Below are 72,089 nucleotides of genomic sequence, written 5' to 3'. Positions count from 1 at the left end.
CCATCAAACGCATCCACTGTGCCGATTAAAAGCAGCTACCGTGCCATCAAACGCAGCCACTGTGCCCATTAAACGCTGCCACTGTGCCCATCAAACGCCCACTGTGCCCATCAAAAGCTGCCACTGTGCCCATCAAACACAGCCACTGTGCCCATCAAAAACTACCACTGTGCCCATCAAACGCAGCCACTGTGTCCATCAAACGCTGCCACTGTGCCCATCAAACGCAGCCACTGTGCCATCAAACGCAGCCACTGTGCCCATTAAACACTGCCACTGTGCCCATCAAAACGCTGCCACTGTGCCCATCAAACGCAGCCACTGTGCCATAAAATGCAGCCACTGTGCCCATCAAACGCAGCCACTGTGCCATCAAACGCTGCCACTGTGCCCATCAGATGAAGCCACTTTGCCATAAAACGCAGCCACGGTGCCCATCAAATGCTACCACTGTGCCCATCAAGCGCAGCCACTGTGCCATCAAACGCAGCCACTGTGCCCATCAAACGCAGCCACTGTGCCATCAAATGCAGCCACTGTGCCATCAAACGCAGCCACTGTGCCATCAAATGCTGCCACTGTGACCATCAAACGCATCCACTGTGCCGATTAAAAGCAGCTACTGTGCCCATTAAACGCTGCCACTGTGCCCATCAAACGCCCACTGTGCCCATCAAAAGCTGCCACTGTGCCCATCAAAAACAGCCACTGTGCCCATCAAAAACTACCATTGTGCCCATCAAACGCAGCCACTGTGTCCATCAAACGCTGCCACTGTGCCCATCAAACGAAGCCACTGTGCCATCAAACGCAGCCACTGTGCCCATTAAACACTGCCACTGTGCCCATCAAAACGCTGCCACTGTGCCCATCAAACGCAGCCACTGTGCCATAAAATGCAGCCACTGTGCCCATCAAACGCAGCCACTGTGCCATCAAACGCTGCCACTGTGCCCATCAAACGCAGCCACTGTGTCAACAAACGCAGCCACTGTGCCATCAAACGCTGCCACTGTGACCATCAAACGCAGCCACTGTGCCGATTAAAAGCAGCTACTGTGCCATCAAACGCAGCCACTGTGCCCATTAAACACTGCCACTGTGCCCATCAAACGCTCACTGTGCCCATCAAAAGCTGCCACTGTGCCCATCAAACACAGCCACTGTGCCCATCAAAAACTACCATTGTGCCCATCAAACGCAGCCACTGTGCCCATCAAACGCTGCCACTGTGCCCATCAAATGCAGCCACTGTGCCAAACGCAGCCACTGTGCCCATTAAACACTGTCACTGTGCCCATCAAAACGCTGCCACTGTGCCCATCAAACGCACCCACTGTGCCATAAAATGCAGCCACTGTGCCCATCAAACGCAGCCACTGTGCCATCAAACGCAGCCACTGTGCCCATCAAATGAAGCCATTTTGCCATAAAACACAGCCACTGTGCCCATCAAACGCTGCCACTGTGCCCATCAAACGCAGCCACTGTGCCATCAAACGCAGCCACTGTGCCCATCAAACGCAGCCACTGTGCCATCAAACGCAGCCACTGTGCCCATTAAATGCTGCCACTGTGCCCATCAAAACGCTGCCACTGTGCCCATCAAACGCTGCCACTGTGCCATAAAATGCAGCCACTGTGCCCATCAAACGCAGCCACTGTGCCATCAAACGCTGCCACTGTGACCATCAAACGCATCCACTGTGCCAATTAAAAGCAGCTACTGTGCCATCAAACGCAGCCACTGTGCCCATTAAACGCTGCCACTGTGCCCATCAAACGCCCACTGTGCCCATCAAAAGCTGCCACTGTGCCCATCAAACACAGCCACTGTGCCCATCAAAAACTACCACTGTGCCCATCAAACGCAGCCACTGTGTCCATCAAACGCTGCCACTGTGCCCATCAAACGCAGCCACTGTGCCATCAAACGCAGCCACTGTGCCCATTAAACACTGCCACTGTGCCCATCAAAACGCTGCCACTGTGCCCATCAAACGCAGCCACTGTGCCATAAAATGCAGCCACTGTGCCCATCAAACGCAGCCACTGTGCCATCAAACGCTGCCACTGTGCCCATCAGATGAAGCCACTTTGCCATAAAACGCAGCCACGGTGCCCATCAAATGCTACCACTGTGCCCATCAAGCGCAGCCACTGTGCCATCAAACGCAGCCACTGTGCCCATCAAACGCAGCCACTGTGCCATCAAATGCAGCCACTGTGCCATCAAACGCAGCCACTGTGCCCATCAAACGCAGCCACTGTGCCATCAAACGCTGCCACTGTGCCCGTTAAACGCTGCCACTGTGCCCATCAAACGCAGCCACTGTGCCCATCAAACGCAGCCACTGTGCCATCAAACGCTGCCACTGTGCCCGTTAAACCCTGTCACTGTGCCCATCAAACGCAGCCACTGTGCCCATCAAACGCAGCCACTGTGCCATCAAACGCAGCCACTGTGCCCATTAAATGCTGCCACTGTGCCCATCAAAACGCTGCCACTGTGCCCATCAAACGGTGCCACTGTGCCATAAAATGCAGCCACTGTGCCCATCAAACGCAGCCACTGTGCCATCAAACGCTGCCACTGTGACCATCAAACGCATCCACTGTGCCGATTAAAAGCAGCTACTGTGCCCATTAAACGCTGCCACTGTGCCCATCAAACGCCCACTGTGCCCATCAAAAGCTGCCACTGTGCCCATCAAAAACAGCCACTGTGCCCATCAAAAACTACCATTGTGCCCATCAAACGCAGCCACTGTGTCCATCAAACGCTGCCACTGTGCCCATCAAACGAAGCCACTGTGCCATCAAACGCAGCCACTGTGCCCATTAAACACTGCCACTGTGCCCATCAAAACGCTGCCACTGTGCCCATCAAACGCAGCCACTGTGCCATAAAATGCAGCCACTGTGCCCATCAAACGCAGCCACTGTGCCATCAAACGCTGCCACTGTGCCCATCAGATGAAGCCACTTTGCCATAAAACGCAGCCACGGTGCCCATCAAATGCTACCACTGTGCCCATCAAGCGCAGCCACTGTGCCATCAAACGCAGCCACTGTGCCCATCAAACGCAGCCACTGTGCCATCAAACGCTGCCACTGTGCCCATCAAATGCAGCCACTGTGCCATCAAACGTAGTGCCACTGTGCCCATCAAAAGCTGCCACTGTGCCCATCAAACACAGCCACTGTGCCCATTAAACGCTGCCACTGTGCCCATCAAACGCAGCCACTGTGCCATAAAATGCAGCCACTGTGCCCATCAAAAGCTGCCACTATGCCCATCAAACACAGCCACTGTGCCCATTAAACGCTGCCACTGTGCCCATCAAACGCAGCCACTGTGCCATAAAACGCAACCACTGTGCCCATCAAACGCAGCGACTGTGCCCATCAAAAGCTGCCACTGTTCCCATCAAATGCAGTGCCACTGTGCCCATCAAAAGCTGCCACTGTGCCCATCAAACGCCCATTGTGCCCATCAAAAGCTGCCACTGTTCCCATCAAATGCAGTGCCACTGTGCCCATCAAAAGCTGCCACTGTGCCCATCAAACGCCCATTGTGCCCATCAAAAGCTGCCACTGTGTCCATCAAACACAGCCACTGTGCCCATCAAAAGCTGCCACTGTGCCCATCAAACACAGCCACTGTGCCCATCAAAAGCTACCACTGTGCCCATCAAACACTGCCACTGTGCCCATCAAACGCAGCCACTGTGCCATCAAACGCAGCCACTGTGCCCATTAAATGCTGCCACTGTGCCCATTAAATGCAGCCACTGTGCCATAAAATGCAGCCACTGTGCCCATCAAACGCAACCACTGTGCCATCCAATGCTGCCACTGTGCCCTTCAGATGAAGCCACTGTGACATAAAAAGCAGCCACTGTGCCCATCAAACACTGCCACTGTGCCCATCAAACGCAGCCACTGTGCCAAACGCAGCCACTATGCCCATCAAACGCAGCCACTGTGCCATCAAACGCTGCCACTGTGCCCATCAAAAGCAGCCACTGTGCCATCAAATGCAGCCTCTGTGCCCATCAAACTCAGCCACTGTGCCATCAAACGCAGCCACTGTGCCCATTAAAAGCAGCTACTGTGCCCAAATGCTGCCACTGTGCCCATCAAATGCTGCCACTGTGCCATCAAACACAGCCACTGTGCCCATCAAACGCTGCCACTGTGCCGATTAAAAGCAGCTACTGTGCCATCAAACGCAGCCACTGTGCCCACCAAACGCAGCCACTGTGCTTATCAAATGCAGCCTCTGTGCCATCAAATGCTGCCACTGTGCCCATCAAACGCAGCCACTGTGCACATTAAAAGCAGCTACTGTGCACAAATGTTGCCACTGTGCCCATCAAAGAGTGCCACATCAAATGCTGTCACTGTGCCCATCAAATGCCACTATGACCGCCCACTCGCCGTCTGCCCGGCACTTACACTGTCTCGGTGGTGGCGGGTGATGGCGGTGAGCGGTGGGACCTTGCAGCATGTCAGACAGTGGCTCCTGTGTCCTCCATGCGTCTCCTCCCCTCCTCCCAATACGCATCCAATCGTAGTGCCTGTACATTGTACATTAGCACCATTAGACATTAGATTTTTTTTTGCTCCTTTAAATTATTCTAAGCGCTGTATTTTTTAATTTTATAAAGCAGCCACTGTGCCCATCAAACGTCCACTGTGCCCATCAAAAGCCCACTGTGCCCATCAAAAGCTGCCACTGTGCCTATCAAAAGCTGCCACTGTGTCCATTAAACACCCACTGTGCCCATCAAACGCAGTGCCACTATGCCCATCAAAAGCTGCCACTGTGCCCATCAAACACAGCCACTGTGCCCATCAAAAGCTGCCACTATGCCCATCAAATGCAGCCACTGTGCCATAAATCGCAGCCACTGTGCCCATCAAATGCAGCCACTGTGCCATCAAACGCAGCCACTGTGCCCATCAAAAGCTGCCACTGTGTCCATCAAACACAGCCACTGTGCCCATCAAAAGCTGCCACTGTGCCCATCAAACACAGCCACTGTGCCAATCAAAAGCTACCACTGTGCCCATCAAACACTGCCACTGTGCCCATCAAACGCAGCCACTGTGCCCATTAAACACTGCTACTGTGCCCATCAAACGCTGCTACTGTGCCCATCAAACGCAGCCACTGTGCCATAAAATGCAGCCACTGTGCCCATCAAATGCAGCCACTGTGCCATCCAACGCTGCCACTGTGCCCTTCAGATGAAGCCACTGTGCCATAAAACGCAGCCACTGTGCCCATCAAACACTGCCACTGTGCCCATCAAATGCAGCCACTGTGCCATCAAATGCAGCCACTGTGCCCATCAAACGCAGTCACTGTGCCATCAAACGCTGCCACTGTGCCCATCAAACGCAGCCACTGTGTCATCAAATGCAGCCACTGTGCCATCAAACACAGCCACTGTGCCCATCAAAAGCTGCCACTGTGCCTATCAAAAGCTGCCACTGTGTCCATTAAACACCCACTGTGCCCATCAAACGCAGTGCCACTATGCCCATCAAAAGCTGCCACTGTGCCCATCAAACACAGCCACTGTGCCCATCAAAAGCTGCCACTATGCCCATCAAACACAGCCACTGTGCCCATTAAATGCTGCCACTGTGCCCATCAAATGCAGCCACTGTGCCATAAATCGCAGCCACTGTGCCCATCAAATGCAGCCACTGTGCCATAAAACGCAGCCACTGTGCCCATCAAACGCAGCCACTGTGCCCATCAAACGCCCACTGTGCCCATCAAAAGCTGCCACTGTGTCCATCAAACACAGCCACTGTGCCCATCAAAAGCTGCCACTGTGCCCATCAAACACAGCCACTGTGCCAATCAAAAGCTACCACTGTGCCCATCAAACACTGCCACTGTGCCCATCAAACGCAGCCACTGTGCCCATTAAACACTGCTACTGTGCCCATCAAACGCTGCTACTGTGCCCATCAAACGCAGCCACTGTGCCATAAAATGCAGCCACTGTGCCCATCAAATGCAGCCACTGTGCCATCCAACGCTGCCACTGTGCCCTTCAGATGAAGCCACTGTGCCATAAAACGCAGCCACTGTGCCCATCAAACACTGCCACTGTGCCCATCAAATGCAGCCACTGTGCCCATCAAATGCAGCCACTGTGCCCATCAAACGCAGTCACTGTGCCATCAAACGCTGCCACTGTGCCCATCAAACGCAGCCACTGTGTCATCAAATGCAGCCACTGTGCCCATCAAACTCAGCCACTGTGCCATCAAACACAACCACTGTGCCCATTAAAAGCAGTTACTGTGCCCAAATGCTGCCACTGTGCCCATCAAATGCTGCCACTGTGCCATCAAACGCAGCCACTGTGCCCATCAAACGCTGCCACTGTGCCCATCAAAAGCAGCCACTGTGCCCATCAAAAGCAGCCACTGTGCCCATCAAACGCAGCCACTGTGCCATCAAACACAGCCACTGTGCCCATCAAACGCAGCCACTGTGCTTATCAAACGCAGCCACTGTGCCATCAAACGCAGTCACTGTGCCCATTAAACGCAGCCACTGTGCTTATCAAACGCAGCCACTGTGCCATCAAATGCTGCCACTATGCCCATCAAACGCAGCCACTGTGCACATTAAAAGCAGCTACTGTGCCCAAACGTTGCCACTGTGCCCACCAAACACTGCCACTTTGCCCATCAAATTGTGCCACTATGACCGCCCACTCGCCGTCTGCCCAGCACTTACCTTGTCTTGGTGGTAGCGAGTGACGGCGGTGAGCGGTGGGACCTTGCAGCATGTCAGACAGTGGCTCCTGTGTCCTCCATGCGTCTCCTCCCCTCTTCCCAATAGGCGTCCAATCATAGCGCCTGTCGTTTCAGCCAATTAGGTGACAGGTAACAGACCCGTGCACCTGATTGCCTGAGAGGCGGTTCAGTGTTAGGAAAGTGAATATTCATTTGCTTTTCTAACACACCTGGGTGAATTGCTTTGCGCTCGCAATTCACCTTTTTTGAAGCCTATTAGAGCCTATGCGTTTTTCAGACAAGTTTTGCACTTGTAAACCCTCGTTTTTGCATGCAGTTTTCATGCATTTTGCAGGTTTTTTTCTTTTTAAACACACTGTATATGGCTGGTTGCTAAGGAGGAAGGGAAGCCAGCCGCTTTAACTTTATTTAATTGATATTTGCACTGTTTTGTGTGCATTATGCAAATCTGTTATTTGCACTTTAGTGATTGTATTTGTTGAAAATGTAAAAAGTACAGAATCAATCTATCTTGCATAGTTTGCATCTGTAGTTATACATTTTCTGCTACCTCATTTTCTGTTCAAAAGTTTAATATTGTTCAGTTCATATTTATATTCCAATTTTTTTTTTTCTGCTACACTATTTGATTTACATGCACTTGACACAGAATTGTCGATAAATAAAACATTTATTTTGACTTGTCAAAGCCGTTAACTAAGTTATTGTCAAAGTAAAGTGGTGGATGGAGAGTTGGAGCTGTTGCCATAGAAACATTATTAAAGTGGAGGTGTTAGTAAGATGACCACACCCATGTGGGGGCGCCAGAAATATTTCTGCACCCAGGCGCTAGGATTGGCCCTGCCTGCTAGCCAACATTTGTCTGCGGAAAATCCGACAACAAATGTCCGATGGAGCATACACACGGTCGGATTTTCTGCCAACAGCCTGTCATAACACATTTCCCGTCGGAAAATCCGATCGTGTGTACGCGGCTTAACACTCACTGAATTAGATTAAGCCCTGATCTAGTAAAGCTGGCCATACACCACACAATTTTCTTATTCAAATTTCTTTAGATTTACTTTCAACTGTGTAATAGAAGGGCCTGCCTGATTGCATGCACATTGAAAGTGTTTAGGTTTGAACTCCTATTAGATGGTTTTGGTAAATCTAAAAGAAAGTTGCACAAGAAAATTATATAATGTATGGCCAGCCTTATGCCGCGTACACACGAGCGGACTTTACGGCAGACTTTGCCCGGTGGACGGGATTTCGTCGGACAATTCGATCGTGTGTGGGCTCCAGCGGACTTTGTTTTCTCAAAAGTTGGACGGACTTAGATTTGAAACATGTTTTAAATCAATCCGTCAAAATTGAGTCCGGTGAAAAGTCCGCTCGTCTGTATGCTAGTTCGACCGACAAAAAGCCACGCTAGGGCAGCTATTCGCTACTGGCTATGAACTTCCTTGTTTTAGTCCGGTCGCACGTCATCACGTACGAATTCGACGGACTTTGGTGGATTGTGTGTAGGCAAGTCCGTTCATTCAGAAAGTCCGCCGAGCAAAGTCTGCCATAAAGTCCGCTCGTGTGTACGCGGCATTAGTCTTTCTTTTTTTTAACAGATTTTTTTTGTACAGATTTCTCCTTAAGGCTCCATGCACACTGGAGCTCATAAACATCCGTTTTTTGGAGTTTGTTTTTTTTTTTTTAAAAGCCCATAAACTCCACTTTATTTTATCCTATGTGTCCATGCACACATGGACGTTTTTGAGCTTTTATCAGCAGTGGAGTTTATGGGCTGTTCTCTGAACGCCATAAAATCACGCTCAAAGAGCCATTTTGCTGACCACAAAAAACAATAAAAAACGCCAAACTCCGATAAACGCGCATAAACGCCCGTTAATTGGCGTTCAGCGTTTTTTATGTCGGAGCTTAAAAAAAAAATTAAAAAAAAAAGATACAGGAAACCCTGTGCATACAGGAAGCAAAATGTGACCTCCCATCCACCCCTCTTGAGCAGACCACCACCTCTCTTGCTGCACATCCAATACTTTTTATTAAAAAATATATTTAAAAAAAAAAAAATCAACAAGCCAGCAAATTTTTATGGATAAAACATTGTCCAAGCAAAATAAAATTCTCCATTCAAAAAAAAAATTGGTTATGTAAAAAAGGCAAACAATATTTTACAAAAATTGTATATTTTTTAAATACAATTGTGGAAAACATGACTGTTTAAAAAAAATTAAGAAAAAAAAAAAAGTAACATTAATAAATACACATGTCTAAAATAATGAAATACCTGAGTGTCACCAGGAGACGTTCCTCAGGAGACACACACATCCTCATCTGGGTGTCCATTCGAGTAAGACATGGTCGCAGCCTCTCTAGAAGATTGTCAAATGTGCCAACAGACATCCTTGTAAATTTAAAAAACTTTTCAGGATAGTTACACAGCTGAACGTATAGGCTGGTGAAATATCTGGAAGGATGGGTCCAGTATCGACAAACTCTGGTCCTCTCATTCAATTCTCTCCATCTTCTGATCCGATGCAACAAAATCAGGAGCAGTATTTCCCATGCATTGTCTTCACGGCTGGATACATAGTGAACACAGCTAGCAACAGTAGACCAGCTCCCTGCTGAAGACAGTGCTCTTTCTGCTCTAAAATGGCACCTAGGGTAAAAAATTCTATTTTTTCAATGCGTTGTGGGAGTTTGGGAATGCATTGTGGGATTTTTGGAGTGTCCTTTGTGTATTTTTATTAAAAACGCCCATAAACACTGACGCTAAAAAATGTGCATAAACGCTGTTAAAAAACGCTGATAAAAGCGCATTTTTCAACCAGCATTTTCTGCCAGCAATCTGACGTCCATAAAAAGCTTTCTTGCGCTCCAGTGTGCATGGAGCCTTAGAGAGGAGGAAACAATGTATCTTTTCCCCCTTGCTAGAGGAGAATTCTGTTCTTTCTCCTCTTCACAAACAGCACAGGGACAGGCTATAGAGTGAATGATCACTGTGACAGCCAAATCACAGGCTGTCACAGCATTTATGTGATTGGGATATGGCTTTTCTGGGTTACGGACGTTAGTATGAGACCCAGGGCTGTCACTGACAGCTTGACCTCAGTGCTGGAAGAATGCAATTGAATGTGCTTTCAGCATAAACAAATGTACACATACAGTATATGCAGCGCCCAGGATTAAAGCTACTTCCTGGATGCTGCATTTATGTGTTACGTAGTTGTAAAGGGCTTAAGCTTCTTCAGGGTACAGTTACTGATGCATGGGATTCTATATACTCTGTAAAGTACTGTGTCAATGCTATATAAATACAAGAAATAAGTATCTTTCACACACCTCAGTGTGTGGAAGAAGGAGAGTAAGATTTAGGCTCTGGGATAACGTAAAGGTGCATAGCCGCCGTCTGTATGTAGACTTTGCTAAACTTGGGTTCCAGGCCGGGCTCAGGCAAGACTAGCAGAGAAAAATAAGTGGATGTTGCTGGTGAAAGCAGGTGGAGGACTTGTTTGGAGCTATGGAACTGGCAGCATCCCTGACAGACATTGAAGAAATGGCTGCACTCCAAGATCCATCAAAATTCTTATTTAATGAACGAACATCCCAAGTGTTACAAACAGTTCAAATGGTAGATGCGTTTTACACACTAACAGGTGCACTTATTCATTACCATTGGTAATGAATAAGCGCACCTGTTAGTGTGTGAAACGCGTCTACCATTTGAACTGTTTGTAACACTTGGGATGTTCGTTCATTAAATAAGAATTTTGATGGATCTTGGAGTGCAGCCATTTCCTCAGTGTTGATCGTATGCGGAGGCGAACCGAGGCGGGCACCTGTGATATCATTAGGCTTCCTGTCTCACCTGAGGCAGCAAGTTCTTTTATTTGGATACTCAGCATCCCTGACAGAGGTTGCCGGAGTTTAATCCTGTGAGATGTAATGGTCACCGCCGCTCTTCTGTGTGCGAACAGCGTTACGGTGCTCGAAGAAATAGGAAATGGTGGCCACAAACTTCCTGGCTCCGCACAATGGCACATGTATAAGACTGGAAATCTGAACAATATATAATCCTTCAAAATATCTAAATGGTGAACAAAATACATATAAAGAAGAAAAATAGTGGTGCTATTACAACTAACATAGTGCAATTTAAAACATAATGACAAATTGTCCACTATAAAAAAATTAAGTGCAACAAAATGTAATGAAACACTCAAAACACCAAGTGACTTTTAAAGTGATTGAATCCAACAAAATGTCCATATAATAAAATGAAAAATGTCCATATAATAAATGGTTAATTGCAAGTGTCTTCTTAATTTAAGATATTTTAGATATTTTGAAGGATTATATATTGTTTAGCACTATTTAGTTTATAGTGGCAGCTTCATTTTTTTAGTTGTATATTTATTAGGTTCATCTGTGGCGCAGTGGTGGTAATTAGAGTAAGGGGCGGTTGTTTACTTTATTACTTATAGCTATCTGGAAATCTGAACAGCCCAAAAACACCTCCTAATTTTTCTGTAACTGAGAAGCTTTTTCTTTTTCCGGTCTATCTGGAGTTCCAGAGATAAGGACAAAAGGAGATGATTTATCATACTCCACATGAGTTCCATTATCAAAGTGTGTTTGCTGCACCTAATTGTGTAGCCACAAATTCTGGTAAGCCTTCAATCCTAATGGTGGTCTGACACCTTCTTTTGCATGTAGGTCTGTGAGTGCCTGTGTATTGTCTTGTTGAGTACCTGTGTATTGTCTTGTTGAGTATTAGTGTCAGGAAGCTAGTTAGGTAAATTGTACAGGGTATAATCCCCAATCTTCATTAAATTTAATAGGTACGATGCCCAGCGGGTGTGGAGAGGCGACTCGTTGTACATCTTGCGGCATGTATGCATTCCTTGATCATCCGATTGAGGGTGAATACTGCTGTGTAAAATGTAAGCACATTGTTTCCCTGGAAGCCCAGGTTCTGAATCTGGGGAAGCAACTGTCAGCACTGAGAAGTACCTCCATACTAAAGGAGAGCCAGGAATGTACACGGCAGGTGCCGGCAGGGGCCAGCACAGAGGCGGGTTGAGACAAAGAGGTGCAGGCACTAGGAAAGAGTAGATGGGTGACAGTCAGGAAGGGTAGAGGGGGAAGTGCCAGGGAGGCCGATCCAGGGCTGGAGCATCCCAATAAGTACGCTCAATTGAGTGACATTGGTGAAACCAGTCAGGGACCAGCACTGCTGGAGCTGAGGGACTCTCCTAGCTGCCGGGGGAAGAACTCCTCCAGAGAGAGTGGGGGGAAAGCGAAAGGAAAGGAAAGACAGATTCTGGTGGTAGGGGACTCAATTCTTAGAAGGACAGAGAGGCCAATCTGTAACAAAGACCTGAAGCGCCGAACTGTATGTTGTCTACTGGGTGCTCGAGTTCGGCACATCAGGGATCTGGTGGACAGATTACTGGGAGGGGCTGGGGAAGACCTAGCTGTCATGGTGCACGTTGGCACCAATGACAAAGTCAGAGGCAGATGGAGTGTCCTAAAGAATGATTTTAGGGACTTGGGAGCTAAATTGAGGAAAAGGATCTCCAAGGTAGTATTCTCAGGAATACTACCAGGTACATCGAGCCACACCGGAAAGGCAGAGGTAGATTAGGTGAATGAAAGAAAAATGCAGCTCTACAAAATATGAAAAATTAGGTATAGTTAAACCTATTAAAGGGGAATAATGTGCTTGGCAGTAAAACTTGTGTTCACAAAACCTATAGAAAGTGAAGTGTGCAACCACTATGTGAAAGGTCCACATACAGCAAAGGAATTATTCAAAACTCAAATCTATAAGGGAAACTGGCATGAGCAGGTGAAAAAAGTGTGAGTCTTTGAAAAACAAAGTCAATGATATATCATGTGAATCCGTGACTGTAAACCGACATCAAGGTGCAGAACATCTGTAACTGCAAGCCAACATCACGGTGCGGGACGTCAAAGTAAAAACATCAAGAAGTAAGGAAGGGTGGGTACTCTTACCAGATGACATGGACTCCCCTGTCATATGACATGGAGTCAATAAGGCATGGAGCCCCACCTGGGCTGAGAACGATATCCGAAGCGATGGAACCTTTGTCTCACTCCTCGACCTCCCTGTTGAGATGAAGGGATATCCGGAGGGGCGGCCAGCTGGGTATCAACCGATGGACATCAAAGTATTGTCCGAGAAGAAACCGAAGGCAAACTTGGTCCAGACCTCATGATGGAAGTAGGCTACTGGAAGGCAATTTCTTTCACCGGGATAATATGCAAATAAAAAATAAAGGCTTCAGCATAGTGCAGGTAAACCAGGGATTTTTATTTCTAAAAACACCGTACACAAAATCAATAAAAGTGATCACTGTTTAAAATAAGCAAAGGCAGCGTAAGGAAGGGGAGATCCCCAGAGGTAGATTAGGGAAGTAAATAAGTGACTGAAGAGCTGGTGTAGTAAGGAGGGGTTTGGGTTCCTGGAGGACTGGGCCGAATTCTCAGTCGATAACCAGTACTATAGAAGGGATGGACTGCACTTAAATGAGCAGGGTGCAGATCAGCTGGGAATGAAGATGGCCAAAAAGTTAGAGAAGTATTTAAACCAGGCGATGGGGGGGAGGGTCCAGAGGTAGAGATAGTCAGTGCGGAACATATTCCAGAGGGTAGTATTGAGGGCATTAGTGGTAGGTTGACCAAAGCACATAAACCCAAGGTAAGTGTCAGGAAGGGCACGCCAGCATCAAAGATGGCGACCATGGACGTCCCCCTGTTCTGCATGCCCCACTGAGAAGGGCCGCGCAGGCACGTTTGCGCGCACACGCGCACACTAGGGTTGCCACATCATCCCTTTAATCCAGGACAGACATTAATTACACAGGTTCTGTGGCTGATTAACCACTTGACCACTGGGCACTTAAACCCCCTTCCTAACCAAACCAATTTTCAGCTTTCGGTGCTCTCACATTTTGAATGACAATTACTCAGTCATGCAACATTGTACTTGTATGAAATTTTTGTCCTTTTTTTCCACACAAATAGAGCTTTCTTTTGGTGGTATTTAATCTACACTGGGTTTTTTATTTTTTGCGCTATAAAAGAAAAAAGACTGAAAATGAATTTTTCTTTATTTCTGTTATAAAATTTTGCAAGTAATTTTTCTTCATAAATTTTGGGCAAAATTTATAATAATACATATCTTTGGTAAAAATAACCCAAATTGGTGTAAATGATTTGGTCTTTGTGAAAGTTATAGAGTCCACAAGCTATGGTGTCAATCTCTGGAAATTGATCACACCTGATGTACTGACGGCCTATCTCATTTCCTGAGACCCTAACAAGCCAGGAAAGTACAAATACCCCCCAAATTACCCCTTTTTGGAAAGTAGACATTCCAATGTATTTAGTAAGAGGCATGGTGAGTTTATTGAAGTTGTATTTTTTTCCCACAATTCTTTGCAAAATCAAGATTTTTTTTTCTTTTTTTTCACTAAATTGTTATATTAGCTGGTTATTTCTCACACACAGCATATGCATAGCACAAAGTACACCCCAAAACACATTCTACTACTCCTCCTGAGTATGGCGATACCCCATTTGTGAGACTTTTACACAGCGTGGCCACATACAGAGGCGCAACATGCAGGGAGCACCGCCAGGCGTTGTTGGAGCATAAATTACATATCTAATTTCTTGACTACCTCTAATGCCCCGTACACACGGTCGGACTTTGTTCGGACATTCTGAGAACAAAATCCTAGGATTTTTTCCGACGGATGTTGGCTCAAACTTGTCTTGCATACACACGGTCACACAAAGTTGTCGGAAAATCCGATCATTCTAAACGCGGTGACGTAAAACACGTACGTCGGGACTATAAACGGGGCAGTGGCCAATAGCTTTCATCTCTTTATTTATTCTGTGCATGCGTGGCACTTTGTCCATCGGATTTGTGTACACACGGTCGGAATTTCTGACAAAGGATTTTGTTGTCGGAAAATTTTATAGCCTGCTCTCAAACTTTGTGTATCGGAAAATCTGATGGAAAATGTGTGATGGAGCCTACACACGGTCGGAATTTCCGACAACAAGGTCCTATCACACATTTTCCATCGGAAAATCTGATCGTGTGTACGGGGCATTACATTTTTGAAGTCCCTGGAGCACTAGGACAATGGAAACGCCCCAAAAAATGACCCCATTTTGAAAAGAAAACAACCCAATGTATAATCTATGAGGCATAATTAGTCTTTTGAACATGTAATTTTTTTCTACAAGTTTTTGGAAAATGTGTAAAGAAAATGAAAACTCTTTTTTTTTTACACAAAGTTGTCCATTTATACAATATTTCTAACACACAGCATGTACATACCAAAAATTACACCCCAAAATAGATTCTCCTACTCCTCCTGAGTATGGCTATACCACATGTGGGAGATTTTTCCACAGCGTGGCCACATAGAGAGGCCCAACATGCAAGGAGCACCATCAGGTGTTCTAGGGGCATAAGTTTCAAATCTAATTTGACTACCTATTACACTTTTGTGAGGCACTGTAGTGGCATGGACGTGGCATGGCTGAGAACTGATGTGGCATTGATGATTGTGAATGGGGATGGCTGAGTAATGGATGGGATGACTGAGCATGAATGAGTATGGCTGAGTACAGGGGGGGTACGACTGAGTACGGCTGGGTATGGCTGAGTAATGGCTGAGTATGGATGGGATGGCTGGGTGCGGCTGAGTATGGCTGGGTATGTATGGATGGGTACTGCTGAGTACCGTTGGGTACGGCTGAGTATGGCCGGGTATGACTGAGTATTGCTGAGTATTGCTGGGTATTGCTCGGTATTGCTGAGTATGGCTGAGTATAACTGAGTATTGCTGGGTATTGCTGGGTATGGCTGAGTATTGCTGGGTATGGCTGAATATGGCTGGGTATGACTGAGTATTGCTGGGCATGGCTGAGTGTAACGACACCCCGAGTATGAAAGGGGTTAAAGCCATTTAGGACATTCCATTTCTGAACACAAAGGCAGCTACCGAATACTCCAATCAGCCGAACAAGAAACCCATAAGAATAATTCTTCCCCCCAAGTACAAGATGAGGCTCTGTATGGAGGGTCAAACAGGAATCAGACTCTTTATTGAAACAAATGCAGGCTCCTTTATACACTTGAGAAGACTGCAGGCGCCACGTGAACAATGACCCGGATCCACCCACAACATCACACAATGGTTACATAACGAGCCCCCAATACACATTATTCTGAGTGTCAATACCCCCCTAGCAGACAACAGGTGAGTTCATTAGCACACTTAATAATAGGTGAAGGGAAAACTGCCTCAGACAAGATTAACATGATTTACTTATCCAGACAAAAGCAACATCGTTAAGCAATAGATGGTCGGTCTCTTACATTGAACTTCCTGGAATGCCCATATTAGGAGTTATACTTCCTGGCCATAGACCTCACAGTGTACAGGGGATAAAATCTTCATATTTCTTGAGAGATATTGTTAATGAATATTACTGTCCCATTTGAAGTAATCCAATCATATTTTCAGGGTTCATTCTTTTCTTGGTCACCCTGCGCACAAACGTGACTCCCCCTTACACTGAGTATGCTGAGAATGACTGAGTATTGCTAAGTATTGCTGAGTATGGCTGAGTATGGCTGAGTATGGCTGGGTATGGCTGAGTATGGCTGGGTATGGCTGAGTATTGCTGGGTATGGCTGAGTATTGCTGGGTATGACTGAGTATTGCTGGGTATGGCTCAGTATGGCTGGGTATGGCTGAGTACGGCTGAGTATGGCTGAATACGGCTGGGTATGGCTGGGTACGGCTGAGCATGGATGGATGGATGAGTATTGCAGAGTATGGATGGATGGATGAGCATGGATGAGTATTGCTGATTAGGGATGGCTGGCTGAGTATGGATGGATGGATGAGTATGTATGAGGAGTATGGATGGGTAGATGAGTATGTATGGCTGAGTATGGATGGATGGATGGATGAGTATGTATGGCTGAGTATGGATGGATGGATGAATATGTATGGCTGAGTATGGATGGATGGATGGATGAATATGTATGGCTGAGTATGGATGGATGGCTGAGCATGGATGACTGAGCATGGATGGTATGGATGGCTGGGTATGGATGGTATGAATGGCTGGGTATGGATGGTATGAATGGCTGAGTATGGATGGTTAGGATGGCTGGGTATGGATGGATGAGTGCTGGAGTGGGCACATATCAGCGCTGTGGGCACTACACACATTTGACTACGTTCCTGCCTGCTCCTTCTGCTACCTCGCTGCTAGTCTGTTGCCAAACCTGCCTGCACCTGACTCTGCTCCAGTGTCCACCTGCTCCGGACTAGTGTACCTACGTTTCCAGTCCATCTGCCTGCACCTGCCTGAGCTCCAGTTTCCAGTCCGACAGCTGTTCCTGGGTCCGTTCCAGTTCCTGCTTCAGTTCCAGTCTAGCTTGTCTACCAGCAACCTTGCCAGGCACTCGTGCGTCTCTGCACTCCTGTGCCTCCTGTTTTCTCTATCAGGGGCCTCGAGTCAGAGGTGTAAGAGAGGCCTCCCTCTGCATACCAGACACTACCATCAGGTACATGACAGTACCAGGCAGCCATGCTAGAGTCTGTGCAGGGAGCCTTTCCCATGGAGGAACTCTGCCTACATCTCGCAGACCTCACCCAGACTGTTAAAATTGCACAAGAGGCATACACCCGATTGGAAGAACGTATCCAGGCTCTCTCCTCACCTATTACGGCCCTGCAAGGAGCTACCTCTGCTTTGGCAATGTTGTCTCCTGAACCCAGGGTTCCCTCACCCGAGAGATTCGCAGTAAATTCCGGACATTTCGCAATGCTTGCGAACTCTACTTTACCCTGCAGCCACGCACTTTTTCCCTGGAAGTTACCAAAGTTGGGTTCGTTATCTCCCTACTACAGGGCGAGCCCCAATTGTGGGCTCACCGCCTTCTGGAACAAGGAGCTGAATCCCTGACTTGCCTAAGCAACTTTTTTGACTCTATGGCTCAGCTCTACGAGGATCCTCAACTGACTGCAACTGCGGAAGCAGCATTACACACCCTCCAGCAAGGTTGCAGAGCGGCCGAGGACTATGCTTCTGATTTCAGGCGCTGGAGTTCCGATACCAGCTGGAACGAGGCTGCTCTTTGCCATCAATTCCGCATTGGTCTTCCTGACCCTTTAAAAGATGAGTTGGTCCGAGTTGGCATTCCCCATTCTCTGGATCGCTGGTTATGAGAACGGAGATCCGGAAGAGCGATGAAGCCAGCCTGTCCGGCCTGGGAGTGGCCCCAAGTCTCCAACTCCAGCAACCTGACGTCTTCTGCCTCTGCTGCGCCTACACCTGATATCCCTGGACCAAAGCGTCTCGGCATGCTCCGTCCCTCACTTTCCCCCTAGGAGCATCAACGCCGACGACACAAGAACCTCTGTTTGTATTGTGGGAAACCAGGATATTATGTGAGATCATGTCTAGCCAAGATCTGTAAGGGCCGACCTATCTCCTCTGCCTGTATTCCTGTCTCTGCTATAATTGACTCCGGTGCCTGTTGCAATTTTATGGACTTATCTTTCATTTCAAGACACCAAATTCCTCTGCAACCCAGGGCCCAGGGACTCTCAGTACATCTGGCCAATGGGTCTGCCATTAAATCCGGACTAGTGACTCAAGAGACTATACCTTTACCTGTCATTATAGCTGGTAATCACAAGGAACTGTTACGCCTGGATGCCATCGCATCTCCCTTGTTCCCTGTAATTCTTGGTATGCCGTGGCTCCAGGCACATAATCCTCTTATCAACTGGGCTGATGGAGAAGTCAAGTTCCATTCTCCTTACTGTCTCCAGCACTGCTTTCCGAAACTCTCACCTGACCCGCCTTCCTTGTTATGCTTGGACTCTGATGCTGAAACCCACTTACCAGTTGCTTATCACAACTTTTTAGATGTGTTCAGCAAAAAGGGAGCTCAGACTCTTCCTCCTCATCGGCCGTATGACTGCCCGATTGAGCTCTTCCCGGGGGTTGAGGTTCCTTTTCGAAGGATTTTTCCTCTGTCAGAACTGGAGCTTGTCGCCCTAAAACACTACATAGACGATAATCTAAGAAAAGGCTTCATTCGCCCCTCCACCTCTCCGACAGGAGCGGGTAATTTCTTCGTGAACTCAATAAAGTTACGGTCAAAAACCGTTACCCTCTTCCCTTGGTGCCTGAGTTGTTCCAGAGGTTGGGAGCAGCAACCATATTTACAAAGCTGGATCTCCGAGGGGCTTACAACTTGGTATGGATCCGAGAGGGAGATGAGTGGAAGACAGCTTTTCACACCCGATTCGGGCATTTCGAATATCTGGTGATGCCATTCGGCCTGTGCAATGCTCCAGCCACATTCCAGCACTTCAGTAATGACATTTTTCGTGATTTCCTAGACTTGTTTGTTGTAGTGTATCTGGATGATATCTTAATCTTCTCTTCTTCCCTTGATAACCACTGCAGGCATGTCAAGAACGTACTGGGCAGACTACGACACACAGGCTATATGCTAAACCAGAAAAGTGCGAGTTCGAGCGGCAAAGCATCCAATATTTGTGACTAATTATCTCCACTGAAGGTGTCAAGATGGACCCAAAAAAGGTCTCTGCCATTCTAGATTGGCCAGCCCCAGTGGACAAAAAAGGCATTCAACACTTTGTTGGGTTCTCGAACTTTTACCAGAAATTCATCAGGTGATTTTCAGCCATCATATCTCCTATCACACAACTGACTAAACAAGGCATCTGTTTCCAGTGGTCCCCTGAAGCTCAAAATGCTTTGGAAACTCTTAAAAAACTGTTCACTTCCTCACCAGTTCTAAGGCACCCTGACCCGGCATTACCTTATGTATTGGAAGTAGACGCGTCAGAAACGGCTGTTGGAGCAGTACTATCCCAAAGACAGGGACCCAAGGCCTTGTTACACCCAGTCGCCTTCTTTTCAGGCAAACTGTCAAACTCTGAAAGGAATTACGACGTTGGGGGTCGAGAACTCCTGGCCATTAAGAATGCTTTGGAGGAATGAAGATACCTCTTAGAAGGAGCAGCGCACACGATCCTAAGCTATACGGATCACAAGAACCTGGAATACCTGAGGACTGCCAAGAGACTCAAACCAAGTCAGGCTAGATGGGCACTCTTCTTGTCCAGGTTCTCTTTCCATCTAACTTACAGGTCAGGATCTAAGAACACCAAACCTGATGGACTCTCCCGTATGTTCTGTGAGTCCGGGGAATCTGCACCGCCTGACACTATCCTGTCTTCCGAGAACTTTCTGCTGCTTCAAGGACACCTGCTTTCACAAATTAAGCAGGCTTCTGTGAATGTCCCTTCACCTCTAGGAATAACGCTGCAGGTCAGGGATGGTCTGCTGTGGCACAAGGGCAAAATATTCATACCAGAAAATCTACGTGTTGCTGTCTTGGGGTTGTGTCATGACCACAGGTTAGCTGGACATTTTGGGATCAGCAAAACTGTTGAACTAGTGCAACGCACATTCTGGTGGCTGGCCTCAAGTCGAAAAGGACTGCAAGGGCTATGTGGAGTCCTGTACCACATGCATACGGAACAAGAACAGAAAAACCAAAGCATGGGGTTTGCTGAAACCACTATCAGTCCCGGAAAGACCTTGGAAGAATATTTCAATCGATTTTATTGTGGAGTTTCCCCCATCAGATGGTTTTTCTACCATCTTTGTGGTGGTAGACAGACTATCCAAGATGGCCCACTTCCTGCCCATGAAAGGCATACTATCTGCCCTGGAAACAGCTCAAATCTTTGTGAAGGAAATTTTAGACTCCATGGAGTCCCAGCAAACATCGTGTCGGACCGGGGGGTACAATTTACCTCGAGGTTCTGGAGGTCACTCTGTGAAACCCTGGGAATTGAGTTGTCATTTTCTTCCGCATACCACCCCCAAACGAACGGGCAGACAGAGAAAACTAACCAAGCTCTCAAACAATATCTACGTTGTTTTTCCTCAATTTCACAAGATGACTGGGCCGAATTACTTCCTCTAGCGGAATTCGCTTAAAATAACTCCATCCACTCTGCCACAAAACAGTCCCCATTTTTTGCTAATTACGGCTTTAACCCATCACTTCTGACCAGTACCTTTCCAGAATGTTCGGTACCTGCTGTCCTTGAAACCGTAAATTTCTTTGATACTAACAACAAACTGCTACAAGCAACCATGGCTAAAACACAAGAACATAACAAACAGGTCTTTGATAAGAAGAGGCGGGGAGAGTTAAGGTGGGAACCTGTTGATCGGGTTTGGCTGTCCACAGCAAACCTAAAATAAGCATGCGCCTCTAAAAAGTTAGGTCCTAAATTCATGGGACCCTTCCCGGTAAGGCAGAGAATCAACGATGTGGCCTACGAGCTAGAACTGCCAAATTCCTTTAAGATACATCCTGTCTTTCACGTAGCTTTATTAAAACCCATGATTTCTGATCCATTCCCTGGTTGGGATACGGGTCCACCTGAACCAATATTAATTGACGGGACAGAAGAATTTGAAGTTGAGGCAATTCTGGACTGTAGGAAAAGAATAAACCAGATCCAGTATCTCGTTAAGTGGAAAGGGTATGGCCCAGAGGAGAATTCGTGGGAACCCGAGGATAATGTTCAGGCTGAGAGACTTGTTCAGGCATTCAAGACATCCCATCCTTTGAAATTGGCCCGATTGGGCATCCAGAGGCTGCCCATTGGTAGGGGGCAATGTCAGGAAGGGCACACCAGCATCCAAGATGGCGACCATGGACGTCCCCCTGTTCTGCATGTCCCACTGAGAATGGCCACGCGGGCACGTTTGCGCACACCTGCGCACACGCTTGAGCACTAGAGCTGCGCGAAATGCCGCCGTTGGCGCACACGGGTGCACACGTTTGATGACGTTCGTGGCGCTAACGGACTATTTAAACTGCTTTACTTCCTTGGATCGGTGCTGCCTGGTCTACAGCGTTACCTGTGATTCCTAATTATCATTTGCCTGTACCTGCTCCAGTTGACCCTACTCAGCTTACTCCTCACTACCCCTACTTATCTGCCTGCACCTGACCTCGGCCTGTTTTGACTACGTTCCTGCCTGCTCCTTCTGCCACCTCGCTGCCAGCCTGTTGCCAAACCTGCCTCCAGTGTCCACCTGCTCTGGACTAGTGTGCCTACGCTTCCAGTCCATCGGCCTGCACCTGCCTGAGCTCCAGTTTCCAGTCCGACAGCTGTTCCTGGGTCCGTTCCAGTTCCTGCTTCAGTTCCGGTCCAGCTCATCTACCAGCAACCTTGCCAGGCCCTCGTGCAACTCCTGCGCCTCCTGTTTTCTCTATCAGGGGCCTCGAGTCAGAGGTGTAAGAGAGGCCTCCCTCTGCATACCTGACTCTACCATCAGGGACGTGACTATAGTAGCGAGTCCTAGTTGCAATCTCGGAACACCCAATAAGAGGATAATATGCGACCGGTCTAAACTACGTGGCATGTTCACCAATGCCAGTAGCCTGGCGGACAAGATGGGTGAACTAGAGATACTGTTGTACGAGGAGGATTTGGATTTTGTGGGAATTTCAGAGACCTGGTTCAACAGCTCTCGTGATTGGCTGGCAACCATTCAAGGGTATACTCTTTATCGCAAGGAAAGAGAGGGTAAAAAAAGGGGGAGGGGTATGCCTATATATCAAGAATAATGTACAAGTGAATGTGAGAGATGACATCACTAAGGCAGCTAGGGAGGAGGTGGAATCCTTATGGGTAGAGCTCCAAAGGGATGAAGCTAAGGGGAAAATAATACTAGGAGCATGCTATAGGCCCCCTAACCTGAGGGAGGAAGGGGAGACAGATCACCTATCACAATTTGGATTAGCAGCAAGGATGGGAAGTGTTATCATAATGGGGGATTTTACTTATCCAGACATAAACTGGGCGGAGGGAACCACGCATTCATCTAAGGCTTGCCAGTTCCTAAATGTCTTGCAGGACAATTTTATGGGTCAGATGGTAGACGCACCAATGAGAAATAAAGCGTTACTTGATCTACTGATTACCAACAATACAGACCCGATCACGGATGTCGAAATACGGGGCAATTTAGGTAACAGCGATCACAGGTCAATTGGCTTCAGCATAAATCACACAAACAAGAAACATAAGGGGAATACAAAGACACTGAATTTCAAAACAGCCAACTTTCCTAAACTACAAACCTTGCTAGAAGGCATAAACTGGGATAAATTCTTAGGAACAAAGAACTAGGAGGAGAGATGGGTCTGCTTTAAGAGCATATTAAATAAGGGCATTAGCCAATGCATTCCATTGGGTAATAAATTTAAAAGAGTGAACAAAAGCCCTGGATGGCTTAACTCCAATGTAAAAATGCATATAAAACCAAAGGAGAAGGCCTTCAAAAAATACAAGGTTGAGGGATTAGCATTCAGACTTTATAAAGAATGCAACAAGAAATGTAAGGGTGCAATAAGGACGGCTAAGATACAACATGAAAGACACATAGCAGAGGAGAGCAAACAAAAATCCCAAGAAATTCTTTAAGTATGTAAACAGTAAAAAAGGGAGGACAGACCATATTGGCCCCATAAAGAATGAGGAAGTACATTTGGTTACAAAGGATGGGGAGATGGCAAAGGTATTGAATTTATTCTTCTCCTCAGTCTTCACGAGGGAATCGAGGGGCTTCAGTAACCAAAACTGCAGTGTTTATCCTCATGACACAGCACAGGAAGCACCTCCATTGTTAACAGAGGACAGAATTAAAATTAGACGATGGCTTGCACCCGAGGGTACTTAGGAAACTCAGTCAAGTATTCGCCAGACCATTGTTCCTAATTTTTACTGACAGTCTACTGAGTGGAATGGTACCAGCTGATTGGAGAAAAGCCAATGTAGCACCAATATTTAAAAAGGGCCCAAAATACATCCCTGGGAATTACAGACCAGTTAGCCTAACATCAATAGTATGTAAACTCTTGGAGGGGATGATAAGGGACTATATACAAGATTTTCGTAATGAGAACGATATCATTAGCAGTAATCAGCATGGATTCATGAAGAATCGCTCTTGCCAAACCAATCTATTAACCTTCTGTGAGGAGGTGAGTTGCCATCCAGATAAAGGAAGGCCTGTAGACGTGGTGTATCTGGATTTTGCAAAAGCATTTGACACAAATCCCCATAAACGTTTACTGTACAAAATAAGGTCTGTTGACATGGACCATAAGGGTGAGTACATGGATTGAAAATTCGCTACAAGGGCGAGTTCAGAGGGTGGTGATAAATGGGGAGTACTCGGAATGGTCAGAGGTGGGTAGTGGGGTCCCCCAGGGTTCTGTGCTGGGACCAATCCTGTTTAATTTGTTCATAAATGACCTGGAGGATGGGGTAAACAGTTCAATCTCTGTATTTGTGAACGACACTAAGCTAAGCAGGGCCATTACTTCTCCGCAGTATGTGGAAACCTTGCAAAAAGATCTGATCAAATTAATGGGGTGGGCAACTACATGGCAAATGAGGTTCAGTGTAGAAAAATGTAAAATAATGCATTTGGGTGGCAAAAATATGAATGCAATATATATACTGGGGGGAGAACTTCTGGGGGAATCTAGGATGGAAAAGGACCTGGGGGTCCTAGTACATGATAGGCTAGGCAATGGCATGCAATGCCAAGCTGCTGCTAACAAAGCAAACAGAATATTGGCATACATTAAAAAGGGGATTTATTCCAGAGATAAAACGATAATTCTCCCACTCTACAAGACTCTGGTGCGGCCGCACCTAGAGTATGCTGTCCAGTTCTGGGTACCAGTCCTCAGGAAGGATGTACTAGAAATGGAGCGAGTACAAAGAAGGGCAACAAAGCTAATAAAGGGTCTGGAAGATATTACCGTATTTATCGGCGTATAACACGCACTTTTTTCCCCTTAAAATAAGGGGAAAATCGTGGGTGCGTGTTATACGCCGATCCCCGCTATTTTGTGATGTGTCGGAGCGATCGCCGCGATCACCGCCGACATTCACATAGCTTGTATTTTTAAAGATGGCGCCGCGGAGTTCGGAGGGACTCGGGGGTGCTCGTTCAGCTGAACGAGCGCCGCCGAGGACACAGTGACTGGGCGGAGCCGAGATACACATAGCCGAGGGTTCTCGGCTTTTCTCGGCGCCGTTCACAGTCACGCCCAGTCCCGCCATTGGACCTGTGTTATGTCAATCATAGGGACTGGGCGTGACTGTGAACGGCGCCGAGAATAGCCGAGAACCCTCGGATATGTGTATCTCGGCTCCGCCCAGTCACTATGTCCTCGGCGGCGCTCGTTCAGCTGAACGAGCGCCCCCGAGTCCCTCCGAACTCCGTGGCGCCATGTTTAAAAATACAAACTAAACGTTTGTATGTCGGCGGCGACAAGGCTGCACGGACCACTGGGGACAAGGCTGCACTGGGGCAAAGCTGAACTGGGGCAAAGCTGCACTGGGGACAAGGCTGCACTGGGGACAAGGCTGCACTGGGGCAAAGCTGCACTGGGGACAAGGCTGCACTGGGGCAAGGCTGCTGGGGACAAGGCTGCACTGGGGCAAAGCTGCACTGGGGACAAGGCTGCACTGGGGCAAAGCTGCACTGGGGACAAGGCTGCACTGGGGCAAAGCTGCACTGGGGACAAGGCTGCACTGGGGCAAAGCTGCACTGACAAGGCTGCACTGGGGCAAGGCTGCACTGGGGCCAAGGCTGCACTGGGGACAAGGCTGCACTGGGGCAAAGCTGCACTGACAAGGCTGCACTGGGGCAAAGCTGCACTGACAAGGCTGCACTGGGGCAAAGCTGCACTGACAAGGCTGCACTGGACACTGGGGAAAGGCTGCAGATGAACACTGATGAGGCTGCATTGATGGGCATTTAAATGTAAGTTTTTTTTCCTTAAACTTCCCTCCTAAAAGTTTTTTTCCTTAAAATTCCCTCCTAAACTTGGGGTGCGTGTTATACGCCGGCGCGTGTTATACGCCGATAAATCCGGTAGTTATGAGGAAAGGTTGCGAGCACTGAACTTATTCTCTCTGGAGAAGAGACGCTTGAGAGGGGATATGATTTCAATATACAAATACCGTACTGGTGACCCCACAATAAGAATAAATCTTTTTCGCAGAAAGAGCTTAATAAGACTCGTGGCCACTCATTAAAATTAGAAGAAAAGAGGTTTAACCTTAAACTACGTAGAGGGTTCTTTACTGTAAGAGCGGCAAGGATGTGGAATTTCCTTCCACAGGCGATGGTCTCAGCGGGGAGCATCGATAGTTTCAAGAAACTATTAGATAAGCACCTGAAAGACCGCAACATATAGGGATATACAATGTAATACTGACATATAATCACACACATAGGTTGGACTTGATGGACTTGTGTCCCTTTTTGACCTCACCTACTATGTAACTATTTAACTATGTATATGAAACTTACTGAGTGGGAACATTAGACTTTTTTTGTTTAACACAGAACTCTTTTATATTTATGTAAAGCATGTTTAATAATCACTGCAGCGCTGCATATTTTATGTTTATTACAAGAAATAAGTAAACTTGTTGAAGCTGACTTGCGGAGTTAAATTTTAAAATATACAACAAAATATCTGCAAAAGAACAAAATTACTAACATAAGTTTACTTAAAAAAAAGCAGTGTTAAGTATGCATAGTCACATTTAGTAGAAAATCCATGGAACAAAGATCCAGTGAGCATAAGCAGGAAGAAACCAGTGAATAGCATAAAAAAAGGCATAGTTAGCCGCCCCGCCCCCCCATTCTTCTTTTTTTCCTCATACCTCAATTCACCAGTGATGAAGTAAGCAGTGTTATGTCCCCACCTCTGCCTCCGTGCCTCTGTGCAGTATCCGGCTGGGTTGAGTCTCTCCCAGTATGAGGTCCCAGGCTCAGGCTAAATGTGCTAAAAAGCATGGGAGCCCCTTCTGTGGGTCTTGATGGGGCCTGCAGTGTTTCCTCACTAGGAACGAAATCTGCCAATTTACTAAGTGACTGTGGGCAGAGGTGTGGAAGGGGGCCAGCTATTGCTTATTCTCGTTTGTATTGACCGCCTGCGCTGTTTAGGGTTTTCAGTCCCTTACTTTTTGTTGGTCTCCGATTGTTTCTTGCCCTCTGTTGTCACCTTTTTCTTTTCTTTCTCTTTTCTGTCTCCTTCTCCCCCTCACAGGTCTCTGGCGGTGGCCCTGTGTCTGCGCCGTTCAAGGGTGCAGTGTATACCTTACTGGTGTGTTTCGTCTGCCCTATAGGGTGAGCACGGCCACCTAATGTTCCTTATCTCTCTATGGGGGCCCAGTGATGATGTCATCGGGCTGTGCATGTGCATGAGTGCCGCCCACCATGTTTGAGGAAAAACTGCTGGTATTTGGCCAGCAAGTGGGCGGATGGGGCTGAGGGAGGTCTCTGCCTTCCCCCTGCTCTATTTAATAGGCTTGGTTTGCCTTAAATGGCGGGCAGACACATAGCCTCCTTCTGCTTGGCAGTCATCCCTCCTTGGGTTGTCTCCTTCTGCAGACAAGCATCCTTTGAGCACACCCTGCTGTTTCCCTGCAGGTATCACAAAATAAAAAAAAGGGAGCATTTTCTTTGACCATTTGGGAAGCATATTTTATTCTTTCATCCCAAATATTTCTAAACTCTGTCTTCTCTCCCCTGCCTTTCCTTTTTCAGCTGGCCGTCCCACCTGTCCTCCAGCCATGAGTCAGTCACTGTTTATACAAGACCCTCAACCCCTAAGGTAGGGGACCAACGTCTGGGTAATTTTTCAGGTTTTAAAAAAAAAAAAAACAGAGTGCCTTCTTATTACAGATTGCTTTTATTTGTTTCAGCCCCGTATGCTCACGCTCTTGAAGATCTAGAGCCAGAGAAGAAAGAGACTCCTCAGGAGAGCACAGCCACAGGCACCGCTCCCATTCCAAAAGAAAGTAAAAAAAGAGGCGGCATGCCACCTCTTCTCCTGAGCAATACCAGTGCCCTAATTAAAAGGCCGGGTAAGTCTGTGGAGCAACCTAACAATGCCCAACAAGCTAGTGTGCAAGGGCTGCCTGGAAGAGTTCGCTGTGGACAAAGAGCAGGAGACTCACGAAGTGTCAACCTTACTGAAGAAGGTGGTGTGAGACTCCATCTCGGAGGTCACTTCCATTATTCCATCCAGACAGCCTGTTAGTGGCACCAGCCAGGAAGCCCTGATAGAGGATCAACCAGGGGCCTCAGCAGGTAGCACTCCTCATTTCAGCTCTGTCTCGGCAGAGTCGTAACAGAAGCCAGCAGGTCCTCCTCTTCGGAAAGTGATCCGGAACAGCTCCGATTTAGCTTCTCCCTGGTGGATCCATTTATCCAGGCAATCAAGCAGGCCATTGCATGGGAGGAAGAGGAAGCCCCCAAGAAGGTGAAAATCTATTTTCCTTTCCTCCAAAAGCACAAATCCTTTTTTCCTTTTATGGAGGAAATTAAGGGCGTCATTAAGCAAGAGTGGCCGAACACTGAAAAAAGGTTCTCATTCAACAGGCTGCAGAAGCTATAGCCCCTGCAGGAGGCAGATGTAGACTCACTTGACTCCCCTCCGGGGTGGATACAACAGTTGTCAGGCCAAGAATGTTACCCTCCCAATGGAAGATTCAACCTCCTTTAAAGACACAATGGACAGGAGGATAGATCTAGACTTGAAGAGAGTCTATCAAGAGACTGGAGCAGCCCATCGTCCAGCTGTAGCCCTCCCCTCTGTGGCCAGCGCCCTAAAGATCTGGATTCAAAATTTTGAGTCAGCCATAAAAAAGGGGGTTCCAAGAGCAGATATTATTTAGTCTCTAGAAGAACTCAAGGTGTCATCCAATTTCATCGGTGAATTGGCTATAGATACAATCAAGTGTTCAGCTAGGGCTATACCACACTCTGTCACAGCTAAGAGGGCCCTATGGTTAAAACCTTGGGCCGCCAATGCATCATCGAAACAGAATTGGTGCAAGATCCCTTTTGAAGGCAAGGCCTTACTCAGCAGTAAGATGGAAACAGCCATCTCAAGAATATCGGGGGACAAGTCAGGCATACTTCCACAGGACAGGAAGCAGAGGCGAGCGAGATATTTTCCTAACCGATCTCATTCCTCCATATTCAGGGAGTCAAAATCCAAAAGACAAACCAGAGGGTCAGGTGGCGGATGGAAGGTTACCCAATCTACCTTCCTCAGGACACACAGGCAAAAAGCTGCGAAAGTCCCGCAGGAGCCTACCAAACCCTTTTGACGATGTGCAGCCACAGACATTCGCAGTAGGATCCAGGCTGGCACATTTTGCGGATGTCTGGGTGGAGAATTGCACAGACCTATGGGTGAAGGCAACAGTCACCCAGGGCCATTTCTTGCAGTTTCACAGCACCTTTCCTCCGGATCATTTCTCCCCCACCAAGATCCTGGAGGCTCCGCAGAAAAATATACTGGGTTTTGCTCCACCCTGTTCATGGTCCGCAAAAAGGATGGCGTCCAGTCATAGATCTAAAAAGGCTAAACCGCTTTATCCTTCTGGAAAGATTCAAGATGGAGTCCATCCACACAATTATCCAGGCAGTACAACCAGGTGACTGGATGCTTTCCTTGAATCTGCATGAAGCTTATCTTCATGTACCAACCTTGCCCTCTTTTCAGCGGTATCTCAGATTTGCCATTGTCCACACACACCTGCAATTTACCAGCCTGCCCTTTGACCTATGCATGTCCTCCAGAACATTTACAAAGGTCCTCACTGCGGTATTAGCCCTGCTCAGAGTGCAGGGTCTCCGGGTCTATCATTACCTAGACGATGTCCTCCTATTGGCCAGGGACCAGAGAGAACTCCTGACACAGGGAGATCCTTATCTGCACCTTACAGAAGTTCGGTTGCATGATCAATATCAAGAAGAGCAAGCTTGCCCCAGCCCAGTATAGGTGTGAACAGAAAAGATATTTTCCTGTGCTCATGCCGGCGGTGTTGGTGCAAAGATGATAGATGTGTAAAGAGACCATGCGTGTCCCGCTGCCTAAACTGACCAGAGGAAGTCCAAATAGGCTAAGTAAGAAAGAAGAAAAGGGTGCGTGATCAAAATAGTAGCGTTTATTCTAGAAAAATAGATAAATACAAAGAAAAATACTATGTGTTCTTAAAAAGTTAGGTTACAATGTTCTCATTTAAAAATTGTTTGCCCATGCAAGGGTAAAATCTGGATAGTTGGTAACACGTTTACACGGTAACAAAGTTAGTATTACAAAGAATAAAAAGTAATTAGAAATATATAAAATGTATGTTAAAAGTATACAGTATATAGAAAATACATATATATTAAAAGCATATATAGTATAACACACAGACATGTGAGCTCATCCGTGTATTTGTAGATACACGTGAAAAGTGGACTCCCATACGACTCGATGAGACACGTACGTGAAAGTGGAGGAGGAGGAGCCTGCAGTGGTGGCTGAAGGAGACCCTGAAGAACTCGCCCCCCTTAGGTCCATTAGACGGGACCATTGTTACAGCAGATGCCAGCGAGGTCGGCTGGGGGGCACACTGCGAAGGACAGTCTGTGCAGGGCAGGTGGAGATTCCCAGCCACAGGCATGTTCTCGAATGTATTAGAAATCCGGGGAATATTTTTGTCTCTCAAGGCGTTACAGCACAAGATCCAGGGCAAACAGTCACAATGCAGATGCACAACAGGGCGGTGGTTGCTTATATACAACGCCAGGGAGGAACCCACAGCAGCATCTTGCTGAAGGAGGTAGAGCCCATAATGTCCTGGGCAGAGAATCACGTTCAGGCTCTAAGGGAAGTCTATGGGAAGCTCGAATCTGTTGGCAGACCATCTCTCTCACACATTTCCAAATATACAAAAAGTCGTCCTGGGACTTTGAATGAGGTGAGCACAGTTTGCCACTAAGTAACAGAAGTAGGTACAGTATAGGTATTTATTCAAGAATTGGTATACATACATGAATGATATAAAGAGTAGCTAAGCCAATAAAGTTGCACATGAAAAAAAATGCATTGATACATATGAATGTCATACAATATGCACAGGTATCAGGAAACCTGAAACGTTTCGCGAGACCATAGCTTGCTTCTTCAGGGGAGATGCAGGTTTAATGTATCTAAATGAACAGAGAGATGTGACACAGTGATTAATACAAAGGCAATGGTAGGAGGGGCCAGAGGTGAAAGACCCCATACTTACCAATGACAAAGCCAGTAGACATGTGCACACTGAAATATTTCGTTTCGGAATTTCGTTTTCGTCCGAAAAATAAATGTATTTAGTTACTCCCGAAATTTGTTTTTATTTATTTCGTTTTTCGTTAAAAATTGCATTCGTCCGAAAATCCAAATTAAGGTCGAATCTGTCATTGAAGGCTTATGGTGTCTGTTGAATGTGCAAAGAAGATTCGACGGAGCAGCTAAACTGTACAACGCTATTTCTAGCTATTTTACTGCTCCTCTTCTTTGGTTACAATCAGCCAATAACATTCATCATCATCATTATTTTTATTTATCTTTTCTCCCCTACGTCGAATCTTTTCTCCCCTACGTCGAATCTTTTCTCCCCTACGTCGAATCTTTCCTCCCCTACGTCGAATCTTTTCTCTCTATGTAGAATAATCTTGGACTAATAGAGCTAAGCTTAGGCACATTCGACCACAGGTTTGATGGACACAGACTGTTATTGTCATCATCATGTCGAATCTCCTATCTATATCGAACTGTTGTAGCAACGAAAACGAAAATAAAGCATTTGTTTATGTCGGATCTTTCGTTTTTCGGACTCTGCACTTTCTTTATCGTTTGTTAAAACGATAACGAAAATACCTGAAATTCGGACGAAAATGCATTCGGACGAAAACGAATGCACATGTCTAAAAGCCAGAGTGCCCATCGCTGGATTCCCAAAGGGAGGCAACGTCAGGTGTGGGGCATGGGAGCTGAGGGGGAGAAAGCCGAACACAGTCACGACCAGGGAACAAACGGATGGCAGACATGGCATGGGTGGAAATATGTGGCCCTTAAATGTCTCAATATGTAAATTGGTGGATATCAGCTGTAACACAAATGTATATATCAATAAATGCCAAAACATAGCAGAATGGACATACAATGATATAGTATATAATATAGTTGTATATGTAAAAGCATATATGCTGTAACACAAGTATATGTGTCAATCATTGCTAAATAGGCAGAGTAGACAAAAATTGTACAATTATATGTGTGAAAGCATGTATGAACTGACCTGATCCAATGATGGAATGGACATGGAGACTAAGGGTAAGTATGAATAACTAAAAATATATCTAGGGAGACAATCCTTAGAAAAAGGGGAAAACAAGGTATGTGAAAAAAATTTGAATGAAAAAAATCAATATCAAGCACAGGATAAATGCTGAGGTGAAAAGAGTGTGTGTACGTTTACAGGATATATGGCTTAACAGCAGCAGAAACCACTGTAACTTGTGAAGTGTGAGTGAGTGAAAAAGGAAATCCTAGCCATGTCCACCCTTCAATTTGTATACCTGGAGTGGCCCCCCAATGCCATGTGAGGATGGCGAGACACGCTGACGCTGAAGGCGTCAGACATCAATGGGAGTGCGCATGCGCAGTCACCTCCCAGCTGTCCATGATGACATCTAAGCTAAGCTAAGTAGGGCAAAAACTTCTCCACAGGAAGTGGAAACCTTGCAAGAAGATTTGAACAAATTAATGGGGTGAGCAACTACATGGCAAATGAGATTTATTATAGGAAAATTTAAAATAATGCATTTGGGTGGCAAAAATGTGTATGCAATCTACTCCCTGGGGGGAGAACATCTGGGGGAATCTACGATGGAGAAGGACCTGGGGGTCCTAGTAGATGACAGACTTAGCAATCGCATGCAATGCCAAGCAGCTGCAAGCAAAGCAAACAGAATATTGGCATGCGTTAAAAAGAGGATTAACTCCAGAGATAAAACGATTTTTCTCCCACTCTGCAAGACTGTGTTTCGGCCGCACCTGGAGTATGCTGTCCAGTTCTGGGCACCAGTCCTCAGGAAGGGTGTGCTAGAACTGGAGAGAGTCCAGAGAAGAGCAACAAAACTAATAAAGGGTCTGGAGGACCTTAGTTATGAGGAAAGGTTACGAGCACTGAACTTTTTCTTTCTGGAGAAGAGACACTTGAGAGGGGATATGATTTCAATGTACAAATATTGTACTGGTGACCCCACGATAGGGATAAAACTTTTCCATGTAAGGGAACTTAAAAAGACACAGGGCCATTCACTAAAATTAGAAGAAAAACGGTTTAACCTTAAACTGCGTAGAGGGTTCTTTACTGTAAGAGCGGTTAGGATGTGGAATTTCCTTCCACAGGCAGTGGTTTCCGCGGGGAGCATCAATAATTTAAAAAAACTATTAGATAAGTACCTGAACAACCACAACATACAGGGATATACAATGTAATACTGACATAAAATCACACACATAGGTTGGACTTGATGGACTTGTGTCTTTTTTCAACCTCGCCTACTATGTAACTATTTGCACTCTCACACATTTCCGGAAAACGAGTGGGCTCTACACCTCCGAGTCTTTACCCAACTGGTTCACATGTGGGGCAAGCCCTTAATGGATCTCCTTGCTTCTCCCAGCAACTGCAAACTCCCAAGATTTCTATCCCGGGTCCTGCATTCTCAGGCGGAGGGGACGGATGCTCTAGTTGCACCTTAGAACTAAGCCCTGCTTACGCCTTTCCCTCGGTTTCTCTGATAATGAGATTCCTCTTGAGGCTGCTGAAGGAGAACATGATGGTCATGGCGATACTTCCATTTTGGCCGCAGAGGCCCTGTTTTTTTCTGGCGGTCCATCTCAGCCTACAGCAACCAGTACCCCTCCCAGTGTTCCCACGCCTTCTGATTCAGGGAGACTTCCTGCATCCGAGCATACACAGACTGGAGCTACCAGCATGGCTGTTGAGAGGGGGAAGCTGGAGAGCCTAGGATGCTGTTCTAGGGTAGTCTCTACTCTATTAAGAGCCAGAAAATCTTCCACAAACCAAGTATATGCTAAGGTTTGGGACAAGTTTTCAAATTTCCTGGCGGGATGGGAACTGGATCCTTCTGGACCTCCACTTTAAGCTGCCCTAGATGTTCTTCAATCAGGATTGGACATGGGCCTTAGCCTGAGCTCGCTCAAAGTGCAAGTGTCAGTCATCTCAGCAGTGACAAAAATCAAATGGGCTGAAGACCCGTTAGTAGTGTAGTTCCTAAAGGCGGTCATTAAAATCAGGCCACCTAGAAAGAGATGGCCATCACCACAGGCAGGAGAGTCTCTGAACGTCATCCCTGGGAGTATAAGATAAGCATATTACCTTTTTTCCAGACCAAGTTTAACTTCGTCCAGTAGACCATTTTGTGCCAAAAGTAGCCACTTAATTTCATCAAACAGGCATCTGGGCTCTACCAAACTTCCCGGAAGAAGATTTGGGCAGGCTACATGAGCTGGAGGTTTCAAGAACCTTAAGGAAATACCTGTCGGCCACCGCTCCTTCAGATGCTCGGATAAGCTCTTCATAATCCCAGTGGGAAAACACAAAGGAAAGGAGGCTACCTCAAGGACCTTGGCGAGCTGGATCGTTAAGCTTATTCACAGATCGTACAGGGCAAGAAAGTGTAAACTCTCTTCAACGGTGACTGCACACTCTACCAGGGCGGTGAAAGCCTTGTGGGGCGGCCCTTTCAAATGTGTCGATGGCGACCATCTGCAGAGCAGCTTCATGGTCCTCTCAAAATACCTTCCTAAGGCATTATAGGGTATATCCAGGTGCCTTATCATCTGTAGACTTTGGGAGAAGAACAATCCAATCTTCTCTTACATTGTGAATAAAACTAACTTTGTTTAAGCAGTACCCACCCTATCAGCTAGTTATTTACCACTAGTATGCTGCCGTGTTGGCATCATGAAAATGGAAAATTACAACAAATACCGTAATTTTCCTTTCCTGACGTCAAACCATCGCAGCATACGGACTCACCCTTGTACATCTTGGTATGTGACTTGTTACAAAGAATTGGGGGGGAGGCTAACTACACCTTTTTTATACAATTCATTGGTCCTGAGGGAGTGGTCAAGAGGTGGAGCTCTATTAATAGCATGCTGCCATGGTTTGGCGTCAGGAAAGGAAAATTACGGTAAGTATTTGATACAATTTTCCGTTTTTTAGCACTAGGATGAGCCGAACACCCCCTGGTTCGATTTGCACCAGAACATCCAAACAGGCAAAAAATTCGCAAGAACACACGAACACCGTTAAAGTCTATGGGACACAAACATGAAAAATCAAAAGTGCTAATTTTAAAGGCTTATATGCAAGTTATTGTCATAAAAAGTGTTTGGGGACCTGGGTCCTGCCCCAGGGGACATGTATCAATGCAAAAAAAAATTTAAAAACTGCCTTTTTTTCGGGAGCAGTGATTTTTTTAATGCTTAAAGTGAAACAATAAAAATGAAATATTCCTTTAAATATCGTGCCTGGGGGGTGTCTATAGTATGCCTGTAAAATTGTGCATTTTTCCTGTGTTTAGAACAGTACCACAAATGACATTTCTAAAGGAAATATTGTCATTTAAAACTGATTGCGGCGGTAATGAATTATCGGGTCTCGGCAATATAGATAAAATTCATTAAAATGGCATGGGTCCCCCCCCCCCCCAGTCCATTACCAGGCTCTTTGGGTCTGGTATGAATATTAAGGGGAACCCCGAACCAAATTTTTTAAAATAAATTGCGTGTGGGTCCCCCCCAAAATCCATACCAGGCCCTTCAGGTCTGACATGGAAATAAATGGTAACCCTGTGCCAAATTTAAAAAAAAAATGGCATGGGGTCCCCCCAAAATCCATACCAGACCCTTATCCGAGCATGCAACCTGGCAGGCCCCAGGGAAAGAGGGGGGGACGAGAGAGCGCCCCCCCTCCTGAACCGTACCAGGCCACATGCTGTATATCTTAATATATAATCTTCTTATAGCCTAGGCCGTCTTTATGTAGAGCAACAATTATTTCTTTTTCAGATCCTAAGAGGTTCTTTGCCATGAGGGGCCATGTTGAACTTCCAGTGACCAGTATGAGAGAGTGAGAGCGATAACACCAAATTTAACACTGCTTCCCATTCAAACTTGAGACCTTGTAACACTAACGAGTCCCATGGCACTGGGGAGGGTAAATGGCTAATTGGGCCCAATTTGGGCATTTTCACTTAGGGGTGTACTCACTTTTGTTGCCAGCTGTTTAGACATTAATGGCTGTGCGTTGAGTTATTTTGAGGGGGCACCAAATTTACACTGTTATACAAGCTGTGAACTCACTACTTTACATTGTACCAAAGTGTAATTTCTTCAGTGTTGTCACATGAAAAGATATAATAAAATATTTACAAAAATGTGAGGCGTGTATTCACTTTTGTGAGATACTGTATATATAACTCTTGATAGGAGTTGAAAATAGTTTGTATTCCTCTTTCTATATTTATTTATTTATTTAGTTTTTTTGCAGTGAAAGTTTCTGCTCCATTATGGATACATGTTTATTGCATGGAAAATGTCAATTAAACTTTATTGAACAGAGGGGAAAAAATCTTTCCTTTCCATCATTCAAAAAATGTAACTTTGTACAGTTAAAATTGCTGAAAGTCATCAGTATCATGGCTCCATAAATGACTTGCAAAGCTTTAAACCTGCTCACGGTGAGGGATGCACATGTTTAGACTCAAAGCATAAGGTAACAATAACAAACAAGCCCTTGGAATGTACTGAAATATATCTTCGTACATCTCTATTTGAAATTTTAGAAAGTGGTAATTTTTACATGTCTTTATTGTTGGAAGCAGAAATGATAGACATTGGAATTCACAAATGTAAATCATTTTTCCATATATTGCTGGGTGGATACATACTGGCAGAAGCAGATCCCATCTTCTATATGTCCAGGAGAATCTTTGCAGTTGAAGGGGAAATGTTTCCTGGCTAAGCAGCAAGCATAATCGGAGGAACAAGTGAGGATGGCCTTCTCCCACATGTTTGTGGCCAATGTACTACCGTAACCAAATGTAAGGTAAAATGTCTCCATGCACTGACACAAAGATACGTAGACAAAGTGCAACTGCTCTCTGGATGAGCAACCTGCAAGAACAGAATGTTTACTTAAGATAAGGTTTGCCTTGCCAGTCTTCATCACCATTTTTCTGGTCACTAGCTTAGTCTGTCTGACTTTCCAGTAACAAACTTTAAAACACAAAGTTGGCATCAGCAACACAACAGCCATTGCGATGGGCAAAAATGGTAATATATCAAAGGGATCAATATTTTTTGATGTAATTAGATAAGGGATCACATAAAGGCCTATAAGAAAAGATATTGGACAAACTAATAAAAGAAGCAACACTAATTGGCAGACTTGAGAACGTAACAAAGAATTTGAAGGAGAAATATCATTAATAATATCAATAGCTTCCTTATAAATTCTAGCGTCATCCAAAACTGCCCTAAGTGAATCAGGGACAGAATCAGAAGCAAAGACCCCAGGTTGCCAACTTTCCCCTTTCTCATTGAGAGACGGCAAGGTAATCAGGCACTTCCCAGTGTACAAGAATGATGGCTGATAATGGATTAAAGTAGAATGAGACAGCTGGCTATTATTGCTCAGAAGAACGTGGATAAGTTTATCAAAGAATTGCTCATCATCAGCTTCTAGGTAAGTTAAATGGCTTAGGTGAAGAGGTATTTGACATGGCTTCAGCATAATAGGAACAATGGCTTTTTGCAGCATGCAGTCCTGGAACATAGACAGGTTGGCTTCAAACAAACACCAGCGGCTGCGTACAAAGTCTGGACTCAGCACCATCACAGTCTTTTGGCTGCTCTGGATACACTCAACCATATTATCTATAATAGTTTTCCCTGGGACAAAGTCTCTTTCATGAAAACAGATCTTCAGGTCAGGAAATGCATCCTCCAGTTTATGAATAAGTCCAGACACCCAGATAGAATCCCCAGTGCTGTAGCTGATAAAGACATGGTACTTATCACCCTTTCTCAGAGCAGGAATGGAAGGCATCATGTCACAGCTCATATTTTGGTTGCTGTACTTTAGTCTTCTTTCAGGTGGCTTTTCACAGGTGCTAGTGAGGTTGTCTTGTTTGTATGTGCAAACTGTAAGAAGGATCAGAAATTAGTATACAGAATGATTAAACAATCGGTTTGAATTTTGTTTAATTACTCTCTCTGCCTAGTTCAATACCTAAAACTAGTATATGACTTTACATAGCTTCCAGCAATAATTTAAAGGAGATAACAGTGTGGGATGAGTGGTCTTTGAACATTAGTTCCTGGATCTGCATATTTACTACAGCCATTTCAAGGGAACCAAATCTCTCTGTATGCTTAAAATGGAGATATTGCAGCAATAGAACAATTATTAATGATGGGAAGGACAGAAACAATATACTGCAATTGTCCCTTACATGTAGACATGTGCTGAATGACTGGTTGAGTGGGAAGTATACACAGGTAGACTTAATTTAATTGGCGAAAATACTTTTCTCATAATTTTTATCAGCGGCATGTTTCCAGTGACGAAAACTAAACCAAAATCAATTAGAATTTTCGTCAATTAAACTTATGATGAAAAAAAATTCCACATGTCAATGAACAAAAACGGAATGAAAATGTGAGGGAGGGACATTTAACCACGCAAACGTCCGCTTTCCTCGGAGCTCCACCTATAAAGACTGTGGGTGTTTCCCTCCCAGCAAGCTTAGTGGTGTGGCATGGTAGCACTGTGCAGCATTTACAAGCCTCCGTCTCCTCCTCAGACGACCATTCAGAGCACTGTGTTTGCCATTACAGGCCTCCTCAGATGGCCGTCCAGAGCACTGTGTGCATGACAAGCCTCCTCAGATTGTCCAGAGCACTCACTTTGCATTACAAGCCTCCTCAGATGGTTCAGAGCACTCACTGTGCATTACAGGCCTCCTCAGATTGTCCGGAGCACTCACTGTGCATTACATGCCTCCTCAGACTGTCCAGAGCACTGTGCTTTACAGGCCTCTTCAAACGGTCCAGAGCACTGTGCTTTACAGACCTCCTCAAACCGTTCAGAGAACTCACTGTGCATTACAGGCATCGTCGGATGATCCAGAGCACTCCTCACTGTGCATTACAGGCCTCCTCAGACCATCCAGACATCTCTAAAAAGGAGAGGATTCTGGCACTCCAAATAGTGTGATGCCCTTGTAAACAATGATGTAATGGTGGCTTTAATAGCACATCTTATTCAATCAATAAAATCTATTGTGAAAAGGAGGCAGCCATCCTTTAGAGGGTGTCCATTACCTCTGTCAGCAAGAAAGGAGTGTAAGAAGGGGGGGCGCTAACTGAGATAGTCCTACTGTTTGTAGAATATTAATGTAATATATACACTTACAGGTTCACAAGGTGAAGATGCCCGTCAGGGATGAGGGTGTCCTGGGGTACTCTGAAGCCGCTCTGCAGACTCCAGTAACGTTCCCTCGGACGTGGGGGTGTGGAATTCGGTCACAGGCTTCTCTGCAGTATCCACTTGACAGGAAGCTCCACGCTGACTAGTCTGGAACGTGGAAGGGGAAGTGACGTCACCATGGCAAGGCGGGCATCCAAACCCAGGACACCCTCATCCCTGACGAGCATCTTCCCCTTGTGAACCTGTAAGTGTATATATTACACTAATATTCCACACACAGTAGGACTATCTCAGTTGGTGCCTCCCCCCTTCTTACACTCCGTCCAGACATCTCTCAGTTCCATTTACTTCCCATCCCCACTTGCTGCACAAGCTACGGAAATTCCGGTGTCTGGGACTGGGAAAAAGGGAAGAGAAGATCTATAGATGTATTTTATATTTGATGCTAAGGAAAACAATACCCTTTGTAAACCATGTGAAGCGACAATCACTGGTAAAAATACAACAAACTTGAAGCATCATTTGCAGACAAGTCATCCCAAAATTCATACAAAGGTAAGCACACCTAACTCCACTTTTGTGGGGTGATCTTATCTATGTACATTTCAGGGATTTTAGCAAACTTTGTTGCATTCAGATTTCCTAACTTTAGTTATTCTGAAGTAATAGCTGTTTGTTGGTCTGTGTCCAAGTGCAGTCACCGAATCTGTATGGGAGTTATAATTATCTAGTAGCTGCTGCACCTGCAGGGCTCAAATGAGGACAATTGCAGGGTTTGCATCACCAAAAAGGATATATTTGTTGCACAGGGGGTGCCCAAAACCTGGCTTGTATCTAATGAAGACTTCTGGGAAAATCAGTAAGCCAGTAACACAAGCAGGAAATTAGTCCTCCATATAGCTCCAGATGCTCCATATAGCATCTGTGTACAGAATGCCTCCAGGTTGCCATATTGCATTACATTTTACATAAAAGTACAGCAGTGTAGATTTAAAAGGAAAGGTAATTTTTAATAACACTATGTAGCACCCCGTGCTAGAATAGGATTTTTTGTTAGAATAGGCAAAATGTTCAGGCTTGGCTGGCAGCCAAGCCTGTGTTTTATCTGGGTCAGGGGAGTGACTCAGGGAGGCTGATATGACTCACATGCAGAATCTCTAATACCTCCCCCTACTTCTAGAAATTTGTAGAAGATTATAGAAGAATGGGAGTGGAGATGAGGAGGAGATACCTGGAGTATTCTGAGGGCCCGGACCAATCCCCAACAGATGGGTTGGCAGGGGGCAGGCCCCCTCAACTGCCCAGCTGGGGCAGTGGCATTTGGGTGGAAGCTGGAGATGGAGTCTTTAGACTGTCAATGGCCCTTGAGGGTAACCCCCTAGTTTAGGGGGTGTGACCTCGGGCCTGATCTTGTGTGTGGAAGGGGCTTTCTTCATGACACACAAAGGTTTCTTGACCGGAGGCACAGGAGCAAGAGGTGAACAACAGGAGAACACTGCCAGGCAAATCTCCAGGGAGGAAGACAGCCAGGTGGGGGAGGACTGAGAGGCATGCCTGAGAGGACTGTGAGAGAGAAGTCTGAGGTGAATGCAGAGTCAGTCTGGGAGGACTGTGGAAGTTTAGCCAAGGGGGCTGGAGAAAGGGGAAGCTGCAGCCAAGTGGGCTGGCAGTGCCTGAAGAGGTGGTTCTGGGATCAGTAGCCACAGGAGGACAGCTAGGCACTAGGACTTTGCTACAAAAACAAGGGGTCTGTGGTCCCTGCCTGTAAAGGGCTTTTGCTACCTATATGACTAAGCCTTTTGTCAGATCATCCAAACAGTGCCAGCTGGTCCTGGGAGTTATAGTGCTGCAACCAAGAGTTGTGCAGGAGGCAGAGGAGAAGTGTATATACAGACTGTATATAGTTATATCCCTGAAGAGTTGTACTGCTAAAGTTAAATGTGCATCCCATAATATCCCTATCCAATTGTATCCCCCTCAATAACACATAAAAACAAAGCACTGGACTGTTCCTCTGCTGTGAAGATGCAGTGTGCCTGGCTGTGCAGGGTGGGGGGATAACTTTATGCTATTTAGCATATGACATGTGTTGCAATTGTATACGCTATATTATTTTTTTTATTTGATGATTTATCAGACTACTGTCTGTGAAACCCTTATTGATGTGGCTGATGATAAAATTCAGGAACTGCTTGAAAAGGCAGAGGAGTATGCCCTAAGAAAATCCACATTGCCCCACACACAAGGTAAAGATCTGTCAGAAGATGATGCGGAACAGGAGAATATTGAAAAATCAAAGGAAGATGCACCAACCACATCAAAGATGCCACTCTTTCAGAACAGATTTTTGGCTGACACTTTTTATTTAAAGTAAAAACCTTTTGCATTAGACCAGTTGGCTATGCCAGCTTCTCAAGCCTTTGTAGAAAGGGTATTCAGCAGTGGCGGATCTACCAGGGTCACAGCAGTCGCACTTGCAAACGAGCCCTGGTTTTCCACCATTGTGGTGGGGCCCCAAAGACTCAGCATCTCCCCCTGCACCTCTGACTGTCAGCTTACTAAGCCACTAAGCATTGGGGGGCGATCGTAGCTCTGTAGTGCCCGCAGGATCTCCTTCCAGCTAGCATAGTTGACTTCCCTGTGTAGAGTGGAGCCAATACTTTCCCGGGTCAGAGAACCCTCCCCTCTCCACTCTACACAGGGAAGTTAATTGTGCTTGCTGAAGGGAGATCCCACGGGTACTACAGAGCTGCCGATCCCCCCCCCCCCAAACTCCAATGCTTAGTGAACTGACAGCCGGAGGGGCAGGGGGAGCTGCTGTAGGCACCACAGAGCTGCAGGTGAGTAGCCATGGGGTGATCTGCTGAAAGTTCACTGTTGTGTGTTTCAGGGAAGAGTGTGTGTGTGTCTGTGTGTGTTTGTGTGTACACAGAGAGGTGCACATCAAGTGGGTATAGAGCACAGATGTGTTTGGCCCTTGCACACTGACGGACCGATTGGGTCCGCCTGTCAGTTTTTCAGACGGACCCAATCGGCCCATCCATAGCTCTCTATGGAGCGCTGGGTGTAAAGCTGACACCCCCGCCACCATTCGATCCAATCCTGTCCACTAAAAACAGACGTTCCCCGTCCAGCGGATTGGATTGGATAACAGTCAAATGTAAATGCACAGGCAGTCCGTTTCCATCTGACCACCCCATAGAGAGCAGCGTGAAGCAAGTGAAATCCGCTGACAGGTCCGCCCCGTGTGAAAAGAGCCTTATGCCGTGTACACACGGGCGGACTTTTCGGCATCAAAGGTCCAACAGCCTTTCCGACAGACTTTCGATGGACTTTTGACGGACTTCCGACAGACTTTCGAACGAACAGACCTGCCTACACACGATCACACCAAAGTCAGACGGATTCATACGTGATGACGTACGACCGGACTAAAATATGGAAGTCGATAGCCAGTAGCCAATAACTGCCCTAGTGTCAGTTTTCATCCGTCGGACTAGTATACAGACGAACTTACTTTTCGACCGGACTCAAATCCATCGGAAAGATTTGAAACATGTTTCAATCTAAAGTCCATCTGATTTTCGACTGAAAAGGTCCGTCGGAAGTCCGATGAAGCCCACACATGGTCGGATTGTCCAACGGGTTCGTTCCGGCGGACGAGTTCTGCCGAAAAGTCCGCCCGTGTGTACACGGCATAAGAGGTGTGCGGGGTGCCAAGTTCCCTTGCTGCGGTGTACAATGGTGTGCTGAAAGGTCACAAAGAATGCTGGGAGGTGCAGAAGTGTGTGTGTGTGTGTGTGTGGGGGGAGTTTGGTGGTGTGTGGGGTACAGAGATGTGCTGGGGGTTACAAAGGCTTGCTGGGCGCATGGAAGCAAACTTGGGGAATAAAGAGGATTCTGGGAGGTGCAGAGGTCAGAGGTATGTGGGGGGTGTAGAGGTGTGCTGGAGGGGGGGTACGGAGGATGATAGGAGGTGCAGAGGTGTGTGTTGGAGGTCTAGCAATGTGCAAAGGGATACAGAAGTGTGCTGGGAAGGGGGGTGGGGGTTACAGAGGTGTGGTAAAGGTACAGGGGTTATTTGGGAGGTACAGAGATGTGCAAGGGGGTATATAGGCATCCTGAGGGGTACAGAGGCATTCTGGGGGGTGTAGAGATGTGCAAAGGGGTAAGGCATTAGATGGTTCTTTTAGAACCACGCACATTTTAAATGGCCCACCTCTAATTAAGATATGTTCTCCGCCTACAATGGCTGTCTGAATACATAGACATTTTTTTTTCTCTTTTTTTAAAAGGTTTACAACTATGCAGGAAGGGGTCCTGCTGTAGAACACTTGAAAGGGTCCTGCTTTGGGACCCCAATAAAGGACCCCACGATGGGAGTAATGGGCCCTGGATCATAGTTATATAGTAGGTATGGTTGAAAAAAGACACAAGTCCATCAAGTCCAACCTATGTGTGTGATTATATGTCAGTATTACATTGTATATCTCTGTATGTTGTGGTCGTTCAGGTGCTTATCTAATAGTTTCTTGAAACTATTGATGCTCCCCGCTGAGACCACCGCCTGTGGAAGGGAATTCCACATCCTTGCCACTCTTACAGTAAAGAACCCACTACGTAGTTTAAGGTTAAACCTCTTTTCTTCTAATTTAAATGAGTGGCCACGAGTCTTATTAAACTTCCTTCCGCAAAAAAGTTTTATCCCTATTGTGGGGTCACCAGTATGGTATTTGTATATTGAAATCATATCCCCTCTCAAGCGTCTCCTCTCCAGATAGAATAAGTTCAGTGCTCGCAACCTTTCCTCATAACTAATATCCTCCAAACCCTTTATTAGCTTTGTTGCCCTTCTTTGTACTCACTCCATTACCAGTACACCCTTCCTGAGGACTTGTGCCCAGAACTTGACAGCATACTCTAGGTGCGGCTGGACCAGAGTCTTGTAGAGCGGGAGAATTATCGTTTTATCTCTGGAATTATACCCCTTTTTAATGCATGCCAATATTCTGTTTGCTTTGTTAGCAGCAGCTTGGCATTGCATGCCATTGCTTAGCCTATCATCTACTAGGACCCCCAGGTCCTTTTCCATCCTATTCCCCCAGAGGTTCTCCCCCCAGTGTATAGATTGTTTTAATATTTTTGCCACCCAAATACATTATTTTACATTTTTCTACATTGAAACTCATTTGCCATGTAGTTGCCCACCCAGTGGCAAGGGCCTTGGGACGGGGTCTGGGGGGCCCTTCATGATTTCTTGCCCTGGGGCCCTAAAGGTTCTATTTACACCTCTGGTATTTAGTGTCACAGTTAACCTCTCTAGAGGCTGGCGGAATAGAGCTAGGGTCACGTTGGCACAAAGTGCTTTCCTTAAAATTAATCAAACCAAATAAAAGTGTTTAATAGAAATTCTCTAGTCATTTATAACATAAGAAGCATACCTAAATACTTGTGGGTTGTGCTTATTGCTATAGAAGGAATCAATAATTCAACAGTTCTAATTGTCAAATAAATTCATAGAAGAAATGCACAAGCTACAATTCTATTAGTATGCGGAACTTTAACAACCCCCACTTTTAATCAACTCCTCTCCCTCTCTCTCTTTCTTAGCATCAAAAAATTTGACAATAGCAGTAAATATGACACTAATGAAAAAGAAAAATAGACCAGTAACTTTCAATTAGATGCATATTGTTGCTATGTTGGCCGGATTTGAAGGCACCTGCTTGTGGGCACATGCCTACTTTGCCTAATTATAAATCCGGCCCTGCGTATATGATATTCACTGCTATTGACAGCATTCATAGCAACAGTATGCATCTAATTGAAAGGTACTGGTCTATTTTTCTTTTTCAGTAGTGTGATATTTACCTTTTGTCAGAAAAGGTGTCAGCATAGTACAGCTGCTGTTTCCAGACACACACATATGCGCATGCGCCAACAAAGAACAAGCAAAACAGTTACAGGTGCATATGCGAACGCGCGTATGCGTAGGCACATCTGTCACCAAGACTGGCGCCAAACGGCCTATTTAGATGGAATTTCAGTACTGGCTAATTGCTGTTTGGTCTACAGTGTTCTGAGTATGTTCCTGATTCCTGTGTTTGATTTTGATCCTGACCCGGCTTGCTCCCGACCATTCCTGTTTGTTACCTCCTCCGACCCTGGCTTCACCCTGGATTCTGTCTCTGCCTGCTGCTCCTGTTTGATCCTGCATCTGTTGCCAACTCTGCCTGTGACCCGACTACGCTACTATCTGACGTTTATGCCTGATCTGCCCACCCGTTACCGACCCGGCTCGTCTGACCCTGCTTCCAGCTCCTTCAGCCTGCTGCAGCTCCTTTAGTCCAGCTCAGCATCTTTAGACTCCTGCTTCCTGTTGTGCATCCACAGGCTGTCATAAGCCAAGTCCTGCCAGCCTGTCTGCTGTCTCATCTGCCTGCTATCAGCCAATCCTGGCTTCTTTCCTGTGGGTTCCAAGCTACTACCAGCACAGACTACTGGACTGATCCTAGGCTCTCTTACCCCGCCATGCTCCAGCAGCTGCTTTCTCACCATCAGTGGCCCTCGAGCCGGAGCTGTACAAGAGGGCTTCCTCTGCACGTCAGGCACACCAACCAGGTACGTGACACCTTTATTATCAATGCTGAGAGAGAAGTTGATAAAAAGTGGTGATTGTTATAATACACACAGTAATTGCATTGTAGACTGTGCACTTTTTCTTTGAATGTATCTAAGAATTATACCTAAAGGCCAGATAATGGAGGTGAGAAGAAACTGCACTATGGATACAGATTTCTATGAACAATCCAAAATAATTAAGGATAGGTTTTTACAAAAAGGTTATAATGAACACCGACTCAATGAAATTATTCAGGAAGTGGGAGAGGCACCATAACAATCTTGTCTAACGGATAAAGACCATCAGGGAGATTCGAGACAAGAGTGGGGGTTCATCTCTAACTTTCACGGACAACATAGAGAGATTGAGGATATCTTTAAACGCCATTGGCATGTTTTACGTACTTCCGTTAAAACCGTCTTTTATTTATAGGAAAACTCCCAATTTTGGGGATAGGGTGGTAAAAAAAGTGTTAGCTGCACCCACCGGACCATCTATGTTCTGGGACCGGGCAGGGTTTTATTCCTGTAGGAGATGTAATACCTATTTACAGGTTGATTGTCCGATTAGAGGGCTGACAGAATTTACCTCCACTGGAAATAATAAAACCTTTCAAATTACGGAGTTCATAATGTGTGTAGTACTACACATGTGGTGTACGTCCTACAATGTCCGTGCAATCTGATGTATGTGGGACGCACCAAAAGAAGCCTAAAAAAACATATATCAGAACACTTATATAACATATCGATTGGTTTTAAATACCATAGTGTTTCTCTACATTTTAAAAATCATCATAACCAAGACCCAGCTTGAAATTTTGGGGTGTGGATCGCATTCACCCAAATTGGAGGGAGTCCAATCTGATTCGTGAGATATCCAAGCGAGAAACACGCTGGATATTTCTCATAAATACACTAACGCCTAAGGGTATGAATATAGAACTGGACGTTAATTGCTTTATTCATGATTACTAGGGTTCATTAAGATAAATGTGTATTGCTATTGGCGTTTTTTGATAAAATAAGTGTTCTTTATATATCATGGTGTTTGGGGAACTATCCTTACACTAATAACTCTTTTAGAATTCATATATCTGGGTATATTAGTTTTATTTTTATAACAGTTATTTCTCACTTGGTGTCAGTTTATATAGAGACACAAGTGAGAGATGTGTCTTATCTCATCAGTATAGAGCTGCTATACTGTAATATAGCTGTACTGTATTAATGTAATTATATTAATTGGTCAAATAGGGCTTATGAATTCCCAATTTATTATATATAATAATTTTTAATTTATGATTGCAATTTTTTAGAAATATGGTTATATGTTTGCCCTTTAGCAAATAATGGGTCCACCACTCTCAATTTGTCGTTTTAAATGTAATTGTATCTGTTTGATTACATGTTTGATTTTATATGTACGGATTTCTGATGTGTCTTTTTATATACCTTTATATGATTGTATGCAATGTGCAATAGACTGGGAGTATAAAACTGTAATAAGCTAAGTTAGTCATGGCGGGTTGTATGTAGGTGCCGCTAGCAGTTTATTTTGAAGGGGGATGTGAGTACCCCCCTGCTTCTGCACGTGTGGAGGTGTTGGTGACAGCTTATCATTTTGCAAGCAGAAACTGAACTTCTTTCTGGACAATCTCACAGAATTAATATAGAGTTTAGCTGCTATATAATATGGACCTTCTCTATATATATATATGAATGCACTGCATGATAACACCTTTATATCTTTAATATTTGTTCTTGTACTATATTTTTGGAGTTTATAGCGCTGCCTGTGTTTGTGTGTATATATAAGAATTAGAACTGTTGAAATAATACACTGTGAACAGTAAACTGATTCTTATGTAGCTTGCCCTCTTAAGGGCTGCAGATGATTGCTCGCCCTGGTTGCCAAGGGTGACAGCACATAACACAGTTCTCACTGAACAACAGACTTTTAACGCAATTGTCTGTCCAAGCCATGGTTGGGGCAACTAGGCATGCAGTGCACTTGACTCGACAGCAGCACCTGCCGGTTGTTATGGACAATGGCACTTGACACTTAGGCACATAGTCTAAGTCAATGCTAATGCTGGCTTGCTTCTGCAATATGTGAACATAAGTGGAATTTTGAAATAAAGTGGGGAGTTAATAACCAGGAGTTGTGCTTTTGACTGCTTGTGGTTGCAAGTAGTGTGTTTTTTTTTTCTCCTTATTTGACAAGTTTGCTATCAGTTTTTAAAATACTTTTTTTCCCTCCTTTTTCTGACACCTTTTAAACAGCACATTTTTTTTCCTTTGCGAATAAAGGGGAGTGGTTAATTGTTCACAAGTGTGTATATAAGTGTCTATACAACTCCCTTTGGAGCTGGCTCCCTGCAATTTGTGAACATAAGTGGAATTTTGAACTAAAGTGGAGAATTAATAACCAGGAGTTGAAAACAGGAGTTAAGACAGGAGACTTCTAACCGGTAAGTAACGTCTTAAAATTCCTATAAGTAATTGTATTGTAACTGGGAAATGAGTGCTAGCAAGGTTGAAGGTTTTGCTCATTGCACAGTGTGCCACATGTATGCAAAATTGGTGCAACAACTGCGGGATGGATACCACTGTGACAGATGTGAGCGGGTTGCCCTTCTGAAAGATCCGGTGTAAGAAGTAAGGGTTTGGGTTTCTAGAGCACTGGGCTGACTTTTCATTGAGGTGCAACCTATATGCTAAAGATGGTTTGCACCTGAATGGAAGGGGGTCTGCTGTGCTGGGGAAAGGTTTATGAAAAGGCTGCAGGAGTATTTAAACTAGGATTGATGGGGGAGGGTGAACTAGAATTCCATCGGGCAGACAGGTCAGTTAGGGGTCGGACATTAATGGAGGGTAGAATGGGGATAGATGGGGGGAGGGTTATGGCAATTGACAAGAAAGTTCCCATGTAGTAAACAAACATTGTAAATGATAGTGCCATTTGTACTACTAAAAATATATATGCAAAACAGCAGAGCAAAATGTAATAATGCATTAAAGTGTTTTGTTCACCAATGCCAGCAGTCTGCCAAGCAAAATAGGTGAGTTGTACGAGGAGAGCTATGATGTAATCGGTATTGCTGACATTTGGCTTCATTCCTCACATGTCTGGGCTATTAATATTCCTAGCTATGCACTCTTTCGGAGAGACAGGGTAAAAAGGAAAGGTGGTGGGGTCTGTCTCTATGTGAGAAGGGATCTCGAAGCGAGTGTGAATGAGGACCTAATTGATGTAGAGTGTGATGTGGCTGATGCATTATGGGTGGACCTGCATATAGATGTGTGTAGTTCAAAGGTAATCATTGGAGTTTGTTAAAGGACCACTCAATGTTAATGAGGAGGTGGAGACTCAGCTCCTTGCACAGATGGAAAGGACTGCAAGGGTTGGGGCGGTGATAATAATGGGGGATTTTAACTACCCAGAATTTGACTGGAGTAATGGCACTGCTGGAACAGTTAAAGGGCAAAATGTATAAACCTATTACAGGACAATTTTATGGTCCAGTTTATTGAGGCCCCAACTAGGAATGATGCTCTGCTGGACCTGGTAATCTCAAAACATGCAGAGCTTATTACTAATGTTCATATAAAGGAACATATGGATAGCAGTGACCATAACATGATTTCATTTGATGTTAGCGGTAAGCAAAAAACACATACGGGAAATATAAAAACACTTAACTTCAAGAGAGCAAATTCTCCAAGGATGAGGGCTGCTCTCCAAGTCTTAGAATGGAAGGGAATATTGGCATCAATGGACACAGAACACAAATGGGAATTCTTCAAAAAGACTGTTTGTGAACTCACTGCAAAGTATATTCCCATGGGCAATAAATTTAAAAGGCTAAAAATAAAACCTATGTGGCTCACGGCCAAAGTTAAAAAAAACAATAACAAATAAGAAAAGAGCTTTTAAAAAAATATATAAATGAAGGAACACTATTGTCATTTAAATGTTACAAAGAATATAACAGAATATATAAAAAGGAAATCAAGGATGCAAAAATTCAAAACAAATGACAGATTGCGAAAGATAGTAGGACAAACCCCCCAAAATTCTTTAAATATATTAATAGTAAAAAGGTCAGGTCTGAGCATGTAGGCCCTTTACAAAATAATCTAGAGTGGGTGACTGGAGACAAAGAGATGGCAAATTTATTAAATACATTCTTCAGTTCTGTGTATACAAAGGAGCATGGGGGAGCTCATGTCCATAATGGGGGTGGTAGTGACACAGCCCCAAATGATTCACAATAGCTCAAAAGTGATATGGTCCAGAAATATTTAGACAGAATAAAGGTTGATAAAGCCCCTGGACCAGATGGCATCCACCCACAAATCCTAAAAGAATTGAGCTCTGTCATTTCAAAACCATTGTATCTAATTTTAGGGACTCGTTAATGACAGGCATTGGATTGGCGTAGGGCCAATGTGGTGCCTATATTTAAAAAGGGAACAAAGTTTTTACCAAGTAACTATAGACCTGTTAGTTTAACTTGTATAGTCGGGAAGTTACTGGAGAGTTTAATAAAAGATCACATAGATGAGTTCTTGCTGGAAAAAATATTTTAAGCAACAGACAGCATGGATTTATGAAAGACAGAAATTGTCAATCAAATCTGATTACTTTTTATGAGGAGGTAAGTAAAACCTTGGACAGAGGGGTGGCCGTGGACTTGGATTTTGCAAAAGTGTTTGATACAGTTTGATACAGTTCCCCACACACGGCTAATGTGTAAAGTAAAGTCTACAGGCTTGGAAATATCAGTTTGTAAATGGATAGAAAACTGGCTAAAAGACAGAATTCAGAGAGTGGTGGTTATTGTTTCTTACTCTGAATGGTCTAAGGTTATCAGTGGTATACCCCAAGGTTCACTGCTGGGACCCTTAGTTTTTAATATCTTTATAAATGATATATCATTTTTTATTTAGGAATAATACATTGGATAGGGATGGGAGGTTATGAAATGCCCACTTGACTTGAACAACAACTTCAGGGATATGCTTCCTATATACAGTCTCTGTATACAGTCACTATTTACAACTCCTCACCTTCCTCCAGCACTCATTTGCTTGCAGAACCCAGCTGGATCACTGTGAGAATCTGACAATCACTCATCAGATCACTCAGTCAGATTAGAGCAATGGCCCATTACAGGCAGAAACCTGAGGCCCCTTTGGTTTGTGTATCAAATTACAGTGTTCAGCTTGTATCACTCCTGTGGCTACTAATACCAGCACCACCCCTTCAGGCACTGCCAACTCACTTGACTGCAGCTGCCCCCTTACTACCCCTCCAGGCTAACCTCTTTAAAACAGTCCTCCAGACTGACACTCACCAGCCCACCCAGCTGACTTTCAAAAGATCTCCCAATAGTGCTGGAGCTCCTGCCGTCCTCTCTCCTTGCTCTCATGCCTCCAGAAAGGGTTTCCTCTGTGTGTTTTGGCAGGATCCTTCCAGCACCCATGCCTCGGGCCAAAGTCACCCCCCCAGATTAGGGGGCACACCCTGAGGGCCATCAACAGCCTCCTCAGCACTCCAGCTCCATTTTTCCACCGACTGCCACTGCTGGCATGACTCATGCCTATATATGAGATGGGCTGCCCCCTGTCAGCCCTTTACTGGGGATTGGCTGAGGCCCTCATAAATATGTCAAGCAGCTCCTCCTAACCCCCACCCATGTCTAGAACATTCTCCAAAGTCCAAGAAAACAGGGGGAGGCACCAAAGCGGCTGCTAGAATGAATATAGAAGTTTGTGCTGCGCTGCTCTTAACAGGATGAAACAATATACTGCTAAAGGTAGCAGCACAAATGTAGATAAAAAGGTGAATGGTGTAAATATACAAAATAATCAAAATAAAAAAAATATATATAAATTCACTATTAAAAGCTTCTATACACAATAGGTGCAATGTGGTGTATCACAGTAATCGGTGAAAATGCAAAGTGCAAAAATAAATCAATAATAACATTGAACCAGATGTGGTAAGTATCTAGCTGGAATGGGTAAGGTAAATATACAGTCACTATAAACCTCAATGAACTGTGCAAGTAGGCAAAAAAATGTGCAAAAACAGCAATAATAAACTAAATGTGCACAGTGCAATAAATATGTGCAAAAAATGCAAAAACGGTGTGGAGCGAACATATAACCAGAAAAACAGTGTCCACTGTGAAGACTGGTGAAAATCCAAACAAATCAACAGTGTGCAAGGTATAATAGGACTAGGTGTGTAGTCCAATGCGATTAAATCTTCTTTCTGTGGCTGAGCATTACAATGTGCAAAGTAGTGCAGTAAAGTGCTGAAAAAAGGGGGGTGATCTCCTCTTCATGCACAGGACACACACTAATGTGAAGTGGCCTCTTACCTTGCGGTAAAGAGGTAACCGCATATAATTGCTGGTAATAGCTGCCTCTCCCTTGTGTTCCTAACTGCCTCTCCCTTATGTTCCTGGACTGGATGAAATTCTTAGTAGGTCTTTGTCTCTCAGCGGAAGCAGGAGGGGGGTAAAGGAAAAAAGGGGGCAGGTAGTGTAGTAATTCCAATCAAAAGTTGATGTTTATTAAAACAGCAGTGAGGGTACTCACATAACTTACATGTCAAAACAAACAGTAAACTTATCTCCTATGAGCGGCGAGCTCATTTGCATACATCAGTCTGGAATGCCTATCCCGTCCCTGCGCGTGACGTCACGGTCACGTGACTTCATCAGGGGATTAAGGGAAGGCACAATAGATGTCTTTAAATAGTATCTCCCATTAAGTTCAATGAGCGGCCATTTTCCCATAGCTCCATATAATAATAACATTGGTGGCCATTTTCCGGGAGATCGGGGGCGCAGCCATTTTCTTGGTGTTCTATTTATATATAATCCGGCCGCCAATCACAACCTACTTGATACCAAAAGGGGCGTGGCCAATGACCAAGTCCTCCGTAGGATGGGGTAGGCAATAGCCTGAGAGGAGGGAAAGCTGTCAGCAGAGTAACAGGGACTAAGAATAAAGACTCAAAATGCTGACATGACGGACTGACAGTGCATCGCAAAAAAAACAATGTATAATAGATTATAAAAATAATCAAAAATAATCAATAATAATAATGAAAAATATATATGGATTTTATTTATTAAAATATTGTAATAAAGTATAAAAAATGTATGTCTATGGCGAACGGTTCCGGATAGGCTGCAGCACTGGTGTGTGCATATACGAGCAAAAGTAACAAAAGATCAATAATAAAAACATGACTTGCTAAAATCCATTAGAGTAAGGAGAGGGATAAGTATAAATGTATTGAATACATATATAAATATATATATATAAATAGGCAGGGATAGAGGAAGGGAAAAAGAAGGGAAGGGGAGGGGGTTGGGGGGGAGGGAAGGGGGAGAGAAGGGGATGGTGCAAAAAGAGGAAAAAACTGCGCTATAATAATAATGAGTAAAAACAGTATGTATATACATAAAAATCAGTTAGTGTATAAAAACGAAAAAAGGTCAGTAGGTGAGTGACCATGAAAATCATCAATGAAGACAGAAAAAGTCCCAATACAAAAGACATGAATCACTGTGTGTAAACTAAAGGTCCGGATTCCAAACCAATGGCGCTACTTCTCCGTGCTCAGCGTGGACTTGGAAGTACAGCAGATGACGGTCCATACACCAACCCAGGCTCGGGATCATGAAGGTAAAAGAAAACTGGCCATAGTGTATATCCGCTTATAGAGTTTATTTAAAAATGAATTGCACTTACAAGGATGTGTAGTATAAAAACAGTTTGCCAGCCGGCGTTGCATGCACTCGTTCACATCAAGGTAGCAATGACGTCAGAGCGTCAACTTCCCGACGTACGTTTCGTCTATAACTGACGTCATCCCCAGATGGCCAGTTTTCTTTTATCTTTATGATCCCGAGCCTGGGTTGGTGTATGGGCCGTCATCTGCTGTACTTCCAAGTCCACGCTGAGCACGGAGAAGAAGCGCCATTGGTTTGGCATCCGGACCTTCAGTTTACACATAGGCTTACTTAGCTTGCCTTCTGGTAAGCGCGAAATCTATGTGGTGGTGTATCACAACGAGTGGTGTTTTATCCCATGTTTCCCACATAGCTCACACTGGGAAGTGCTAAAAAATAATATCAAAATCGCTAAAAAAGCAGTTGAGGTCGAACACATAATTAAAAGTCGCTGAGAAAGCAATTGAGGTCAAATTCAATATTGAGGCCTCTAGGCGAGAAAGTGTCTAATGTGAATATTCATTTAGATTCCAACTGGCTGAGGGTCCTGACTTTGTGCCCCCCCCACCAGTGTTTGATGTATGGTTCTATTCCCCAAAATTTCAAATGGGAGGGGTCTTTATTGTGGCATAGAAGAAAGTGTTTGGATACACTATGTTTATCGTATCCACTAAGAATGTTTTGAACGTGCTCCTTAATGCGCACCTTTAAGGGTCTTTTGGTGCGGCCGATATATTGCAAGCCGCAACTGCACTCCAGGGCATATACTGCTCCTTCCGTGTTGCAACAGATGAAGTTTTTTACATCATACATCTCTCCCGTGCTTGTGGATGTGAAATTGAATTTCTTTTCGTTCAGACGTCTAGTTCTCAAGCATGCAAAACATCTCTTGCAAGGAAAAAAGCCTTTTCCAGTAACAAAGGTAAAATTTCTCTTAGGTGAATCTAATATGTTCTTGACTACTTTATCGCGAATGGTCGGTGCTCTCTTGTATATAAACCTAGGGTTAATGGGTAGGGTGTCTTGTAATTGTTTGTCTGCCAGAAGGATGTGCCAATGCCGTTTGATAATTTTTTCAATTTTCCTATATTGTGCGTTGAAATCCAGGATTATAGGTGCTATCGCCATAGGCGGTTCCTGTTTGCTCTTGTTTTCGATTAATTCATTGCGATTCATTCCTATCACTTCCACTATCTTATTTTTGATAAACGAATGGTTGTAGCCTTTCCTGGTGAATCTCTGTCCCATCTTCTCTGCCTGGTCCAAAAAAGTGTTAAGCTTAGTGCAATTGCGTCTAAGTCGCATTAGTTGTCCTTTAGGGACATTAAAAAGCCAATTTTTGTGATGGCAACTCTCTATTGGAATATAACTGTTCCTATCCACGTTTTTAAAGTGCGTTTGTGACCAGAGTTTGGAGTCTTCTTGTATAATCTCCAGATTTAAAAAAATCACGCTCTTCTCACTAATATCCCAAGACAATTTTATATTCCTGTCATTCATATTCAATTTCTCAAAGAATAGGGTGAGTTTATCAAGATCTCCTTTCCACAATATAAAAACATTGTCAATATATCTTTTGTATATTACTAATTCATCAGGTCTGTCATTGAACACATTTTCCTCTTCCCACTGGGCCATGAATTGGCCAGCCACACTTGAGGCAAATTTAGCCCCCATCGCAACCCCGGTCTGTTGATGGTAATCATTTTTGTCATACAAGAAGTAGTTATTTTTTAAACAAAAGTCAAGACATTTTATTAAGAACTTTCTTTGTATACAAGGTAGTTTAGTGTATGTCCTCAAGCCCCATTTGTCAGCTTCACATGCTTGGTAGTGGAGTATTATCATGTATAGGGATGAGACGTCTGCAGTGGCCATAATCCAAGGTCCTTCTTCTTTAGGGATGTTTCCAAAATCTGCAATATTTGTTTTGTGTCTCTTGCTTTTGTGCTTTGCATGGCTGGTTGTAAAAAAAACATCTATGTACTGGCCCATTCTGGAAGTGAGTGAATCTACTCCATTCACTATTGGCCTCGGTGGTGGATTTGTTTTGTCCTTATGTATTTTGGGTAATGAGTATATGATAGGTGTACAACAGGAATCTGGTATAAGAAATCTGGCTTCTTTCTTATTCAGTATATTTTTCTTTAACCCTAGATGTACAACTTGTTCAAGTGCATTCTTGCACTTGAACATGGGATTGTTCAATAGCTTACTGTAAGTGTTTTCATCTTCAAGCATATTCTTCATGCTGTCATGGTATTGTTCCTTTGAGAGGATAACGATCCCGCCTCCCTTATCCGCAGGTCGGATGACCAGGTCCTTCTTTTTTGTAAGTTTCCGAATGACACTTTTTATGTAACTTGGTTCTTCTTTCTGCTTAATCATAAGATCTTTAATATCATCTAAAACCACTCTTTTAAAAACCTCAATGTATATATTATCCTTGACAGGGGGATTAAAAACTGATTTATTCCTCAGTGTGCTATGTAAAATACCATCTATGTCTATGTCTGAAAGGGTTTCCTATGATGTATTTCTTAATATTGAGTTTTCTCCCAAATTTCTGAATACCAATGTAGGTCTGGAATTTATCCAGGTTCTTGGTTGGTGCATACGTCAAACCTTTGTCAAGAACCCCAATTTCTTCGTGTGTCAATGGTTGACCACTAAGATGCCCTCACCTTTTACTCACTTTTTCTTTTGCTCTCTCTTACCGGATCACCGTCCTCTCTTCTTTCCTGGCTTCTTCTCATCCCCCTTGTTTCGTCTATATTTTTCTGTGGGTGGTTCTCCTTGCCCCTGTCTAAAAAAAGACTTATTATAGTCAGGGCCTCCGTAGTTTGAGGGGTATTGTCTATCATACCTTTCTTCCTCATCTCGATTCGTTAACAGCGTATAGTAATTGTGGGTCGGTATCGGGCTTCGTTCGTTCTGACGATAGTTTCTCTGTTGTGGGCCTCTTCTGTCACCATATCCATATTCCTGGGCAGGGCTCCTTCCTTGTGGTCCATATTGTTCATATGGTGGTGCCCTGTTATCCCTGTATTCATATGTTGGTTTCCTATGGTCCCTATATTCTTGTGGTAGTCCTCTATATTCCCTCCGATCGTATGGCGGTTTGTGCCAGTTGTTCCCATTCTGAGGCTCCCTATTGTTTTTCCAGTAGTACAGCTTTTTCCAGCCATTTTGTGGTGTCCGATCATTGTACTGAGGTCTCCTGTCAGTCCGATGGGGGGGTGTGTTGATAGTGGTTCCCATATCTATCATCATAGGTCTGTTGTCTAGGGGTCATAGCTCCGTTTCCCTCTCTGGGATCATGATATCCTCTATTCTGGGTATTCGGCCCAGATTGTTCTGTTTTTTCTGGTGTAGAGTATGTTGAGATGGCATTCGTTTTGCCAAGTTGGCTCTGCCATTTAAAAACCTGGTCATTTTGGAAGTCATTCGTATCCCTAATATACTTCTTACTTTTTCTCTGTTGCACTTCTCTATCTTTTTTAGTGAAATCTTTATTGAGCTGTGTAGTAAGTGTTTTAAACTCGGTCGTCTCTTTGTATGTTTCTAATTCTTCCCTTATTTCAGCAATATTCTGATCGAGTTTTCTAGTTTTTCTTTGCTTCCTTTGTAATAGGAACGTGAGCAGTTCCAAGCCTTTTTCATTGAAAAATTTGAACCATTCGTCATTCGACTCCTGATCAGTCAAACCATCATTTGGAGGTATATCCCATCTTAGCCTCCTAGGGACAATATTCTCGTTAAGGTAGGTTTCAAAAGTGCTTACATCCCACCAGCTCACCTTTTTCTCCATGTTATGTCCCAATTTTCTCATTAAACTCTTCAAATCTGTATTTTTATTATTACTGGCATTAGTGGCGTTAACCGCTTGCCGACCGCCTCACGCAGATATACTGCGGCAGAAGGGCTCGTACAGGCAAAACCACGTACCTGTACGTTCCCCTTTAAGAGGCGGCCAAGCTCCGTGAGTCAGGTCGCGGGTCCCGTGGACTCGATCGCCGCTATTATACCTTGCACACTGTTGATTTGTTTGGATTTTTACCAGTCTTTACAGTGGACACTGTTTTTCTGGTTATATGTAGTTAAAACTACACACCGTTTTTGCATTTTTTGCACATATTTATTGCACTGTGCACATTTAGTTTATTATTGCTGTTTTTGCACATTTTTTTGCCTACTTGCACAGTTCATTGAGATTTATACTGTATATTTCATTGAGGTATTGACTGTATATTTACCTTACCCATTCCAGCTAGATACTTACCACATCTGGTCCAATGTTATTATTGATTTATTTTTGCACTTTGCACTTTGTCATTTTCACCGATTACTGTGATACACCACATTGCACCTATTGTGTATAGAAGCTTTTAATAGTGAATTTATGTATTTTTTTTTTATTTTGATTATTTTGTATATTTACACCATTCACCTTTTTATCTATATTTGTACTGCTAGCTTTAGCAGTATATTGTTACATCCTGTTAAGAGCAGCACAGCACCAACTTCTATATTTATTCTACTGCCGTATGGGCTTGGTTTGACCCATATTCAGTGCTTGCAGCAGTTCAACTTTTAGCTCCTCCTTTACATGGTAGTGCAGGAATAATCACACATTACAGGCTGCTAGAATAACATCCAGCTCTAAATCACTGAACCCTGACCCAGATTCACAGCTCTGACTTAGCCCCGAGCTAAACTATATTTTCTTTATCGTACATAATGGGACAGAGGCCACCTTTAGGTGAATGGACACTGGTATAACCTAAAAGGAAACAGGAAGTGCCCCTCCCTATATAACCCCTCCCATACCGGGAGTATCTCAGTTTTTTCGCCAGTGTCTAAAGTATTGGTCACAGTTGCTGAAGTGCTAAGAGAGCTCCACTAAGCAATCCCTGACGGGATCAAGGAGCTGTACAAACGGATCCATCTAAAATGCTTGAAAGACAAACGATGGTACCCAGCCCTCGTGGAAGAAGAAACTAGGTTTTTGCCTGTAATGTTTCTCTTTGAGAGCTAGACCCTGGGACCCGGACCTTGGTCATGTTGATACAGCCAAAGAGTTTTCCGGAAGGGTGCTGTACAGGTCCATGGAAGTGGACCCGTGAAAGGGGACCCGGTCCTTGAAGGTCTGGCATGACACGGCCTGCCGTGATGGGTCAAGGCTGGATCTGTCTGTGATTATTTCCTGCAGTTCTGCGGCAGGATCAGGTAAGTCAGAAAGATTACAAGGAATGTATATTTTTATATTTCACTTGGTCTTTCTGGTGTGAGTATGCATGCTTTGCCCATGCTTAGCCACTAGAGGGTGTAAAAGGACATACCTGGCTCCAACATACCACGCTCCCCCTGTGTGTGTGCTCAAGTGTCAGCAAAGGCTGCAGCATTGCTATTTTCTCCAGCTCTATCAGCCATCAGAGGGTTTTATGGGGATAATCCACCATCTGAGAGGTCAGCGTCTTTCTCCCAGGAGGTGAGAAAACGCAGCAGACCCCCCTTCTCCTGCCCTTGACCTTCCAGTATTGGAGCAACAATGGGCAGATGATATTGGGGTATCTTTGAGAGAAGGAGGTTCAGGTGACTCCTCTTTTGAGGATTCAGCATCTGAAGAACCTTTCTCAAAATCACAATCTCAGAAATTGCTAATCCAATCCCTTACGGACTCGGTTCGTTATGGATACAAGTTGCCTCCTGCAGAGATGGAGGATGTCTCCTTCCCCTCCTTGGGTTCGCTAAAACCCCCACAGGGTTCTCATGCTCTTCCTATGCACCCGTTACTGGAGCAACTGATTTATGCTGATTGGGATCACCCAGATAAGCAGTTTTCTCTTCCTAAAAGATTTTCAATTCTTTATCCTATGGAGAAAAAGTTCTCAAAGAGATGGGATTTGCCAGCGGTAGATGCGGCTTTAGACATTCATTTAGGGCATTCATACAAGGGGTAACTCGGATAACTCCGCCAGTCAGAATACCCTTGAGCCCATGAGATTTGAATCTGGTTTTGTCGGTGTTGCAAAGACAACCCTTTGAACCTATACAGAATATTCCTTTGATCCTTTTGACAAGGAAATTGATTTTCCTAGTCGCCTCTGCAAGAAGAGTATCAAAACTGGCTGCTTTCTCTTGTAAAGAGCCATACTTAATCATTCATGAGAATAAGGTGGTGCTGCGTCTGCACCCAACCTTTTTGCCAAAGATAGTGTCTGGTTTTCATCTGAATCAAGATGTTTCCTTACCTTCCTTTTTCCCAGAACCTCGTTCTGCAGAAGAAAAATGATTACATTCTCTCGATGTAGTGAGAGCAATTAAAGCCTATCTGAAAACGACTGCTCAGATACGGAAAACTGATGTTTTGTTTGTGTTGCCTGAAGGTCCTAGAAAGGGTCAGGCAGCATCGAAAGCTACTGTTGCTAAGTGGATTCGTCAGATGATTAGTCAGGCGTATGGCCTGAAAAGAAGGGTTCCTCCTTTCAGATTAAAGCGCACTCTGCCCGGGCAGTTAGTGCTTAATGGGCAGTGCATCACCAAGCCTCTGTGGGTCAGGTTTGCAAGGCCGCTACTTGGTCGTCAGTACATACATTCACAAGATTCTATCAAATGGATGTAAGATGGCAGGAGGACACCACCTTCAGCGCAGTGTGCTGCAGGCAGCAGTATAGGTCCTCACACCTGGTGGCGGCTATTTGCTTTGTGTCTCCCTCCCCTCAGGTGGCATTTCTTTGGGACATCCCACATAGTTATTACTATGGTTCTCTGTGTCCCGTGATGTACGATAAAGAAAATAGGATTTTTATAACAGCTTACCTGTAAAATTCTTTTCTTGGAGTATATCACTGGACACAGAGGTCCCTCCCCTCTTATTGGGAAATGTGTATATATTGCTTTGCTACAAAAACTGAGATACTCCCGGTATGGGAGGAGTTATAAAAGGAGGGGCACTTCCTCTTTCCTTTTTGGTTATACCAGTTTCCATTCACCTAAAGGTGGCCTATAACTCTGCTCTGTGTCCCGTGATGGACTCCAAGAAAAGGATTTTACATGTAAGCTGTTATAAAAATCCTATTTTCCCATACTAACAAACCTATCTCACATCTAGCACACTAGAGGGTGCTACACTTATTATAGAAATAAGCGTCATCCAATACCCTCGGGCCTAAAGTATTGGTTTAGTTATGCTGTGCCCGTGCTTGTAGTTGTAGCTGCAATAATGTTTTGTTGTGTCCAGTTACTTGAACTGTTAAAATTCATGTAATATGTGCAATAGCATTACAGGCAATACTTTTCCTTTTTTTTTTTAAAGTAGTACTTCTGTCAAAAAAGCAATGTTCTTGTAACGAAACATGGTTTTATTTATAAAGACGTTATATAACAACTAAATCTGTGTCTGTAGTTTGTTCAACCCTTAATACAATAAATAATAGCATGTTATTAGATTTTTACTCCAGGAGTATATAATGAGTTTGGAAATTCTAGAGAAAAGCTTAAGAGCCCTTTCACACTGGGGTGGGCGTCGGCGGTAAAGCGCCGCTATTGTAAGCGGCGCTTTACCGTCGGTATGCGGCCGCTAGCGGGGCGGTTTTACCCCCCGCTAGCGGCCGAGAAATGGTTAAAAACCACCTCTGCTGAGGCGCTTTGCCGGCGGTATAGCCGCGCCGTCCCATTGATTTCAATGGGCAGGAGCGGTGAAGGAGCGGTATACACTCCGCTCCTTCACCGCTCCAAAGATGCTGCTAGCAGGACTTTTTTTACCGTCCTGCCAGCGCATCACTCCAGTGTGAAAGTCCTCGGGGCTTTCCCACTGGAATGAAAGCAGCGGCACTTTCGGGTCGGTTTGCAGGCGCTATTATTAGCGCAATAGCGCCTGCAAACCGCCCCAGTGTGAAAGGACCCTAAATAATGCATTACAATTTAACGAAACCTATTCGATTTTAGTCGACCAGAATTATTTTAGTCAACTAAAATTTACTGGAGATTTTAATTAACCACTTCACATCCAGGCCATTTCTGACACTTCGCTCCTACATGTCAAAAATCATCATTTCTTTGCTATAAAATTAGATAGAACCCCCAAACATTATATATGTTTTTTTAGCAGAGACCCTAGAGAATACAATGGCAGTCATTGCAACTTTTTATCTTGCACGGTATTTGCGCAGCAATTTTTCAAACGCGTTTTTTTTGAAAAAAAAACAGTTTCATGCTTTAAAAAAAAACAAAACAGCAAAGTTAGCCCAATTTTTTGCATTGTGTGAAAGATGAAGTTACGCCGAGTAAATAGATACCTAACATGTCACGCTTCAAAATTGCACACGCTCGTGGAATGGCGCCAAACTGGTACTTAAAAATCCCCATAGGCGACGCTTTAACATTTTTTACTGGTTACATGTTTTGAGTTACAGAGGAGGTCTAGGGCCAAAATTATTGCTCTCGCTCTAACGTTCGCGGAGATACCTCACATGTGTGGTTTGAACACCGTTTTCATATGTGGGCGGGACTTACGTATGCGTTCGCTTCTGCGTGCGAGCTCACGGGGACAGGGGCGCTTTAAAAATTTTTTTTTTTTTTTTATTGTTAATTTTACTTACAAATTTTTATTTTTACACTTTAAAATTTTTTTTTTTTTTTTTGATCACTTTTATTCCTATTACAAGGGATGTAAACATCCCTTGTAATAGGAATATGACACGATCAGTCCTCTTTACAGTGAGATATGGGGTCAATAAGACCCCACATCTCACCTCTAGGCTGGGAAGCCTAAAATCAAAAAAAAAAAGCGGCGCCGTTTTTTTGAATGCAGAGGCCGGGCGTGACGTCATAACATCGCGCCCGGCCTCCGAACGATCATAGAGACTCCGGCGACCATCTGGTCCGCCGGAAATCTCTATGGTGAACATCCGGCGCCGGCGGATCCGCTATCCGACTCACCGATCGCTGAGGTGAGTCGGTAGTAGCACCGGAGGGCGGCGGGAGGGGGGGGACGTCCCCTCCCGCCGCCCGTAAGAACGATCAAGCGGCGGAACAGCCGCTATGATCGTTCTTATGGTGTACGGAATCGCCGGCTGAAAATGCCGGTATCTGAATGATGTCTGTAGCCTCAGACATCATTCAGATATAAGCCCCGAAAGTCGAGGACGTCATATGACGTCCTCCGGATGTCAAGCGATTAACTAAAATGTACTGGATATTTTAGTCGACTAACATACGACTAAAACTAAAACAATTCAGTTGACTAAAATACAACCAAAACCAAAATTGCATTTTAGTCAAAAGAGTATGACTAAAACGAAATCAAAATTTGATGTGAACAAGAACACTGTACACAGGGACCTTACCATACTGTCTTTCCTCGGAAGTTGAAGGCTGAGATGCCATTTGAAAATCAACTGCCGAAGAGTCCCAGCTCCGTAGGAGTCAAGCCAGTGCAATCTGTGACTTAGAGGAAATAGAAAGAGACTTTGAGAAAGATCTAGGGACAATTGAGGCCTAGTTAATTAACTAATTAACGTGACTGATGCCTATTTTTGTCTTAAGTCTATTTATCTTTATTATCAGGTAAATAGACTTAAGACATTTCTAATGTAGCTGTTTGGGAGCTGCAGATCAATATTTATGTCAAACTGTTGAAGACCAGTACAGAAAGTAATAGAGGCACTTACCTGTATTGAGCAGGGGTATACGTCCAAAACAAGAGGTGTTTAGTCTCTCTCCTGTTTTGTTGCATTGCAGTCCATTTTCATCAAGGCACCGAATGTGCAAACATATATCCCCTAAATCTCTCCCCCAAAACACCCACTAAGTAATGGAGTCACACTATACAAACAATTAAAAAGATGCTGGCCGAGGAAGGTCAAAGGGCAGCATAAAAATAAAAATAATCACAAAGAGGCAAATGAGTTACCACTTAAAGTGTAGATGATTGATCATCATGTGCATAGCACCCAACTTTTTGAAATGGGAAAAAGGGACATCTTTAACCTCTTCAGCTTTTTGGACATACTGTATCTTCTGTTATGACCATGTAGTCATGTGGGATGTGGTACCCTCATGTTTAGTCCTTAATCTAATATTTCAAAGTCTGAAGAAGTTAAACAAGCTCACAGCTGCAGTAGCAGCATGAACTAGTTTCAGATTTTCTCAGTAGGCTCTGGACTTTTATGTAAAATAACCTGGATGACTATAGAGCTGCCTGATCATTATTTATTATTTATTTATTTTTATGGTTGAACTAGATGGACGTGTGTTCTTTTTCAACCTGACTAACTATGATCACTTTTACGTGGGGTGAGAGCAATAATTTTAGGTTCCTCATTTATGGTTACCCCAATAAGGCCTCATGTACACTGCTGCTGCTAAACGGATGTTAAGGAGCAGTTGGGCATTTTTTTCAACTGCTCCTGAACTCTCCTCTAAGTTATCTTATCAGTACATGTACACAGGATCATTTATGGTCATTTCTAGGCAGTTGAGTTTAGAGGCCTTTTTTGGAAAGCAAAAAAATGAGTACAGATGCTGAGTTTAGAGGCATTCTAAACGCGGCTAAATGCGTTAACTCACGTTTAGCTGCATTTCGTTTACAGGTGTTTATAATTTTTGGCTATTTTGAAAAAAAATAATAATAATTTTTTTTCAAATGCTTCTAAATGCAAACCAGGCAAACATGGCAAAATGGCGCTAAACGTGGCATTGAAACGGACGTTTTAAATGTGGGTTACTATCTGTCAAGTTAAATCGTTCACGAGAGGTTGTAAAAATGTCCCGTGTACATAAGCTCATGAGCTGTGAAGGCATGCAAGGTGTCCCTTACTGAAAATTTGGAGTATCATAGTTTTTCGGCATGCATGCAGTTTTGAGGCCTGACATATTTGCACACAGAAATTGTGGATTCAATTGTGCTTTTCTGTACTAAAATTTATTTGTTACAGAAAATATAGATTTACTAAACAGCTGCGCAAATACCAAGCATCTTAACCCCTTCAGATCCGTGCTATAGCCAAATGGTAGCTACAGTGCGGATCTACTTTGCTGGGAGGCCATCAATAGATGTCCTCCCCTTTGCACTCTAATTATGAGCTGTGGTATGACTGCAGAGACGGCAAAGACAGATTAGCATTTTCCCCAAAAAAGACCCATTCCTTGAACAGCACAGGATTAAACATAAATGCTTACCAATAATTGTTAAGAAGCAGGTACTTTAGTTTCTCCTACCTACACGAGTAAGAGCTAATACTTTCACTTTCTGGACACTGCCATGGAGAGGAAATATTACATCATCAAGTGAGCTGTTTTCCTGTTTGGGCTGGTGTCAGTTCTGTACTGGCAGTTGGAGGAAGTGCCTTGTCTGTTTACCTTTTTTTTCTTTGCATTAAAAGTAACATTTCATTAATTTTAATGTGTTACATTTCATTAATTTGAATGCGTTACATTTCCCTGCTGTGCAGAGAAAGAGAGGCTTCAGATAAGCTTCAGTGAGGTGCAGAAAATTAGAGATGTGCTGCATTTTTCTTTATTTCTATGCTCTGCACATGTCTGCCCAGTTATGGTATGAACAGAGCACATTAAAAAAGTAAAGCAGAAAGTGCAGAAAAATTCATGTCACATGGTGTGAACGAGCCCATAACCCTGATTCACACCTTAGCTTACATGTGGCTAGGGCGTAGAGCAATCAGGTGATACAAGTTTTCCTTAAAACTTCTTTTACTGTGTTGAGTAATCATCAGTGGAAAATATAATTCAATGTTCTTACAAAAAAACTTTTACAAGTCACTTATGCACATTGAACATACATGCGTGCATGCATGCATTTACAAAGTATTCAGACCCTCTTCACTTTTTTTAATTTTGTTATGTTACAGCCCGATACTACAGTTGTTAAAATGCATTTTTTTTCCTCGATAATCTACACTCAGTACCCCATAATGACAAAGTGAAAACAGAATTTTAGCAATGTCTGTGAATATATTAAAAAAAAGAAATTGAAATATCACATGTACTTAAAACGGTGTTTCAGCAAAAAATAAATAATTAAACATCAGCAGCTAAACATACTGCAGCTGGTGGCTTTTAACAATAGGACAATTACCTGTCCTGGAGTCCAGCGATGTCGGCACCGCAGCTGATGTTTCCATCAGCTGTTGGGTGCTGCCGCCGCCATTGTGGGTAAGGGAACCCGGCAGTGTAACCTTACGGCTTCATGCCGGGAACCCTACTGCGCATGCGCGAGGCCCCGTTCCTCTCTCCTACTGGCCCGGCAACAGGGAGAGGAGGAGGGAGGAGGTGGGAGCCCCGTGGTGGAATCGCAGGCTGTGGCCAGACTCCCGGAACTGGGAACTGGATACCTGTGAAAAGGAGGAATCAGATGACTTTTGGGTGGAACTCCGCTTTAAGTATTCATAAATTATACTTAGTACTTTGTTAAAGCACCTCTGGCAGCAATTACAGACTTGAGCTTTTTTGGGTAAGACACAACAAGCTCTGCACACCTGGATTGTTTTTTTTTCTGCCATTCTTCTGTGCAAATCTTCTCAAGCCCAGTCAAGTTGGATGGGGACCGTTGGTGGACAGCCATGTTTAGGTCTCTCCAGAGATGTTCAATAGGGTTCAAGTCAGGGCCACTCTAGAACGTTCACAGAATTGTCCCTAAGCCACTCCTGTGTTGTCTTGACTGTGTGCTTAGGATTGTTGTCATGTTGGAGCAGGAACCTTCAGCCTAGTCTGAGGTCCTGAGTGCTGTGGAACAGGTTTTTATGGAGCATATCTTTGTACTTTGCTCCATTCAGCTTTCCCTCAATCCTGACCAATCTCCCAGTCCCTGCGGCTGAAAAAAAAAACCTGCAGCATTCTGCTGCCATCATCATGCTTCACTTTTAGGATGGTATTGGGCAGGTGATGAGCAGTGTCTGGTTTCCTCCAGACATAATGTTTTGAATTGAGGCCAAACAGTTCAACGTTGGTTTACTCAGACCAGAGAATCTTGCTCCTCACAGTTTGAGAGTCCTTCAGGTGCTTTTTTGCAAACTTCAAGCAGGCTTTCAAGCAGGCTAAGGAGAGGTTTCCATGTAACCACTATGCCATAAAGCCCAGATCGGCGGAGGGCTGCAGTGATGGTTGTCCTTCTTTGGATCTCTGGAGCTCAGTCAGAGTGACCATTGAGTTCTTGGTCACCCCTCTTATAGAGTTGGGTGAACGGTTCAGGTCGAGCAATAGTTTGGCCTGAACATTTCCTTTTTGCCTGTTCAGCGAACACCTGAATTTGCAGGACGCTCGGCAGGATGTTCGTCCGCCGAACGCCCTGCAATGCACTGCATACTGCACAGTGCATTCTAGGGCACTAATTGGATGGCTTTGCCAATTAGGGCACAGAACATTGTCAGAGTCCTGATTGGACAAAGCGATAAAGACTTTGTCCAATCACGGCTCAGTGCTCATAGTATAAAAGGTAGCTTCCCACAGGAAGCTTTTGCAGTGTGTTGTTGGAATGGAGATTGATAGAGCAGGGCTCAGTTTGCAACTGCCGAGTTAGTGTGTTCACTTATTTTGACTCTGAGTGTAGTGTTAGTATAGTGTGTCAGTATAGTGTAGTGTTAGTATAGTGTGAGTATAATGTGACAGTATAGTGTGTCAGTATAGTGCAGTGTGTGAGTATAGTGTAGTGTGTCTGTATAGTGTGAGTATAGTATAGTGGTGTTAGTGTTTAACACACACACTTTTTTGTCTTTTTTCTTTTTTTCCCCTCGTCTGCCCCCTTTTTTTTAAATTATCAGCCACAGTGTTTCTGACTGCGACGCTGGTGTTCCCCTTTTTTATTTTTTTTTATAGTTTTTACATTTCTGTCAGCGTCAGTTCTCAACTCTGCATCCAATCATACATTTCCCAGTTTCTATTAAATTTGGGTAATAAGCCCCCCTCCATCATGTTTGGAAGGCCAACAAGAAGAGGCAGACATTCCCATGCCACTATGAGAGGGCCAGCAGCATTTCTGTCCACAGGACAATTTAGAAGTGCACCTTTGTCTCTTTTTAGTGATGTTGTCCATGCTATCCAGCCACAGCATGCCGAGGAGGTAGTGGACTGGATTACTAAAGTAAGGTGGAGGAAAGGAGTAATATGAGCCTAGAGAGAGGGGAGAACACTGATAAACAACAAATTGGCATCCATGTTCTCCCAGCCGCAGCGTATTGCCAAGTTGGCCCCAGTGATGATGAAGATGGAGGGGATGATGATAATGAGGTTATTGACATGACTTGGGTGCCGGATAGAGCAGAGGAGGAAAGTGACGGTGAGGCTCCACCCCAACGAGGCAGCTATCATGGAAGAGTAGAGAGCAGCCACCCTATTCCACCAGATTGTGGAGCTGTTATCTCTTGGACCAATTCCAAGAGCTCAGCTGTGTGGGATGTTTTTAGCACATGTACAGCCGATTTCATTTTTGCAATTTGCAATCTCTACTGCAAACAGATGGCAAAAACATTAGCTCTTTGGGTACCACATGCTTGCAAAAGCATTTAACCTCTCACCACTCAGCCTGTTGGCAAGAGCACCCGAAAGCCACACAAAAGGGACACAATTCTTCTCCTCCTCACTCCTTACCTTTCATGTCTACCCCCCGCTATATTGCATGACCTCTCAGCAGCCTCCACTGACAGGGATGATGGTATAGCAAAGAGTGTTGTCACAGGTCCTTGCAACACTTCTGCCAGCAGCACACCACCAGCTGTAGAGTATAGCAGGCAAATTTCTGCTGCAGCGAAAAAAATAAATACACTTCCTGCCACCCACATGCCCATCGTCTAAATTCCAGCTTGACCAAACTGCTGGCTTTCAAGCGTTCAAGGGGTTATTCAACAAGTCAGGCTAAAAGATGCCATGCAGTGCTTCAGCTAGTTTGTCTGGGGAACAGGAGAAATACCGGAGCAGATTTTTTCAGCTCTGTAGGGCAGGCCCAGAAGTGGTTCATGCCAGCAATGAGCTTGAGCCAGCAATGGTGGTGTGCGATAATCGCACTAACTTTCTGTCTGCCCTGCGACAAGGAAAGTTAACACATGTCCTATGCCTGGCATATTGGTTCTCAATTTGGTGGTGCAGCGTTTCTTAAACGGGTACCCAGGGTTGTAAGATCTTCCATGGCAGGCCAGAAGAGTTTGTAGCTATTTCAGGCAGTCATACACAGCCAGTGTTCGGTTGGCTGAAATTCAGCAGGAATTCCTCCTGCCCATAAACCGCCTGATTTGTGACATGCCCACCAGGTGGAACTCAACTTTGGCAATGCTGCAGTGGCTGCACATGCAGCAGAGGGCCATCAACGAGTATGAGTATAGCACAAGAACAGGCTCAGGGGAGTTTGGCTTTTTGTCCCCACACCAATGGCTGCTGATAAAGGATGCTTGCACTTTACTGTCACCATTTGAGGAGGCAACAAGGATGGTAATGCATCAGTAAAACAATCCCTCTTGTGTTCCTTCTGAAGCATACTCTGCGTGGCATTGTGGACAGGGCACTCGAGGCACAGCAGTGGCAGGAAGAGGAGGACATCCTTTCCTCTCAAGGCCCACATAATGCAGATACCATTCTTGTGACGCCACAGAACACACAAGAGGAGAGGGAGGAGGAGAATACTAGCAGTTGTGGGGGCACTGAAGCAGAAGAAGGCATACGTCAAACCTTAAGAGATGGTTTTCAGTCCCCAGAAACCTTGGGAGTAGTACATGGCTGGGAGGAGGCACTTCCAAATAAAGTAAAACTTTGGTTTGAGAGTAACTTAGTTTGAGAGCGTTTTCCAAGACATTTTAAAATAAATTTTGACTTGATAAACAAGCGATGTCTTGATATACAAGTAGTGTCATGTCACAACTGAGTATAAAAGAGAAGAGAGGTGCCTCTAATGCCGCGTACACACAACCGGACTTTACGGCATACTTGGTTCGGCGGACCGGAGTCCGTCGGACAATTCGATCGTGTGTGGGCTCCAGCAGACTTTTTTCCACAAAAGTTCGACAGACCTAGAAATGAAACATGTTTCAAATCTTTTCGACGGACTTGAGTCCGGTCGAAAAGTCTGCTCGTCTGTATGCTAGTCCGACGGACAAAAACCGATGCTAGGGCAGCTATTGGCTACTGGCTATGAACTTCCTTGTTTTAGTCCGGTCGTACGTCATCACGTACGAATCCCTCGGACTTTGGTTGATCGTGTGTAGGCAAGTCCGTCCATTCGGAAAGTCCGTCGTAAAGTCCATTGAAAAATCCGCAGGACAAAGTCTGCCATAAAGTCTGCTCGTGTGTACATGGCATAAGCGTAACAATATGGTTACATTTAATGAAGGTACAACATTTAGCAATTTACATGGTTGATGATTAAAACAGGCAGATCTAAGTATGCAGGCATCTGGGGTAAAACTGTCAACATAGACCATCCTCTGTACCACCATCATCGTCATCCCTTCCATGCTGTCCTCCACGAGCTTGGTGCCAAGGACTGTCAGCTTCAAGATCCCTTCAACAGCGTATGCATTGTATGGCGAAAGATTATCTAAGGAGCAAAACAGACATGGAGAACTTTCCAGTAGACGATCCACTGGGTTACTGGGTCATGAGAATAGACCACTGGCCAGAACTTGCCCAGTATGCAATTGAGCCGCTGGGCTGCTGTGCATCCAGTGTGCTTGCCGAACAGGCATTTAGTGCTGCTGGTGGTTTTGTGACAGATAAAACAATGTGTCTGTCCCCAGACTCTGTTGACCGGCTGACATTTGTCAAAACGAATCAGTACTGGATTAGCAGCAGCTATCAAGCCCCTGATGCCGATGTCACTGTTTAAGTGTTTTTGGGATCTGTAATCTCTGGAAGATTGTCTAGGCTGCCTAGCTTAGTGGGTGTTGATTTTATCTGGAAGAAGTTTTTTGGTATAGGTTTCATGGGCACAATTAACACCCAAGGAACAAATTTTCCACACCTGTTTGACAGGTGCATATAATTTCTAAAATAAATTTTACAGCAAGACCAATTCTTGATTTCATCAAGAGTGCCTCTATAGGGTTACGGTGTGAAGTCACCACCAACATCTAAAGACCACTTTTTCCTCATCTGTTTGACAGGGGTATCAAATGTAAATTTTTTACAATAAGGCCATTTCTTAATTAAACTTAAAGTGTAAATCCTCCGCGCTCCTAATACCTCAAATATAAATGCTTAATTATTATAGCGTAATAGTATGCTGCTACTTTAAATAATACCCATCAAACAAGTAAATGTGCAGAAATCAAATGTAACAATTAATGTAAATCCACAGTAGCGCAGAAATCACAAACAAAAATACGAGATCCAAAAAAGACAAATCAATAGTGAAAACCAAAGTCCAATAAAAAATCCTCAAAATTTTTTCCATGCAGATGTATAAACACCTGTGTTATCCTACTGGGAATGCATCACCAAGAAATCCACCATCCGCTGTGTGTCACATCTTACCAAATCATATTGCCCCCCATTCTCATGAGTGGGCACATACACTTAAAGGTCAGTTGTTAATTATCTCCTTAGTAAGCCACTCCACTTCTCCACCCCTCTTGCAGTATGGAGTCACCTCTTCCTTCCACCGACAGGCAAAATCTAGATGTGGTGTGACGCTCTGGGAATGATGAGGACGGTGTGAGAAGAATCACACAACCAACTGCTCTATATACATAGGATGATGTCACCTGGCTGCTACACTTACAGAATCCCAGTGGGACCATGGGTCCTCCAAAGCCCTGGGGGACACTGTCTGATAGGTTCTTAGTGAAGTACGAGCCATTGGAAGAAAACCGTTTGCACTATTGATTTGTCTTTTTTGGATCACGGATTTGGTTTGTGATTTCTGCACTACTGTGGATTTACATTTATTGTTATATTTTATCTCTGCACATTCACTTGTTTGAAGGCCAATTCTTGCTTTCATCAAGCGTACCTCTATAGAGTTACGGGCGTGAAAGCACCACCAACACCCAAAGACCAATTTTTTCTCAACTGTTTGACAGGGGTATCAAATTTCAATTTTTTACAATAAGGCCAATTCTTGCTTTCATCAAGGGTACCTCTATAGGGTTACGTTGTGAAGGCACCACCAACACCCAAAGACCAATTTTTCCACAATTGTTCGACAGGGGCATCAAATTTCAATTTTTTACAAGGCCAATTCTTGCTTTCATCAAGAGTACCTCTATAGGGTTACTGTGTGAAGCCACCACCAACACCCAAAGACCAACTTTTCTGCAACTGTTTGAGCAGAGCATAAAATTTGAATTTTTTTACAGTAAGGCCAATTCTTACTTTCATC

At 44.5% G+C, this 72,089-nt stretch overlaps 1 protein-coding gene across 4 annotated transcripts; it reads right to left on the bottom strand.

Moving 5' to 3' along the window:
• Positions 1–36,489: 36,489 nt before the first annotated feature.
• On the bottom strand, positions 36,490–65,073 carry LOC141105340 (uncharacterized). 4 transcript variants are annotated; one of them, XM_073595204.1, is made up of 3 exons: positions 64,952–65,073; positions 63,118–63,217; positions 36,490–38,098 (listed from the first exon to the last, which is right to left on the bottom strand). In XM_073595204.1, exons 2-3 carry the CDS (start codon positions 63,155–63,157, stop codon positions 36,810–36,812), a joined length of 1,329 nt encoding a protein of 442 aa, XP_073451305.1. In that variant the 5' UTR covers positions 63,158–63,217; positions 64,952–65,073; the 3' UTR covers positions 36,490–36,809. The 4 variants fall into 4 exon arrangements, with proteins under 4 accessions (XP_073451305.1, XP_073451306.1, XP_073451307.1 ...); XM_073595205.1 differs by having other exon boundaries at positions 63,118–63,211; positions 64,952–65,050; XM_073595206.1 differs by lacking the exon at positions 63,118–63,217.
• Positions 65,074–72,089: the final 7,016 nt, after the last annotated feature.

The sequence above is a fragment of the Aquarana catesbeiana genome, linkage group LG08 (assembly GCF_042186555.1).
Source record: "Aquarana catesbeiana isolate 2022-GZ linkage group LG08, ASM4218655v1, whole genome shotgun sequence".
Lineage (NCBI taxonomy): Eukaryota > Metazoa > Chordata > Amphibia > Anura > Ranidae > Aquarana > Aquarana catesbeiana.
The sequence above is the reverse complement of the archived record's forward strand: the minus strand, read 5'-3'. Positions and strand labels throughout refer to the sequence as shown.

Excerpts from the sequence above, each read along its gene's own strand:
- LOC141105340 (XM_073595204.1), bottom strand. The coding sequence starts at position 63,157 with ATGGCATCTCAGCCTTCAACTTCCGAGGAAAGACAGTATG. Across the intron at positions 38,099-63,117 it reads TTCCGAGGAAAGACAGTATG|TTTGCACATACAAACAAGAC; the intron begins GTAAGGTCCCTG and ends TCCTTCTTACAG.